The sequence below is a fragment of the Stenella coeruleoalba genome, assembly GCF_951394435.1.
Source record: "Stenella coeruleoalba genome assembly, chromosome: 3".
Classification (NCBI taxonomy): domain Eukaryota; kingdom Metazoa; phylum Chordata; class Mammalia; order Artiodactyla; family Delphinidae; genus Stenella; species Stenella coeruleoalba.
In genome coordinates this window covers 174,161,297-174,233,385 of record NC_137148.1, presented here as the reverse complement: position 1 = coordinate 174,233,385, position 72,089 = coordinate 174,161,297, and the positions used below count along the sequence as shown (strand labels likewise).

The 72,089-nt window shown below is 40.9% G+C and overlaps 5 long non-coding RNA genes across 18 annotated transcripts; all 5 read right to left on the bottom strand.

Moving 5' to 3' along the window:
• Window positions 1-18,208: 18,208 nt before the first annotated feature.
• On the bottom strand, window positions 18,209-29,891 carry LOC307183514. 6 transcript variants are annotated; one of them, XR_013827497.1, is made up of 7 exons: window positions 29,417-29,891; window positions 28,395-29,299; window positions 26,675-27,943; window positions 24,602-26,044; window positions 24,458-24,488; window positions 22,594-24,028; window positions 18,427-18,727 (listed from the first exon to the last, which is right to left on the bottom strand). It is a non-coding gene; the product is annotated as an uncharacterized lncRNA (long non-coding RNA). The 6 variants fall into 6 exon arrangements; XR_013827494.1 differs by adding an exon at window positions 18,209-18,399 and having other exon boundaries at window positions 18,634-18,727; window positions 22,594-26,044; XR_013827496.1 differs by having other exon boundaries at window positions 22,594-23,506; window positions 23,636-26,044.
• A 1-nt stretch (window position 29,892) lies between these two features.
• Window positions 29,893-31,425, bottom strand: LOC307183518. The gene is made up of 3 exons (XR_013827505.1): window positions 31,276-31,425; window positions 31,001-31,065; window positions 29,893-30,019 (listed from the first exon to the last, which is right to left on the bottom strand). It is a non-coding gene; the product is annotated as an uncharacterized lncRNA (long non-coding RNA).
• A 78-nt stretch (window positions 31,426-31,503) lies between these two features.
• LOC307183517 lies at window positions 31,504-32,783 on the bottom strand. The gene is made up of 3 exons (XR_013827504.1): window positions 32,137-32,783; window positions 31,948-32,031; window positions 31,504-31,572 (listed from the first exon to the last, which is right to left on the bottom strand). It is a non-coding gene; the product is annotated as an uncharacterized lncRNA (long non-coding RNA).
• Window positions 32,784-34,324: 1,541 nt separating this feature from the next.
• LOC307183515 lies at window positions 34,325-38,894 on the bottom strand. Of its 4 annotated transcripts, none has more exons than XR_013827501.1 (6): window positions 36,842-38,894; window positions 36,500-36,640; window positions 36,165-36,280; window positions 35,890-35,954; window positions 34,784-34,908; window positions 34,325-34,422 (listed from the first exon to the last, which is right to left on the bottom strand). It is a non-coding gene; the product is annotated as an uncharacterized lncRNA (long non-coding RNA). The 4 variants fall into 4 exon arrangements; XR_013827502.1 differs by having other exon boundaries at window positions 36,500-36,632; XR_013827503.1 differs by having other exon boundaries at window positions 36,500-36,924; window positions 37,033-38,894.
• Window positions 38,895-39,519: 625 nt separating this feature from the next.
• LOC307183756 lies at window positions 39,520-70,320 on the bottom strand. 6 transcript variants are annotated; one of them, XR_013827579.1, is made up of 11 exons: window positions 69,692-70,320; window positions 60,102-60,268; window positions 47,252-47,470; window positions 43,883-46,746; window positions 42,607-43,746; window positions 42,440-42,505; window positions 42,274-42,338; window positions 41,770-41,833; window positions 40,886-40,956; window positions 40,129-40,194; window positions 39,520-40,025 (listed from the first exon to the last, which is right to left on the bottom strand). It is a non-coding gene; the product is annotated as an uncharacterized lncRNA (long non-coding RNA). The 6 variants fall into 6 exon arrangements; XR_013827581.1 differs by lacking the exons at window positions 39,520-40,025; window positions 40,129-40,194; window positions 40,886-40,956 and having other exon boundaries at window positions 41,740-42,505; window positions 42,607-42,669; window positions 43,462-43,511; window positions 43,690-43,746; XR_013827582.1 differs by lacking the exons at window positions 39,520-40,025; window positions 40,129-40,194; window positions 40,886-40,956 and having other exon boundaries at window positions 41,740-42,338; window positions 42,607-42,669; window positions 43,690-43,746.
• Between the last annotated feature and the right edge of the window lie 1,769 nt (window positions 70,321-72,089).

Genomic DNA, 72,089 nt, shown 5'->3' with positions numbered 1-72,089 from the left:
CGCCGGTCTCTGCCGCCGCAGACCCGCACCGCATGCAGTGCCCCTCCCTCCCCCCGGCCTGAGTGCACCAGAACCCCCGAATCAGCGTCTCCTTTAACCCCGTCCTGTCTGAGCAAAACACAGACACCCTCCAGCGACCTACACGCAGAGGCAGAGCCAAATCCTATGCTGAGCCCCTGCGAACTGTGAGAACAAAGAAGAGAAAGGGAAATCTCTCCCAGCAGCCTCAGAAACAGCGGATTAAAGCTCCACAATCAACTTGATGTACCTACATCTGTGGAATACATGAATAGACAACGAATCATCCCAAATTGAGGAGGTGGGCTTCGAGAGCAAGATGTATGATTTTTTCCCCTTTTCCTCTTTTTGTGAATGTGTATGTGTATGCGTCTGTGTGAGAACTTGTCTGTATAGCTTTGCTTCCACCATTTGTCCTAGGGTTCTATCCGTCCATGTTTTTTTTTTTATCTTTTTTCTTAATAATTTTAATTTTAATAACTTTATTATACTTTACCTTCTTTCTTTCTTTCTTTCTTTCTTTCTTTCTTTCTTTCTTTCTTTCTTTCTTTCCTTCCTTCCTTCCTTTCCTCCTTTAGACAACAAATCATCCCAAATTGAGGACTTGGTCTCTGAGAGCAAGATTTATGATTTTTTCCCCTTTACCTCTTTTTGTGAGGGTGTATGTATATGCTTATGTGTAAGATTTTGTCTGTATAGCTTTGCTTCCAACATTTGTCCTAAGGTTCTATCCATTTCCTTTTTTTCTCTTCTAAATAATTATTTTTTAATTCAATAACTTTATTATACTTTATTTTATTTTACTGTATCTTCTTTCTTTCTGTCTTTTTTCATTCCTTCCCTCCTTCCCTCCTTCCTCCCTCCCTCCTTTCTTTCCTTCTTGCCTTATTTCCTTCTCTGCATATTTCTTTCTTCCTTCCTTCCTTCCTTCTTTCCTTCCTTCCTTCCTTCCCTCCTTTCTTTCTTGCTTTCTTCATACTTCTAGTAATTCTCTCTACTTTTTCTCCTTTTTATTCTGAGCCATGTGGTTGAAAGGCTCTTGGTGCTCCAGCCAGGAGTCAGGGCTCTGCCTCTGAGGTGGGAGACCCAACTTCAGGACACTGGTCAACAAGAGACCTCCCAGCTCCACATAATATCAAATGGGAAAAATCTCCCAGAGACCTCCATCTTAACACCAGCACCCAGCTTCACTCAACGACCAGCAAGCTACAGTGCTGGACAACCTATGCCAAACAACTAGCAAAAGAGGAACACAACCCCACCCATTAGCAGAGAGGCTGCCTAAAATCATAATAAGTCCACAGACACCCCAAAACACACCACCAGACGTGAACCTGCCCACTAGAGAGACAAGATCCAGCCTCATCCACCACAACACAGACACTAGTCCGCTCCACCAGGAAGCCTACACAACCCACTGAACCAACCTTAGCCACTGGAGACAGACACCAAAAACAACGGGAACTATGAACCTGCAGCCTGTAAAAAGGAGACCCCAAACACAGTGAGATAAGCAAAATGAGACGACAGAAAAACACACAGCAGACAAAGGAGCAAGATAAAAATGCACCAGACCTAACAAATGAAGAGGAAATAGGCAGTCTACCTGAAAAAGAATTCAGAATAATGATAGTAAATATGATCCGAAATCTTGGAAATAGAATGGACAAAATGCAAGAAACAGTTAACAAGGACCTAGAAGAAATAAAGATGAAACAAGCAACGATGAACAACAAAATAAATGAAATTAAAAGTACTCTAGATGGGATCAATAGCAGAATAACTGAGGCAGAAGAACGGATAAGTGACTGGAAGATAAAATAGTGGAAATAAGTACTGCAGAGCAGAATAAAGAAAAAAGAATGAAAAGAACTGAGGACACTCTCAGAGACCTCTGGGACAACGTTAAATGCACCAACATTCGAATTATAGGGGTTCCAGAAGAAGAAGAGAAAAAGAAAGGGACTGAGAAAATATTTGAAGAGATTATAGTTGAAAACTTCCCTAATATGGGAAAGGAAATAGTTAATCAAGTCCAGGAAGCACAGAGAGTCCCATACAGGATAAATACAAGGAGAAATACGCCAAGACACATATTAATCAAACTGTTAAAAATTAAATACAAAGAAAGCATGTTAAAAGCGGCAAGGGAAAAACAACAAATAACACACAAGGGAATCCCCATAAGGTTAACAGCTGATCTCTCAGCAGAAACCCTACAAGCCAGAAGGGAGTGGCAGGACATACTGAAAGTGATGAAGGAGAAAAACCTGCAGCCAAGACTACTCTACCCAGCAAGGATCTCATTCAGATTTGATGGAGAAATTAAAACCTTTACAGACAAGCAAAAGCTGAGAGAGTTCAGCACCACCAAACCAGCTTTACAACAAATGCTAAAGGATCTTCTCTAGGCAAGAAACACAAGAGAAGGAAAAGACCTACAATAACGAACTCAAAACAATTTAGAAAATGGGAATAGGAACATATATATTGATAATTACCTTAAATGAAAATGGACTAAATGTTCCCACCAAAAGACACAGATTGGCTGAATGGATACAAAAACAAGACCCTTCTATATGCTGTCTACAAGAGACCCAATTCAGACCTAGAGACACATACAGACTGAAAGTGAGGGAATGGAAAAAGATATTCCATGCAAATGGAAACCAGAAGAAAGCTGGAGTAGCAATTCTCATATCAGACAAAACAGACTTTAAAATAAAGACTATTAGAAGAGACAAAGAAGGATACTACATAATGATCACGGGATCGATCCAAGAAGAAGATATAACAATTGTAAATATTTATGCACCCAGCATAGTAGCACCTCAATACATAAGGCAAATACTAACAGCCATAAAAGGGGAAATCGACAGTAACACATTCATAGTAGGGGACTTTAACAGCCCACTTTCACCAATGGACAGATCATCCAAAATGAAAATAAATAAGGAAACACAAGCTTTAAATGGTACATTAAACAAGATGGACTTAATTGATATTTATAGGACACTCCATCCAAAAATGAAATATTTATGAAACAATATGATAAGCGTGTATAGAGAGATAAGCATAGACAGAAATGGGAGAAGGGCTGAAACTGAAGGATTCTACTTTTGAAATATACCACAGGCAGGCACATTTCCTATGGATATTTTATTTCAATAGTCTTTTGAGTTAGATGCTCTCAGGGTTCAGCCTGTAGGAATATGATAATGATGATGATGAATATGATAGGATGATGATGAATAAATGATAATAATGATGATTGGTTTCTGAATTAGAGATAAACACCCAGCTCATGTTGGTTGTCCAAGATGCTGGAAGCCCAGATTTGCTTCCTGCCTCTGACATCTGACCTGATCCCTTGGTCTAAGGCTGACAACCCCGTGATTCACATTATCCTAGGTCACCTCCATATGTGCCCGATCATTCAGGGTCTTGAGGAATGCAGGTTCCTAAGCCATTTCTCTCTTGTTGGGAGAACTGACAAACCAGGGAAAGAGTGGAGTGTTTGCTGGTAATTCTAGGAAGCCTTCTCCAGGGGCAAGGATTTGTATTCATTCCAATTCCTGTCCTCCACCTTTTAAAAGCTTTGATTCTGAGTGACGGAAATCTAAGATCTAAAAGACGATGACTTAGGCGATAATGTTGGTTTGGACAATCACTTAAAGTGCTGGTGTTCCATTCCTCACAGTAAGTTGGAGATGCATGAATAAAATGGTCTTGGATTCCAGTGACCAGGAGCAGAGCAGATGCTCCTTTACACGTGTCCTATCAGAGTTACTTAGAGCTCAGAGTTGGGAAAACTGACCCAGTGATGTTACATTGCTCTTCTGCAAGCTTTTACCTCTCCCATCTTACTCCTTCTTTACTTTCCTGCTGGTGACTCTCTAGATGTTCTATTCCAGCTGCTACAAGGCTGTTGAAGATGGATGGTTTTAAGACACATTCATCCTGTGACACAAATACTTCTGGCTTCCATTGGGACCAGTCATAGTACAGAGTCACATTGCAAAACAACCAAAACTAACATTTTAAAAAGCATGCAAGTATAACTGATTCACTTTGTTATAAAGCAGAAACTAACACACCATTGTAAAGCAGTTATAATCCAATAAACATGTTTAAAAAAAAGCATGGAAAACATATGTAACTTTATAGAAGTCTCAGCCTAAGGGCATTATGATTCAGAACACACAGCCAAATTTCTAAAGATCACCAGAGACGTCCACCTCTGCAGTGCCACTCGTACAGGGTGACAGCTTCAGCTCCACCTCCGACCCCCACTCTCCACCGTCAAAACCTTTTAAACTCTTACCTGAAGCTCCCTGGCTCGTCTCTGCCTCACAGCCTTTTCCTTTCAGGTTTCTTCCTAAAAACAGCTCCTGCTTCTGCAGCATAAACCTGCCTGGCCTTTCCTTCTTCCTGATCTCCATCTTGCCTCTCCAGGCCAAGGAAAACAGGCACAGCTGTGAAGACTCATTTACCTTTGTCGTCCCTTAATATTTATGTCCTCTGAATATTTTGTCTCTGTCACTTTTCACAGATACTGAATGTCCTCCTGAAGTTTCTCTTCAAAGCGGCTCTGCAGACGTTTTCTGTAAAGGACCAAGTAGTAAATACGTTTGTCATTGCAGGTTTTAAGGCCTCTGTTGCACCTACTCAACTCTGCCATCGTGGCAGGAAAGCAGCCACAGGGGCTATATACATGAAGGGTGGCTATGTTCCAAAAAAATATTTGTAAAAACAGGCTGGCGAGCCCCGCTCTAATCATCGCTTCTCAACTGTAGCTGTGCATCACAATCACCTGGGGAGCTTTTTAAACTCTTGGCACTCTGGCCACGCCCCAGACCAATTAAATTACGATCTCTGCGGGCGGGACCCCAATGTCAGTATTTTAAAACTCCTCAGGTGAGTCCAATTGTTACCGAGTCCAAGCTCACTCTGCTCCCAGCAAGACAGGCCAATAAATCGTAGACGAGGTGTTGATGCAAGGAAGAAGACTTTATTCGGAGAGTCGGCAGACCGAGAAAATGGCAGACTAGAGTCTCTGAAAAACCATCTTATGGGGTCAGGATGCCAGTTTCTTCTATAGCACACAGAGCGGGAGGAGATGAGGAAGTAGAGTAAAAAGGCTATACGTTTTGAAAATATCACCTGGAACGGCCAGCCTCGGGGAGGGGATGTGTTCATTTCTTCTTGCCTGTAGCCATTCACAGGTGGACGGGGTCTGGATGTTTCCCTGAAAAAAGGCACTTTGGTTGAACATTCAGGCAGAGGGGAAGAGTTCCGAGGCAGGCCACTATGTCCAGACAGTATCCTTTTAGTGAACAAAAGCAGTGGAAAGCAAAGGTTAAAGTAAAAGAAACAGATCCAGTATGTAGGCAGATTTGGCTCTTCTCTGTTACACAGTGTGCAGCCAAGGTTGAAAACATCTGTTCTAAAATCTCTCATCAGTCCTGTATCCCACCTGGAGGATCGCATAGATATTAACCACCCCTGCCCCGACGATGGCCACGTGGGGTCTCCTGTGAGTAGCCTCACTGCTTGACCCTATGTTAGAGTTATTGAAATTCCTTGAACAAGAATAGGTGGGGCATTTTTGGGTTATTTGGATAAGCTAAATTTAACTATTCACTCTTTTCTAAACTGAGAAATATCAATGCATTCAACTGACACTTCCTTGTTCTACAGGCTACCTTTAAAACTGTGATTTTAACAGAATTGTCTCTCTCGAGTGATATTAAAAAGAACTTGGTGTTTTCTGCCAGTAAATCAGAAATTCACGCCTGAGTCCACAGCTGTGCTTCTTTTCAAATCTTCCAGAGCACGTCTGAGCTGGCCCCAGTGGAGGACTGGATTAGGCTAATACTCCCCTATTTTCATTAGAAGCCAGGTTCAAGCAGATGAAAATGCTGTTTAAGTCATTCTGAAGTTCACTTGTCCATGACCATTTTACTTGAAGTACTGCACTTCCTAGAGACAAACGCTTCGTGGATGGGACTTCATAGTACCTGATGTATTGCTTCCCTGCTGTCATTGAGGAAAGCCTTGCAGCTGGTCATTGCCCAGGAGATGGATCAGCTGCTTTCCCCTTCCTCGGAAGCCATGGACTGTCATGAACTTTCAGTGTCTTCGGAATATTGACCTAACAAGAAGGCACTTCCGTCTGATTTTAGAGCTAGTAAAAACACTTTGTCCAGTATGGAGCTAGGATTATGAGGGTTAGGGGAGAATAAATGCCTGTGCACGTCCCTTTCCCCTCCTCTTACTTCGTGGAACACATGTTGGCTCATGGACTTTGGGCTGAGTCCCTGCAAAGCCCGCTCATGGCCTCACATACGATTAGCTCACGGCACACGCCCTCCTTGGTCCCACTGGGTTGACTCCAAAAATGTTATATGAGTTTATTAATGCAGGCTCAAGGGCGGCTAAGGATCCTTGCAAGAAAAGAGGGCAAATTCAAGGTCTTTTGGCATCTCAAGAGGCTTTCTGGAAAATTTCTCATAAGGGCAATGACTCAAGGTGGTCCTCTCCAAATTTTCAGTTCTTTCCACGGCAGCGCTGGGAGGAACTTAAGAACAGTGACCTATTTGGAAGGTTGGCAGGGTCTCAGAGATATGTCGGCAAAGGAATTCATCTTATCTTGAGAAAGTATTGTTGGTGTACATAAGTAAGGTGGAGGGGATCTGATGGAGATTAGGGCGGGAAATAAAGCCCCCTGACTTGTGAGCGTTCCACTCCCCACCCCCACCACTGCCCCTGCCCTTGGCACTGCTCTTGAGTCCTTTGGATTCCCAACTTGAGTGGTCTTGTGTAGACCTAGAATCGGACTGGGCATTTTACAATGACTAGCTCTGACTTGAGTGAAGAACTGTAATGCGAGTAGGGAAAAAGTATGCTGCAGGGGGTAACAGGTGCCATTAGTATCTTTGCACAGAATTTTCTAGAAGACCCACTTTGCTTAGTCAAGGTCTTCTTGTGGCTTGTGGGAGGGCAGAAGTGTCTAGACACATGGCCACATCCAGAGAGAAGCAGCCCCAGTCTGTTATTGCCTCCAGCATAAGAGGCAATCCAGCCTCTTATGAATCCAGCATAAGACAGATTCTTTCTGGCTCTGACCAAGTTCCTTGATCAGCACCTGGGGATACTGAGGTCAGATCCAGAGTGTTAGATGTGTTGGCACAGGATGGCCTGTCTTCACAAGGAGCTTATCATCTGCCTAGAGAATCCACACAAAACATGAATGACATCATTTAATAAGCACCAGCATTACTGGACAAATAACAAAACTAGGAGGCAGGATCCCATTAAAATCAGAAAGAGAACAAGGAGCTCTCCACCACTGCATCAGTTAATACAACTGTAGTACAGATATAGGAACATTATTATTGAAAATGAGAAAACAAAAAGTATTATTTGGAGGTGATATGATTGCCTATCGAGAAACCCCAAGATAATTAAAAACTGGTTATCTTTATGGATGTTTAGTAAAATGGCTGGTTGAAGATACGTGTATTAAAGTAACAAGCTTTCCCGCCCTCCCCAAAGTAACAAAAAAATATTGAATACGTGAGGTTTTGCTCCACCTCAAAATATCCAGATATAACCTTAATGTTAAAAATGAATATATAAGGAACGTCGCAAAATTTACTGAGAGAGTTCAAAGAAAAAAATATGTAAAATCATAAAAGTAAATGAATATATACCCATACAATCAGGCGAGAAGAATGAATATTATAGAAGCATGTTTTGTCCAAGTTAGCGTATTGATTTAACACAATCCCAAGAGTAACTACTTGAGCTGCACTGCTAGACATTAAAGCACAATACAAATTAAAAAAAATTGTGTCAGTGGATCCTGGTTCAATACTACCTTTAGAAGAAGATGCACTATTTTATTGCTCTACTTTTTGTGTGTACGTACACACACACACACACACACACACACACACACATTTTAAAAAACTGTAGAAAAGAAACATCATGACCCTAGCATGAAAATGGATATATTCATCAATGGAAACAAAGCAAATGTAGAGAAAGAATCCTGATATATATGGGAAGATAACATATAATAAAGGAATTATCACAAGCCAGTGGTCAGGAGATAATTCATCAAAGAGTTAAAAATAATTGACTGGAGGAAAAGTGTTAGATGTCACGTCATACAAAGAACAAATGCAAATGCTTTTAACAATTGCAAAAAATAATGAGAAGTGTTGATAGTTGACTGAAGTGGGGAAGGACCTTCAAAGCATAAGTCAGAGAGAGAAGTAAAAAGGAATAAGATTATCATAGAATAAGGAAATAGGATTATTTCCTTAAGAAAATAAGAAAAGGAATAAAATTATTATATTTGACTATATAAAAGATATAATTTATTTATATCAAAAAGATTATGGCTTTATAATATATGTCTATAATTTCAAGTACAGTTTTTCCCAGCACTGAATTAATATTTTAACTTCTAGAATTCAATTAATGTTTTATATCATAAGACTAGAGCAAAAAAACTATATTTTTCTCAATTAATAAAAGAATTCAACAGAAGTAATTGTGATAAAAGCTTCTAGCAGACCAGGAATAGAAGAGAATTTCCTTTACCTGACAAGTTATATCTGTTATCAACCTTTCTAGCAGGTATCATACTTCATCAGAAACTTTGGAATCATTCCCATTTACATCAGGATTGAAAGAATAAACTCATTGGTCAATTTTGCATTGGAGGTTCTAGATAAGCAAAGAAATAAGATGTCTAAGAATATTTTAAAAGGAGATAAAACAGTCCTTATTTATAAACAATATGTTTATCTCCATAGAAAATTCAAGAGAATTTACAAAAAACTTTTAGACTGGTAACAAAGTTTGGCAATGTGCTGGGTACAAAACCAACATACTAACATTTTTTGCATTCTTACACATAGCAGTAACCACTTAGAAAATGTTTTCAAACAGCATTCTCATTTTTCATAGCTACAAAAAGTATGTTTCATAGTTACAGTACCTAAGAATAAATTTATACAAGATGTGCAAAACCTTTTATGGAGAAAATTACAAAAGAGTACTGAAGAATGTAAAATTTGATCTGAATATATGCAGAGATATAGCGGGTTCATGAAGAAAATACAAGATTAGGAAGACGACACTTGTCCCCATATTAATCTATAAATGCCATGGAATTAAAATTAAAATCCCAACAGAGTTTTCTATAGAGGTTGACAAGCTGACCCTAGTGTTTGTATAGGAGAGAAACGAGACCATAATAGGATTCTCCAGAGAAACAAAAGCAATGGGACACAAAAGAAGATTTATCATGTGGAATCGGGAACTGGCTCATGCAGTTATGGAGGCTGAGAAGTCACGTGATCTTCTGTCTGCAAGCTGGAGGCCCAGAAGCGCTGATGGTTTAATTCCAGTCCTGGGAACTAGGGGAACCGATGGCATAAATCCCAGTCCAAGGGCAGTAGAAGACCGAAGTCCTAACTCAAACACGCAGGCAGGAAGGGAAAAAAATCCTCCCTTCCTTTGCTTTTTTGTTCTATTTAGGCCCTCAGTGGACTAGATGATGACTGTCCACATTGGGGAGGGCAATCTACTTTATTGAGTTCACCAATTCAAATGTTAATCTTATCCAGAAACACCCTCACGGACATACCCAGGAATAATGTTTAATCTGGGCACCCCATGGCCCAGTCAAGTTGACACATAAAATTAACCATCACAAAAGCCAAGACACAGCCAGAGAGCTTGCTCTACCAGATACCAAGACTTACTAATTAACTACTTATTAATCGTAATGTAGACAGCATGCTATTTGAGTTGGACAAAAGAGGCCCCAGGCACATGCAGAGACTTGATGCTGGACAGAGAGGACCCTACAAATCAGGACAGAATGTATGAACTAGTCAAGAAACGAGTCTGGGAAAATTAATTATCCTTCTGGGAAGAAAATTAAGTCACTATCTTACACCTTGCAAAGACAAATTCCAGGCAGATTAAATATCTAAATGTACAAAAGAAACCACTAAAACACCTGGAAGAGAATAAAGGAAAATCTCTGTATGACCCTGAATAAATCTTGAGGATTCCATAGACAAGCACAAGAAAAAAAAACCGTTAATTAAGGAAAAGGTAGCCAAATATAACTACACTAAAATTATAAACTTAAATACAATGAAAAACCATCTTAAACAAAATTTAAAAGACAAGTCATAGACAGGAAGAAGATATTGAGTGCATATAATCGGCAAATGTTAGTATCTAAAATATGTAAAAATATTTTTATAATTCAGCAAGAAAAAGACAAATGCCCCCCAATGGGCAAAATATATCAAGAAGCAAATTCACAGAGGAGGAAATCTGAATATCAAATAAATGAAAAGTTGCTCTATCTCTTTAGCTATGCGGAAAATGCTATCTCATAGCCAACAGATTGGCAAAATGAAGAAAAAGGAGGTTTCATATACATTGTTGGTGTAGCTGTTACTTGATAAATCAGGATGGAGAAGAATTTCTCACTCCACCTTTGCAGATCTGTAACCTAGAGAAGGTCTCTGACCTGTGCATGAGGAAGCACACATCAGATTGTTCTTTGCAGCACTGTTTATGATGGTGAAAAATGGAAATAGCTTAAATGTTCATCAGCAGAAGAACAGGCAAGTACATTGTACTATATTCAGTAACAGAATATTATAGAGCAGTTCAAAAGAGGGAACTAGAACAACAAGGGTAAAACTCATCAAAACAATGAAAGAACGGGCGAGCTGCTGAATAACATCCCATACGACGCCACTTTCAAAACTATGGTCTTACTATGATACATGCACATATGGTAATAGTATAAAATATGCAGAAGCTTGATACCAGATGGGGTAATCACTACAGAAAGAAAGGGAATACATCAAAAGGTGGAAATGGAGAATGTAAAAGTGTTAACATCTGATAGACCCGAGTGTTGAGCATGTGGCTGGATGTCTGTTACACCACTCTCCAGATTAATATACGTTTGAAGCATTTTATAACAAAATGGGGAAATTGTTGCCTGTACTTTGTAAATTTCTTCCTGCTTGTAGAAAGTTTATGGTAAGAATCTTATTTCCCCTAAAACATTTGCCATCACCTTTGCTCCAAAACAACAGCTATTACTTGACTTCTTATTCTATGACCTGTACAACTGATAGTTTCTCAATCTTATATACAGTAAAAATAAAAACATCTTTAGAAAACTTTACTGTTCTTATTTACCATGATATAAATTCTAAGCTAAAAACTGTGTCTTTGCTGTGCAAACACAATTTCAAATATGTGTGTCTTCCCTCTTCCAGCCCTCAGCTCTACAAATTGTAACTTCTAAGTCTGTCCTGCCTAGAAATTCCACGGCCACCAGTTCATGTGGCCCTCCAAACACCATGGCAACATAAGTGTTTAGGAAGCTCTGGAGTTGTCCTTATCCATCAATGGCCAGAATTACAACTGGAGAATTATGCGCTCAACAGTCTATGGAACAAAACTAATTGATTCCGTGTATGTTGTGTAAGCATAAAACATCTTGGACATAGTTAATGCATAGCTTTCATCTGGCATTTTTCATATTATGTAAAATTGTTATGTCAGCAACAGATGGTACAGCTAAGTGTTAGGAGATCTTACTTATGTCCAGCTCTCAGGTTTGCAAATCTGAACATTAAACAGTTCACAGGTCTGTGGAAATGCATTAGGTGTTAGATTTTCTCCTGTTGCACTGTCTTGCAAAATATTAGTTTCTTGTTTCTTTCTCCTTCTCTCCTTCCTAACAATCCTTGATTTTCTTTTGATATCCTCATCTGAGCTCCTGAGATGACTCCTCCACTATTAGTTCAGCAAACCCTTGGCACATGTTTTCGGTAAATTGAAGAAGGACTTACAAGCTGGTACGAGTGAAGTGTTCATATCTCTGTCTCTCACCTGATGTGGCCAAAGAAGATGCTAGACATGATTTCCTCCAGCAGCCATTTAGTCACCATGAGGAAACCTCAGATTTAGGATGAAGCTGGTGTTGAGGACAGTGGAAAGGAGACTCAGAGAAAGCATGAGTCTTTAACATTATCAAGTTGTCAATTACCTATCACCTGCCCAACCTCTGGACATGGTTTTGGTCAGGTGAAATATTCTCTTGTTCAAGTCTGTGTGAGTCAGGCTTTCTTTTACTTAGAGCCCAAAGCACCTTGATAAAAGATGGAGAAACTTTAATATTCATTCATTTAGAAGTCTCTTGCTATAAAATTCATGAAATACGGTTGATCCTTGAACAAAGCAGGGGTTAAGGGCATCAATCCTCTGCACAGTTTAAAATACACACATAACTTATAGTTTGCCCTCCACATGCACAGTTCCTCTGTATTTGCCATTCCGTATCTGAGAATTCACCCAACTGCTCACAGATCGTGCAGTACTGTAGTAGTTAGTATTGAAAAAAATCTAGGGAATTCTCTGGTGGTCCAGTGGTTAAGACTTGGTGCTTTCACTGCCCTGGGCCTGGGTTCGATCCCTGGTCAGGGAACTAAGATCCCACAAGCCGTAAGGCGTGGCCAAAAAAAGAAAAATATATCTGTGTGTAAGTAGACTCACGGGGTTCAAACCCACGTTCAAGGGTTAACTGTACAAAGAAACGGAACCGTAGACCTGGATCAAGAGCATTTAACTTCCTGTTTCCCCACTTGGAGGCTACTGTGTTCACTGTCATTCGTTTGCAAAGCCAGAGCTCTGAAATCCAGCCTAGGACAGAAGGCTGCATTTACAGGTCTTACAATTGTTTAGCACTTCACAGCTTTTAAAATACTCCCATATATATGACCACCTCATCAACCCTGTGAAGACGGCTATGTAGGCATTTTTTAAAAGTACAGGTTCAGGGGAGTTCAGTGACATTATCAAGGGCAAACAAGTTAGAAACAGATCTAAATTCAGGACCACTGAATTTTCTGCTGAGTCTTAATGACTTTTCAAATATTATATATAAATAAGACTTTGTGGAAGAAAAAACCCTATCAATACTTAATTATGTGATAATAAGTGTTTTGGAAATTGTAATGGTCAGGATGGGATAGGTTATGCTGCAGCAATAAATGCCCCCAAATGTCAGCCGCTTACAACAGCAAAGGATTATTTCTCATTGTTGGGAAGAGTTGGGTTGGTCAACACCTCTGCCCCATGGGGTCCTCACTCCAGGCCCCAGGCTGATGGAATTATCTCTATCTGAATCATGGCTGGTCATCATGGCAGAGAAAAAGATGCATAGCAAATCACATGCTGGCTCTAGAACCTCTGCCTGTAAGTCATACGAGGTGGGTCCACTCTCATTTCATTGGCCAAAGTAACTTATACAACCAAGTGTGACATTAATGGGGTAGAGAAGGATGATCATTCCCTGGAGAGTGCTAGTGACTATGAACACAGAAGACTTTCCATATTTCCAATGAACTTCTTTTCTAATTTTGTGTCCCTAGACCCAATAACATACAGACTTAAGAATGAACATTTCACAGGGCTGTGATGTCACTCAGGGTTGGATGTAACTCATGATTGATGTAGGAAAATGTTTCTCAAAGTGCATCCTCAAGAACACTAGTTGGGTGAGACATTGCTAAAGAATGGCTTGCATGGTCTTATGATTTGGGAAAACACTATATACCAAATTCTCCATTATAACTTGGCAATTGATGGTAGTATGTTCAAGTCTCTGAGAAGTCTTGCAAAATGCTGGACTTTGTTTAATCTCAAACCTTCTAAATCTAATTCATCATGGAGCTTTTAATTTTTCTTAACTTTGTTTTGTGTAATACCTATTGACATCCCATAGCACTTTGTTCCCTGGCTACACGTTGGGCTAGCTTGCTACAGTAAAACTGGGCTTGTGGTCAGGTCCAGGGTTTTAGCTCCACCTCTTTCACCAAATAGCCATGTGAACTTGGCACACCATTCATAATTCTTTAATTTCCACACTTGTTAAATGGAAATAACATTTCCTGTGAGCCTCTAGTGAGATCATTAATGTGAAGACTCCTTGAATGATACAGTGTTTTACACATGCCAGGAACCAGCCTTGGACAAATATTTCAAGAAGATCTCTCTCTTCTCTTTGCACTGCCCATGAACCCATGTCTTCGAGCCTGTGTCAGAATGGGGATAAACCATCAAACGGGCTTGACGTGAGCTGTAGATCATAAGCTTATTTTTACAGCTCAGCTGTAAGCGTCAAGCCCTCCTCTCCCTGATGGCTCCCAGATATGAACCATATATAAGATAGTATCTGGGTACATGCCTTGTAAACTACGATACAGATTCATTAATTTATGAATGAGACGTTTTCCCTTTATTATGTATTAGTTCTTTTCAAGATTTTGTTAAACAGTAAGTTGCCTTTCAAATGCTATATTTATTTCTGAATTCAATAAGGAGTCCTCTTTGGACATTTTGAGAATACACATATACATACAAGCACATTTTCATTCATTCATTCATTCTTGCAGCAAGCAGATATTGAGGGTGTATATTTATATATGTGTATACATACACACACATACGTACATATATATGTACACACACACACATACATATAACTAGTTTTATCTTCCCCTAAATTTGAAGTGGATTATAAATCCAAGGTGCAACAAAAGATAAATAATTTGATGAAAAGGGGAAGAAAAAATTAATTAGCGGTGGAAGAAATAAAATGAGTCCAGAAGCAATTCAGTTCCACCCCCCATAGATTCCATAAGGTCCTGCCCTGATGTTGTAGCCATTGGACACAAGCTTGACTTGGAGCTATCAATGGCAATACAAAGACTAAAACACAGTCCACTGCAGATCTCCTTCAAGAAAAGCTGGGAATGCAAATGATGATTTGCTATATTCCAAGTTTTAACTGTTGACAGCTAATTTAAATTCATTTAAAAACTGTGCACTGAACAAAGTATTTGTGAAAGCTGAAATCTAACGCATGGGTCTCAAGTTTACAATCTCAAGTGCCTGGGTTGGGGGAGGGTGGCTTTCACACGGGGAGAGGCACGGATGCCGGGGCCCACTCTATCAAATGGATGCAGCACTGAATCTGGAGGAGGGGGAGTGCTATGATCTGAATTGCGTCCCCCTTGAATTCATACATTGAAGCCCTAATTCCCTATGTAATTGTATCTGGAGATGGGGCTTTAGGAGGTAATTTAGGTTAAAGGAGGTCATAAGGGTGGAGTCCTAATCCAATAGGATTGGTGGCTTTATAAGAGGGGGACCATCACTCTCCCTGCGCATGCACTGAAGGAAGGCCCTGTGAGGACACCGTCTATAAGCCGGAAGAATGCTCTCACCAGAACCTGACCCTGTTGGCATTCTGATCTAGGACTGCCAGCTTCCAGAACTGTGAGGAAATCAAGTCCTCGTGTTTGAGCCAGGCAGCCTGTGGTATCTTGTCATGGCAGCCGGGCAGACCAACACCGGGAGCTTAGTCTGCTTTGCTGGCCCCTGTGAGGGATGAGTTCCTGAGTCCCTCAAGGCAACCCCCGCAATGGCTCATTCATCTCTTCAGGATTCGGGAGACATGCTTTGGCAGGAAATGAAGAGGAGAGAGAAAGACTTGGGGAGAGTCTTCTATTTGCAGGCTGGGCTCCCAGAGGAAGTGACAGAGGCCAGCCAAGACGAGCAGCAATAAATGCCTGGATTTCGGAAGACATGCGACAGGAGGCTCCTGTCCCCAACGCAGCTGCTGCTCGAGGTGTATTTCGTAGTTGGTATAAACTTTAAGAACCTTCGTAGCCTGCTTTGTGGTTTAATGGCATTTGATAGCCCAATTACCAGTCATGCCCTCCTCAGGGTTTTAGACAAGCAAAGGAGATTTTGTAAGAGAGAGGAGTTAAAGCCAGAGAGAAAAGCAAAAACCGTGGTGTCACTGCTCATGGGGAGGCTGCCTTTCTCTTCTATTTGCATCTCCCCAAGCGGGTACCAAGGGAAGCCTCCAAATGCCCGCCCCAAAAGGGAGCAGCTCTTTTTGTGAGCAACGTCACCTTAAGCTACCAGGGGAGCATAATACATTGTCTCATCAATTTGTGCATCTGGGACTAAGTCCTTTATAAGAGTGATGGAAAAGTTACTTTCAGATGAGTTCCACTGAGGATATAATTAGTATTTGATGACAAATGAAAATTAGTCCATGCAAACTACAGATACCATTCAGAAGCCTTCCAATACATCTTCACGTTATATGACTGGACTTTTCAGACTGAAATGAACTGACCCCAGCCTACATTTCCAAGGTCTTCTGCTTCTTCTTTTCTCCATTCACTTTTGGTTACAGACACCTGGCTCTTCAAATATACCTGTGAATACTACCAGATATGTTCCTGGAAGGCAGCTTGTCATCAGATTTCAAGCAGGATTCTAAATCTAGGTTTGCGGATGCAAAGCACAGCTATGACCATTACTCCGTGACTTTGGCCAAGTTACTTAATATCTTTGCGCCAATTTCTTTTATCTGCAATGTGGGGATGACATTAATAGTACTTACCTCCCAGGGAGGCTGTGAGGAGAAAATGAGTTAATATTTGTAAAACTTTTGCCACATTGCCTAGGAGACGGTAAGTTTTATGTGCTTAGTAAATAAAATGCCTCTTTGCCTTGTACGTGCTTTTCCTGCTGCCCAGATGCTTATCCTCCATTTTGTCAGACCCCACCCTACTCCTATGACTTTTTTAACAGCTTTACTGAGGTGGGACTGACATGCAATAAACCACACATATTTAAACTTTAGACATACGCAAATTCACGGTTACCAAAGGGGAAAGGTGGTAAGGGGGAGGGACAAATTGGGAGTTAGGGATTGACATATACACACTACTGTATTTAAAATAGATAACCAACAAGGACCTAGTGTACAGCACAGGGAACTCTACTCAATATTCTGTAATAACCTAAATGGGAAAAGGATTTGAAAAAGGATAGTATATGTGTGTGTATAACTGAACCACTTTGCTGCACACCTGAAAGTAACACAACAGTGTAAATCAACTATACTCCAATATAAAATTAAAAATTTTTTTAAAGTTTTGACATGTATACATTCATGACCACATTACCCCAATCAAGATAATAAACATATCTACCCCCCCAAAGGTTTCTCATGCCCCTTATAATTCCTTTCTTCCCTCCCTGTCCCCTCCTCTCCCACACCTGTTAGTCTGCTTCCTGTCACTATAGATTTGTTTGAATCATCTAGAGTTTTATAACAATGCAATCATAACATAGAGCCCTTGGTGTCTGGCTCTTTTCACTCAGCATAATGTTTCTGAGCTTCCTCCATGTTGCAGCCCATATCAGTAGTTAGCTCTTTCTTATTGCTGAGTAGTCTTGCACTGTATGGATAGGCTATGATTTCTTTATTGGCCACCTGCTGACAGACACTGCAGCTTTGTCTCTTTGTAACAGTTGTTTTCCTAGTACCTTGAACACTGCCTGGCACATAGCAAGTACTCAATAAATAATTTTAAACAAATGAATGGAAGAATGTCCTTCTGATGTGCTTCAACTTGTCCTTGAAGCTCAAGTTAGTGCTGCCATGAATATTATGCAACCATTACAAACTATGTTTTCAAAGAATATTTGATCATATATAAGAATGCAGATTGGGACTTCCCTGGTGGCACAGTGGTTAAGAATCCACCTGCCAATGTAGGGCACACAGGTTCGAGCCCCGGTCCGGGAAGATCCCACATGCCACGAAGCAACTAAGCCCGTGTGCCACAACTACTGAGCCTGTGCTCTAGAGCCCGTGAGCCACCACTACTGAGCCCATGTGCCACAACTACTGAAGCTCGCATGCCTAGAGCCCATGCTCCACAACAAGAGAAGCCACTGCTATGAGAAGTCTGTGCACCACAATGAAGAGGAGCCCCTGCTCGCCGTAACTAGAGAAAGCCCATGTGCAGCAATGAAGACCCAATGTAGCCAAAAATAAAAATAAATAAATAAATAAATAAGAATGCTGATTGATGATAGTAAGTTAGGTCATAAAAGGCAAAGCCCCAGAGTGTATAAAGGCATAGTATGCATGGAGAAGGACTCTAATATAAAAAATATCAACAGATGTAATCTCTTTGACTTTCCTTTTAATACTTGCCATATTTTCCAAAATTTTGACAATGAAAATAGACAAACCTTTTTTCAAAAATGGAATTTTATTATTTTTAAGAATAATCTGGGGCTTCCCTGGTGGCGCAGTGGTTGAGAGTCCGCCTGCCGATGCAGGGGACACGGGTTCGTGCCCCGGTCCGGGAAGATCCCACATGCGGCGGAGCGGCTGGGCCCGTGAGCCATGGCCGCTGAGCCTGCGCGTCCGGAGCCTGTGCCCTGCAACAGGAGAGGCCACAACAGTGAGAGGCCCGCATACCGCAAAACAAAACAAAACAACAATCTGCTTAAATGTTACTTCCTCCATGAAGTCTTTACCATCTCCCTCAGGCAGCATCAATTACTCCTTCTGTTGGCAACATGATATGTATCAGTCAGCTCTTGCCAAAGTAATACTGCCTAAGAAATCACCCAAATCTCAGTGATGTACAACTACAAGCCTTTATTGCTCACTTTTGGATCTGCAGGTTGGCTAGGTGGGGGGTACACTGCTTTGCTTCAGGCAGGGTTTGACTGGGCGTCTGATCTTCTCCTGATATGGCTTCTCCTGGAAGAGATGAGGGCAAACACATGATGCCTCTCAAAGCTGAGGCTCAGAACTGGCTCACAGTCCTTTATACCCACATTCCATGGCCCAAACAAGACACATGCCAAGGTCACGCCAATGGGGCAGAATGATCCCTCCCATGGAGTTGGTGGGGGTAGGAGGCTACATACTTGCTGAACAATAATTTAATCTACCACATGAGAGAAGAAAAAACACGGTTTGGGGGTCTTTAAAACTTGGCTTTGGAAGCTGGCTGGACCAAATCAGGGCCAAGTGCTTTGGGGCAATTTATTTAAGCCCTGTTTCCCCTTTTGCTAACTGGAGATTATAAAATGCTTGGAAGAGGGGTTGTGAGCTTTGAACATGATAGCTGTGTGGTGACCATGGACATGCACCAGCCAGAGCTCCTTCTAGAGAATCGCTGCTGGGAGCCTAAGTGTTTCACAGCCTCAGCTCTGGATCCTCCCGTGGGTTTGCACTGAGGCTGTGCTTCCCCTAGGCTGCAAGTGGGCGACAATGAAGCACAGCAGAGACACCCTTTCAGGCCCACTGCTGGGGGACAAGAGACTCCTCTGATGGGAGATGAGCTTGAAGATGACCCATTGATATGGCCCAAGACTTCGTAGACTGCACCGCCGCCTGAGGGCGCCCTCCCCAGCGCGCCTGCTCCCTTCCCTGCCTCCTCTCACCGGCATCAGACCTCGACCGCTGCCGGAAGACGCCCCTGGCCTGCTACTGTTTCCTCCACTCCATCCTGCACAAGGGTTTCCCCAATATGCCTCTAGCATGCTTCACTGATCATTTCCTCTTGGCATCCACTCCTTGGAGGACCTCGACTGACACAGACTATCAAGTACCTAGAAAAGGGCCTAAGAACTATATATATGTATATTTTTGTTTGTTTGTTTGTTTTTTGGGTGGTTTTTTTTTTTGCGGTACACGGTGCTCTCACTGTTGTGGCTTCTCCCGCTGCGGAGCACAGGCTCCGGATGCGCAGGCTCAGCAGCCATGGCTCACAGGCCCAGCCGCTCCGTGGTATGTGGGATCTTCCCAGACCGGGGCACAAACCCGTGTCCCTTGCATCAGCAGGCGGACTCTCAACCACTGCACTACCAGGGAAGCCCAATATATCTTGTTTTTAAAATTTTTTTAACATCTTTATTGGAGTATAATTGCTTTACAATGGTGTGTTAGTCTCTGCTTTATAACAAAGTGGATCAGCTATACATATACATATATCCCCATATATCCTTCCTCTTGCATCTTCCTCCCACCCTCCCTAAAACACCCCTCTAGGTGGTCACAAAGCACAGAGCTGATCTCCCTGTGCTATGAGGCTGCTTCCCACTAGCTACCTATTTTACATTTGGTAGTATACATAAGTCCATGCCACTCTCTCACCTCGTTCCAGCTTACCCTTACCCCTCCCCATGTCCTCAAGTCCATTCTCTACGTCTGCGTCTTTATTCCAGTCCTGCCCATAGGTTCCTCAGAACTTTTTTTTTCTTAGATTCCATATATATGTGTTAGCATATGGTATTTGTTTTACTCTTTCTGACTCACTTCACTCTGTATGACAGACTCTAGGTCCATCCACCTCACTACAAACAACTCAATTTTGTTTCTTTTTATGGCTGAGTAATATTCCATTGTATATATGTGCCACATCTTCTTTATGCATTCATCTGATGATGGACACTTAGGTTGTTTCCATGTCCTGGCTATTGTAAATAGAGCTGCAATGAACATTGTGGTATGTGACTCTTTTGGAATTATGGTTTTCTCAGGGTATATGCCCAGTAGTGGGATTGCTGGGTTGTATGGTAGTTCTATTTTTAGTTTTTTAGGGAACCTCCATACTGTTCTCCATAGTGGCTGTATCAATTTACATTCCCACCAACCGTGCAAGAGGGCTCCCTTTTCTCCACACCCTCTCCAGCATTTACTGTTTGTAGATTTTTTGATGATGGCCATTCTGACAGGTGTGAGGTAATACCTCATTGTAGTTTTGATTTGCATTTCTCTAATGATTAGTGATGTTGAACATCCTTTCCTGTGTTTGTCGGCAATCTGTATATCTTCTTTGGAGAAATGTCTATTCAGGTCTTCTGCCCATTTTTGGATTGGGTTGTTTGTTTTTTTGATATTGAGCTGCATGAGCTGTTTGTAAATTTTGGAGATTAATCCTTTCTCAGGTGCTTCATTTGCAAATATTTTCTCCCATTCTGAGGGCTGTCGTTTCATCTTATTTATGGTTTCCTTTGCTGTGCAAAAGCTTTGAAGTTTCATTAGGTCCCATTTATTTATTTTTGTTTTTATTTCCATTACTCTAGGAGGTGGGTCAAAAAGGATCTTGCTGTGATTTAGGTCATAGAGTGTTCTGCCTATGCTTTACTCTAAGAATTTGATAGTGTCTGGCCTTACATTTAGGTTTTTAATCCATTTGGAGTTTATTTTTGTGTATGGTGTTAGGGAGTGTTCTAATTTCATTCTTTTACATGTAGCTGTCTGGTTTGCCCAGCACCAATTCCTGAAAAGGCTGTCTTTTCTCCATTGTATATTCTTGCCTCCTTTATCAAAAATAAGGTGACCATATGTGTGTGGGTTTAGCTCTGGGCTTTCTATCCTGTTCCATGATCTCTATTTCTATTTTTGTGCCAGTAACATACTGTCTTGATTACTGTAGCTTTGTAGTATAGTCTGAAGTCGGGGAGCCTGATTCCTCCAGCTCCGTTTTTCGTTCTCAAGACTGCTTTGGCTATTCGGGGTCTTTTGTGTTTCCATACAAATTGTGAAATTCTTTGTTCTAGTTCTGTGAAAAATGCCATTGGTAGTTTGATAGGGATTGCACTGAATATGTAGATTGCTTTGGGTAGTATAGTCATTTTCATAATGTTGATTCTTCCAATCCAAGAACATGGTATATCTCTCCATCTGTTTGTATCATCTTTAATTTATTTCATCAGTGTTTTATAGTTTTCTTCATACAGGTCTTTTGTCTCCCTAGGTAGGTTTATTCCTAGGTATTTTATTCTTTTTGTTGCAATAGTAAATGGGACTATTTCCTTAATTCTCTTTCAGATTTTTCATCATTAGGGTATAGGGATTCAAGAGATTTCTGGGTCTTCACTGGTGGCGCAGTGGTTGAGAGTCCGCCTGCTGATGCAGGGGACGTGGGTTCGTGCCCTGGTCTGGGAAGATCCCACATGCCACGGAGCGGCTGGGCCCATGAGCCATGGCTGCTGAGCCTGCACGTCCGGAGCCTGTGCTCCACAACGGGAGAGGCTACAACAGTGATAGGCCCGCGTACCGCAAAAAAAAAAAAAAAATTATGAGGCCCATCAAATGTATCCAGAAACTTGTAAGAGTTCAATGTCAACACCCTAGTTAGAGACACAATCCTCTCTTTGACGAGATAACTGCAAAAAGCCATGGTAAACAAAAAAGTGATGTACAAAACGATAACTGACCTGGATACCTACATATCCTTCTGTCATTCCTAAGGAAAAACACACGTTATATTTAATCTCTAAAATCATAAGGGCTAATGCTTACTAGCATTGGTTGGGACAACATTTCTTACCTGAATACCTGCAAAAAAGGATGGTAACACAACAGTTAGGAACAATATCCACACTTCCCTAGATATCTGAAGATCAGATCGTCTGCTGTGTGCAAAAGGCCCACCTTATCACTTATCTGGATGCAAGCCATGTCCCTTTCATATCATTATGAGGTTCATCATGACCTCTCAACAGGAAACTGGAAAACACATTGTGACGAATGTGTCTATGGACCCCCCTTTACTACCTGGACCCTGAAGATAACCCTGTCACCACCACTCTTGCAGGAGTCATCAAATCTACCTGGAATCTTGCAGTAACTCCAAGGTCTAGGCCATTGCTAGACACAGCATTACCCCTTGGATGCTCACCTGCAAAAGAAAACCATGATTACTACTGTGATACGCAGCTGTATAAAAATTACCTGGATATCTGCAAGTCTCTCAACAATTACACAAACATAAATTTTTTATAAAATAAAGAACAGGAGGATAACATGGCTTCCAGAATTGGTGAGACACTATCAATTCTTACCTGAAAACCTAGCCCTCAAAATGCCATGGCAAAAAAGGAACAAATATCACTTACCTAAGCATATGAAGACTGGATGGTCTCTATGGGGTGAAAGTGCCTATCATCACTTACCTGGATAACAGAAATGTCTCTGAAAACAAACATTGTCAGGTTCACCACAATCTCTTGACATGAACCTGAAAAAGGTATTATGATATATGTGTAAAAGGACACAACTTGTTCTAACATGACACCTGCAAAGAACATTCACTACTTTCATCATTATGAGAACATCAGCTCTAACTGAATACTGGCAGTAAGCCCAGTCAGGAATATTCTCAGGTAAGCTGACATTTCTTAAGGGAACACATGCAAAATTTCCATGGTCACTACCATGGCTGGGGCCATCATGCTAATTACATGGTTATGTGAAATTACTCAACACTCACAGAGAAAGACAAAAAGTTTCTTTAAAATATAATAAATGAAAACTCCTGGTTTCTAGAACTGGTAAGGGATCCATCATTTCCTATCTGAACGCCTGCAAGGAAATCATGGTAACAAGCGTGAGGGATATCATCATCACTTACCTGCCTACCTGGAGATCAGAAAGCCTGTGCTGTGGTTGAGGCCCATATCGTCACTTACCTGCATCCCAGCCATGTCCCACCATCCACGACCAATGTTAGGTTCACTGTGATCTCTTGAAGGAAACATGAAAGACATGTTTTGAAACATTTGTTAGGCGCACAGTTTTTTCTACCAGGACACCTGCAAATAATCTTGCTCACTTAATCGTTCGGAGATATATCAACTTTACCTGGATACTTACAGTAATCCAAGGTTGATGCCAAGGTTGGAAAACTGTCATTTCTTGACTGGACACCTATACAAATCCTATGGGTAGTACTGTGGTGGGGAAAATCATTATAAATACCTGTATACCTGTAACCCTTGGGCATTCCTAGTGTTAAACATAAATTTTCCCTAACATATAAAAAGTGAAAACTCATGGTCTCTAGATTTGGTAAAGACTACCTGTTCATTTCTTACCTGAACACCTGCAACAAAGTCACGGTGACAAGCAGCACTGACACCCGTCATCACTTACCTACGTACAGGAAGACTGGATCGTTTAGGCCCACGCCATCACTTATCTGAACACCAGCGATGTCCCGCCATCAACTGCCATAGAGAGGCTCGCGGCCTGATCTCTTGGCAAGACCTGAAAAACACAGTGTGAAAAATGTGCTTGGTACAGTGTCTCGTTCTACCTGTACACCTGCAAATTCCCTTGTCATCTGTATCATTTTGGGACCATTCAACATTACTTGGATACTTGGAGAACTCTGAGGTCAAACTCTAGTAACACACACCTTCCTCCCACGAACAGCTACTTGCAAATATCCCACGGTTAATAACGCAGTTAGAACAATATGACAAACTACCTGGATGCTTGCAATCTGTCTACCACTACAAGTGAGAAATACACGTTATCTCTGTACAAGAATACAGTAAAAATTACCACTTGCTACTATTACTAGGGACAAATTAATTTGGCTTACACTTGCCAAAAAACAAGGTAAGTATCAGATAATTACATAGATATGTGAAAATAAGCAATCCTCTAATGAGTTAATGTCACATCTCATACCTATGTACCACCAAAGACCTGAACAGAATACCTGCAAAAAACAAAAATAGGGGCGCACAAGTGTTAGGGACACAATCATCACTTACTCATATGTGTGAAGATCACATGATCTGGGCTGTGGTTTAGGCCCAAATTATCACTTACCTCAATACCTGCTATGTGCCTTGTTACCTGCTGTTGATAGGTTCACTGTGATGTCTTTACATGAAGCTGAAAAAATTGTGTAAATTGTGTTTGGTATACATCTTATTCCACTGGGACACCCACAAATTCCTTGTTCAATTCTATCATTTCAAGACTCATCGGCCTTCCATGGATAACTGGATATCTGAGATTAAACGTTAATAAGACATACCTTCCTCTCTTGAAGGGATGCCGGCAAAAATCCCAGGGTGAATAACAACCACTGATGGGCAGTATGAGAAACCACCTGGCCATCTACTGATCCATCTAGCACTCTGTGTATATAAAACCCATAAACCCGGGCTTCCCTGGTGGCACGGTGGTTGAGAGTCCACCTGCCGATGCAGGGGACACGGGTTCGTGCCCTGGTCTGGGAGGATCCCACATGTCACGGAGCAGCTGGGCCCGTGGGCCATGGCCGCTGAGCCTGTGCGTCCGGAGCCTGTGCTCCGCAACGGAAGAGGCCACAACAGTGGCTGCGTACCACAAAAAAAAAAAAAACCCCCCCCATAATCCCTAAACAAGAATACAGTCAAATATCCTGCTCACTGGTATTGCTGGGGTGAATTTAATTTCTGAACTGCATACGTGCCCAAGCCATACTTAAAGTAGTCTTGAAAGCACCATCATTCACACATATGAAAATAAGAAGCTTTCTAATGAGCTAAAGTCACATAACCTAACACCTGCATATTAGGAAAGGACTTAACAAAACACTTCCAAAATGACAGGATAACACTGTGTTAGGGAAATCATATTCATTTACCCAGATATCTGAAGATCACATGGCCTGTCGCCTGCAAAAGGCGCACACTATCACTTACTTGGATAAAAGCCATGTCCCTTTAATGATCATTAAGAAGTTCACCATGATCCCCAGACAGGAACCTGGAAAACACATTGTGACAAATGTGCCTATGGACACAAGTTTCCTTACTACCTGGACCCTGAAGATAACCCTGTCATGACCATCACTGCAGGACTCAGCAAACCTACTTGGAATCTTGCTATACTCCAAGGCCTAGGCCACTGTTCCACAGACCATTATCTCCTGCATTTACACCTGCATGGAACCTTGGTTAGTACTGTGACTCATAGCTCTACGAGGATTACATGGATATCTGTCACTCAACAATCAGATGGTTAAATATCAAGTTTTCTAAAATATAAAACTATAGGATAACATGGTTGCTAGATGTGTAAGGTGTCTACAATTTCTTACCTGACTACCTGCAAAAAAAAGTCATGACAACAAGAAGCGTGAAGACACATCAGCATTACCTAGATATGTGAATGTTGATCGTCTGTGTTGTGGTTTATACCCACATCATCCCTCACCTCCACACCAACACGCTGCAACGTTCACTACCACTGATGTGCTTACTGTGATGTGTTATCCTGAATCTGCAAAACAAATTGCAGTAAATGTAGTTGGTACACATGTCATTCTACCTCTACACCCCCAGATTCCCTTGGTCACTTCTGGTATGATTTTGGTACCCATCAACACTACCTGGACACTGGCCTGCAGACACTGGGGTCAAACCCTAGGAAGAGACACCTTCTTCTCAGAAGGGCTCCCTGCAATAATCCCTGAGCTAGTAATGCTGTGATGTCAACATGATAAATTACAAGAATCCCTGCATCTTTCATTAGTAGTTAAGTACATGTTACCTCTAAAGAAGGACATAAAAATCTTATGAGTATTATTAGGGACGTATTAACTTCGTAACCACATATATGACAAAAACTAGGTAAATTTAAGAGTCTCAAAAACATTCATTTTGTAAATACTGATATTGGGAATGTCTCTGAGTTATTGTCACGTCATCTCATACCTGTTCACCATCAAAGACCTTAACAGGATCCCTGCAGAAAACCACGGTAACACTGTGTGAAGAGACCGCATGCTCACTTACCTAGGTGTCTGAGGCCAAATGACCTGTACTGGGGTAAAAGCCACTTTATCAAATACCTGTCAACTAGCAAAGAAAAATGGTAACAACAGCTGTTAGGGAAACTATCATAACTTACCCAGCTATGTAAATATCAAATGACCTGTGCTCTGGTTTACTCCATATCTGGTTTAGTCCATATGGTCACCTACCTGTACACAAGCAATGTCCCCCATTAATGAGCATTGTTAGTTTAATCAAGATCTCTTCACACAAACCTAGAAAGGTAATATGAAATGCCTGTTAAAGGACACAACGTTTTCTACCAGGACACCCACAAATAATGGTGGTCACTTCATCATTAGGAGACGCATCCATCTACCCGCACACTTGCAGCAATCCAAGGTCAACACCAACGTCAGATAAAATGTCCTTCTTTGATTGGACACCTGTACAAATCCTATGACTAGTACTGTGATGGGGAACACCATGATAAATACCTGTATTCACATAATACCTCAGCATTCACACGGGTAAAAGTGAACATTTCCAGAAATAGAACAAATGAAAACTCATGGCATCTAGAAGCGGTAAAGACTATCATTCCCTACCTCGATACCTTCAAAAATCATGGTAACAAGACATAGGAGGACACATCATTACTTCCTTAGGTATACGAAGGTCAGATGGAATGTGCTGTGGTGTAGCCCCACACCAGCACCTATCTCCATACCAGCAATGACCCACAATAACTACCATTAATAGGCTCACCAGGATGTCTGGACATGAATCTGAAAAACACAGTGTGGAATATGTTTGGGGCACATAAATCATCCTACCTCTAAAGCTGTAAATTTCCTTGGTCCCTTGTACCATTTTGGTACCCATCCACATTACCTGGCTAGTTGCAGGAGTTCAAGGTCAATTCCTGAGAAGAAACACCATCTTCTCTTGAAGGGATACCTGAAAAAATTCCCAAGGTCACTAACTCAATGATGGCAATATGATAAATTACCTGGATCACCTGCATATCTGTTCATCACTACAAGTATTAAATACATGTCATCTCTAAACAGAATACAAAAAAATCTCATTTGTACTAATACAATTTCTTAACTACACACATGCCAACAACAAGGTAAATATTAGAGTCTCAAAAATTAATTACATAGATATCTAAAAATCAGAATGTCTTTAATGAGTTAACATCACAACATCTCATACTTGTATACTAATAACTGAAAACAAACATGGTAACACGAATGTTTGGGACACAATACTTACTTACGTTCATATTGAAGATCAGAGGGTCTTCACTGTGGTAGGATCCACTTTATCACTTACCTGGTTGAAAGCAACATTCTGTTAGCAACCACTGTTATGTTCACAGTGATCTCGTGACAGGAACCTAAAAAACACATTCAACAAATGTGTTTAAATATACCATTTGTGGGACTTCCCGGGTGGCGCAGTGGTTAGGAATCAACATGCCAATGCACGGGGACACGGGTTCGAGCCCTGATCCGGGAAGATCTCACATGCTGCAGAACAACTAAGCCCGTGCGCCACAACTACTAAGCCTGCTCTCTAGAGCCCAAGAGCCACAATTACTGAAGCCCACGTGCCTAGAGCCCGTGCTCCACACAAGAAAAGCCACCATAATGAGAAGCCTGAGCAACACAACGAAGAGTAGCCCCTGCTCGCCACAATGAGAAAGCCCACAGGCAGCAACAAAGACCCAATGCAGCCAAAATTAAATAACTGAATTAATTAAAAAGAAAAAGATTAAAATTTGTTCTACCAGGACACCTGCACCTAACCTGGTTTACTTCCATTATTATGGAACACATCAACTCTACCTGGGTACGTGCGTTAATTCAGGTCAACAACAATGTCGGGTAAGACTTTCACCTCTTAACTGGACACCTGCAAAAAACCGATGGTTACGACTGTGGTGGCAACTTCAAAACACTTACAAGATATGATCAACCTACAACATTCACAGGGTTAAATATCACTAGCCGCTAAAACGTAAAAAACGTAAACTCATGGTTACTACAATTATTAAGAACTTTTAGCATTTCTTACCTGAATACCTGCAACAAAATCTCGCTAACGAGAAGCGATAGGAACGCCATCATCACTTACCTACGTACGTGAAGAACACATGGTCTGTGATGTGCTTTAGGCCCACATCATCATTTACCTACATGCCAGCAACGTCCCCTGTTATCTACCACTGGTAGCTCACCATCAGGTCCTGACGGGAGTGTGAAAACACATTCAGAGAATGTGTGTGATATCCATATTTTTCTAGGGTACACCTTCAGATACCCTTGGTCACTTGCATACTTTTGAGACTCATCCAAATTACCTGGATACTTGCAGAAGTCTAGGCCTAAACCCTAGTAAGAGATACCTTCTTCTCTTCACGAGGTATTTCAAATTCCATGCTCACTACTGTGGGGATGAACAATAGGATAAATTATCTGGATACCTGCCTATCCCCTTATCAGTAGGAGGGTATCAAATGGTATTGTGAAACATGAATACAGTAAAATATCATGTTTACTTGTGTTGTTAGGGACAAATTAATACCTTTACGGCGTACAAACCAAAAATAAAGCTAATACAGTCACTGTAAGTTAAAATATAAAGAGTCCTCAAAATACCATTAATTACATACATACCTGAAAATAAGAAGGGCTAATGAATTCATGTGACATCACGTACCTTTACACTAGCAAAAACCGTAACAGGATATCTGCAGGGAAAAAGATATGGGAACACTGTGTTCGGGGTTTGGGACATCATCCTCACTTACGTAGACATCTGAAGACCGTTGGTCTATACTCTGCTCTAAGTTCTGCAGTAACCTTACCTGGTTACTGGCAGGGTCCCATTAACGACCATTACTAGGTTCAGTGCAATGTCACCACTGATATAACGTGAAGAAACACATTTGACAAGGGAGTTTACAGCAAAAAAATCGTTTCACCTAAAGACAAACATAAAAAAGCCTACCTGTAACTAATTCTGATTATTTACATCATTAGGGGAATCATCAACACAATGTGGGTCCTGCAGGCACTTAAGGTTAACACCACGGTTGGGCACACGAGCATCTCTTGTCTGAGTACCTGTGAAAACTTTATGCTCAACGTGCTGGTGTGGAACAGCAGGATAACTTACCCGGATTCCTGCATATCCCTCCATCACTGCTAAGGTGAAACACACATCATACCTAAACCCTAAACTGATTAGTAGCATTGGTTGGGACAATATCATTTCTGAACTGACCTCTTTAAGAAAAAAACATACTAACAGAAAAGTTAGCAAACCATCCACACTTAACCTACCTGTCAGACGGGCAGATTATTTGTAGGGTCCTCAATAAAGGTAGATCTACATCGTTACGTGCGAGATAAAAGCAAAGTCCCGTCATTGAGCGTTACGAGGTTTATCATGGTCTCTTGACAGAAACCTGAAAGACAAATTGTGACAAATGTGTCTACAGAATATCTTGTCTCCCGGGACACTTCAAACAACCTTCTCCACTTCCACCACTGCAGGACCCATCAACTCTACTTGAACTCTTGTATGACTGCAAGATCTATGCCATTGTGAGACACCATCATGTGTGAACTACTTACCTGCAAAAATACTAGGGTAACCTGTGTGACCTACAACTCCATTTTTATTACATGAATACCCATGGATTGCTCAACACTCACATGCTTAAACACACATGTCCTCTTAAATATGAAAAAGTAAGATGTTTGCTAGCATTGGTAAAAAAAACACTATTGTCATTTCGACCTGAATATCTGAAAAGAAAACACATGGTAAAACAAGTCCAAGCAATCAACATCAATTAACTAGATACACGGAGACCGGTGGGTCTCACGTAGCGAAGGGGCACCTCATGACATAGCTGGATACCAGAAATGTCCCCCCTTAACGACCACTGTCAGGTTCATTGAGGTAACACGACAGGAACCTGAAAAATACATCGTGATGTACGTGTAAAAGGATGCAATTCTTCTTCCAGGACACCTGCGGGAACCTTGGTCACTGCATCGCTATGAGACCATCAACTGTAACTGAATACTTGCTGTATCCCAAGGTCTAGACCACTGCCAGGTAAGACCGTGTTTCTTTATGGGACACCTGCAAAGTTTCCACGGTTACTGCTGCGCTTGAGGACATAATGTTAATTCCCTGGAAATGGCAATGCATCAACTCTCACACGGTTCAACAGAAATGTTCTCTAAGTTAGGAAAGGTGAAAACTACTTGTTTTTAGAATCAGTAAGGACTCTACTGCCTTACGGATTTAATTTTCTGCCTGAATACCAGCTAAGAAATTGTGGTAACAACAACCCTGAGAGACGCCATCATCCTTTAGCTGGCTACCTGGAGATCAGAGGGATTGTGCCGTGAGTTAGGCCCACATCATCACTTACCTGCACCCTTACAGTGTCCCCCGTTAACACCAACGCTAGGTTCAAAGGGATGCCTTGACAGGAACCTGAAAAAGACATTCGGAAAGCTCTGTTAAAGGACACAACTTTTTCTCCCAGGATATCTGCAAATATCCTTATGGAGTACACCAACCAAGCCTGGATGTTTTCATTAGTGAAACATCAGTACTGATGTCAAATAAAATCATCATTACTTCGTTGGATACCTGCAAAAAATCTGTGGGTACTACTGCGGCTGGGGACACCATGATAAATACCTAGACATGTGCCATCCTTCCACACGCACAGGGTTCAACACAAACTTTTTCTCATACAAAAAGTGAAAACATGTTTTCTAGAGTTGGTAAAGCTCTATCATTTCTTGCCCGAATACCTGCACGAAAAAAAAGAAATCATGTTAATCTGAGTGTGAGAACACATCATCACTCACCAAGATACATGAAGGCCAGATGGCCTGTGCTGTGGTTTAGGCCCAGGCCATCACTTACCTCGATACCAGCAATGTCACATGTTAACTACCACTGGGAAGCCCACCTAGGTATCTTGACATGCATCTGAACAACACATCACGCAAAATGTGCTCAGTACATACCTCATTCTACCTGTACACCTGCAAATTCCATTGATCAATTCTATCATTCACGGATGCAGAAACATTATCTGCGTAACTGCAGAAACCTGAGGTCATACCGTAGTAAGAGAACCTTGCTCTTTTGAAGGGATACCTGCAAAACTCCCATGGTCAGTATCATGGGTATGGAAAATACAATAAATTACATGGAAACCAACACAATGGTGTAAAAAAATGATCTCTGAACAAAAATAGACTAATTTCTCATGCTGACTATTAGGGACAAACTCATTTCTGACATACTACATGCCAAAACAAGGTTAATTTAAGAATCTTCAAACTACCAATAATTACCTACCTATTTGAAAAGAAGAAGGTATCTAGTGAATTAACGTCACATTGTCTGCTACGAGTACACGAGCCAAAGAACTTAACGGGAAACCTATAAAAAAGCATAGTACACTGTGTTAGAGACACCATTCTCATTTGCCTAGATATCTGAAAACCTAATAACCTGCATTGGGGTAAGACTCACTTTATCACATACCTGGTTACTAGCAAGGTCCCACTGACAACGGTTATTTTCTTCATTATGACTCCACAATGAAGGCTAGAAACTTGAGAGATGCATTCCACAATTGTGTAAAGTACATGCTTCTTTATATGCAAAGTCAGTAGCATTGCAGATAATCTTGGGCACTTCCATCGTTAGGGGAAGCATATACACTACCTGGATTTTGGAAGCACTTTGAGGTCAACACCACTGTTAGGCGCACTATCATCTCTTTTATGAGTACCTGTAGAAACCTCACAGTTAATATTTCAACAGTAGAAGAAGTTACCTGGGCCTGCACTACCCTCTGTCACTATTTAAACACGCGTTCTATTAAACACACGTTCTATCAAAATTCTCATAAAAAAGGCAAATACTTACTATCATTGCACGAGACAATGTAATTTTTTAACTGAATACCTGCTAGAAAAACACCAAAACGAGACCATGGTAATAGAACAGTTAGGAACACCATCCACACTAGCCTACGTATGTGACGATCAGACTGTTTGAGGCAGCTGAAAGCCCACGTCGTCACTTACCTGGATACGAGCCAAGTCCCATTAATGGTCATTTCGAGACTCACCATGACTTCTTGACAAGAATGAAAAGAACGCTTTGAGACAGATATGTCTGTGGACACACCTTCTTTACTAGGACACTGCAAATCACCTTGCCCACTGCCATCACTGCAGGCCCCATCAGTTCTCCCTGGATTCATGCCGTACTCCAAGGTCTATGCCAGAGTTACACACACCGTCATCAATTCCCAGCTCACTTGCAAACACGCCGTGCCACACAATTCCATCATCATGACCTGGATACCCACAACCTGCTCAATGCTCCCACGACTAAACACAAATTTTCTCTAAAATGGCAAACAGTAGCATATCATGATTGCTACAATGGGTAAAATTCTATCATTTCTTACCTGATTACTCGGAAAAGAAACACACATGGTAAGTAACTTTACTCAGTCACTAACACTGACCTACGAATGTGAAGAGCAGACGGTCTGATATGGTGAAGGTGCACATCATTACACATCATGACTTACCTGGATACCTTAATGTCCCCAGAGAATGACCACTGTAAGCTTCGTCTCTTGACAGGAACCTGAGAAGCACATGATGATATATGTGTAATAGAACACAACTTGCTCTAGCAGAACACCTGCAAACAACCTTGGTCATGTCCATCATCATGAAATCAACTCTACCTCAATACTTCCAGGACACTCTGAGGTCAAGGACACTGTCAGGTAATAACGGTTCTTTACAACATACCTGCAGAATTTCCATGCTCACTACTGTGGCTGGGATATCACGATAAATACCTGAGATGTGTAATCCCTCATGACGCACAGAGTTCAAGATTTGCTCTAAAAAATGAAAACTGAAAGCTAACGGTTTCAAGAATTGGTAAGTAATCTGTCCTTACCTGAATACCTGCTAAGGAGTCATGGTAACAAGTATCAGGCTCACTTACCTAGATGCCAGCAACGTCCCCTGTTATCTACCACTGGTAGCTCACCATCAGGTCCTGACGGGAGTGTGAAAACACATTTAGAGAATGTGTGTGATATCCATATTTTTCTAGGGTACACCTTCAGATACCCTTGGTCACTTGCATACTTTTGAGACTCATCCAAATTACCTGGATACTTGCAGAAGTCTAGGCCTAAACCCTAGTAAGAGATACCTTCTTCTCTTCACGAGGTATTTCAAATTCCATGCTCACTACTGTGGGGATGAACAATAGGATAAATTACCTGGATACCTGCCTATCCCCTTATCAGTAGGAGGGTATCAAATGGTATTGTGAAACATGAATACAGTAAAATATCATGTTTACTTGTGTTGTTAGGGACAAATTAATACCTTTACGGCGTACAAACCAAACATAAAGCTAATACAGTCACTGGAAGTTAAAATATAAAGAGTCCTCAAAATACCATTAATTACATACATACCTGAAAATAAGAAGGGCTAATGAATTCATGTGACATCACGTACCTTTACACTAGCAAAAACCGTAACAGGATATCTGCAGGGAAAAAGATATGGGAACACTGTGTTCAGGGTTTGGGACATCATCCTCACTTACGTAGACATCTGAAGACCGTTGGTCTATACTCTGCTCTAAGTTCTGCAGTAACCTTACCTGGTTACTGGCAGGGTCCCATTAACGACCATTACTAGGTTCAGTGCAATGTCACCACTGATATAACGTGAAGAAACACATTCGACCATGGAGTTTACGGCAGAACAATCGTTTCACCTAAAGACAAACATAAAAAAGCCTACCTGTAACTAATTCTGATTATTTACATCATTAGGGGAATCATCAACACAATGTGGGTCCTGCAGGCACTTAAGGTTAACACCACGGTTGGGCACACGAGCATCTCTTGTCTGAGTACCTGTGAAAACTTTATGCTCAACGTGCTGGTGTGGAACAGCAGGATAACTTACCCGGATTCCTGCATATCCCTCCATCACTGCTAAGGTGAAACACACATCATACCTAAACCCTAAACTGATTAGTAGCATTGGTTGGGACAATATCATTTCTGAACTGACCTCTTTAAGAAAAAAACATAGTACCAGAAAAGTTAGCAAACCATCCACACTTAACCTACCTGTCAGATGGGCAGATTATTTGTAGGGTCCTCAATAAAGGTAGATCTACATCGTTACGTGCGAGATAAAAGCAAAGTCCCGTCATTGAGCGTTACGAGGTTTATCATGGTCTCTTGACAGAAACCTGAAAGACAAATTGTGACAAATGTGTCTACAGAATATCTTGTCTCCCGGGACACTTCAAATAACCTTCTCCGCTTCCACCACTGCAGGACCCATCAACTCTACTTGAACTCTTGTATGACTGCAAGATCTATGCCATTGTGAGACACCATCATGTGTGAACTACTTACCTGCAAAAATACTAGGGTAACCTGTGTGACCTACAACTCCATTTTTATTACATGAATACCCATGGATTGCTCAACACTCACATGCTTAAACACACATGTCCTCTTAAATATGAAAAAGTAAGATGTTTGCTAGCATTGGTAAAAAAAACACTATTGTCATTTCGACCTGAATATCTGAAAAGAAAACACATGGTAAAACAAGTCCAAGCAATCAACATCAATTAACTAGATACACGGAGACCGGTGGGTCTCACGTAGCGAAGGGGCACCTCATGACATAGCTGGATACCAGAAATGTCCCCCCTTAACGACCACTGTCAGGTTCATTGAGGTAACACGACAGGAACCTGAAAAATACATCGTGATGTACGTGTAAAAGGATGCAATTCTTCTTCCAGGACACCTGCGGGAACCTTGGTCACTGCATCGCTATGAGACCATCAACTGTAACTGAATACTTGCTGTATCCCAAGGTCTAGACCACTGCCAGGTAAGACCGTGTTTCTTTATGGGACACCTGCAAAGTTTCCACGGTTACTGCTGCGCTTGAGGACATAATGTTAATTCCCTGGAAATGGCAATGCATCAACTCTCACACGGTTCAACAGAAATGTTCTCTAAGTTAGGAAAGGTGAAAACTACTTGTTTTTAGAATCAGTAAGGACTCTACTGCCTTACGGATTTAATTTTCTGCCTGAATACCAGCTAAGAAATTGTGGTAACAACAACCCTGAGAGACGCCATCATCCTTTAGCTGGCTACCTGGAGATCAGAGGGATTGTGCCGTGAGTTAGGCCCACATCATCACTTACCTGCACCCTTACAGTGTCCCCCGTTAACACCAACGCTAGGTTCAAAGGGATGCCTTGACAGGAACCTGAAAAAGACATTCGGAAAGCTCTGTTAAAGGACACAACTTTTTCTCCCAGGATATCTGCAAATATCCTTATGGAGTACACCAACCAAGCCTGGATGTTTTCATTAGTGAAACATCAGTACTGATGTCAAATAAAATCATCATTACTTCGTTGGATACCTGCAAAAAATCTGTGGGTACTACTGGGGCTGGGGACACCATGATAAATACCTAGACATGTGCCATCCTTCCACACGCACAGGGTTAAACACAAACTTTTTCTCATACAAAAAGTGAAAACATGTTTTCTAGAGTTGGTAAAGCTCTATCATTTCTTGCCCGAATACCTGCACGAAAAAAAAGAAATCATGTTAATCTGAGTGTGAGAACACATCATCACTCAACAAGATACATGAAGGCCAGATGGCCTGTGCTGTGGTTTAGGCCCAGGCCATCACTTACCTCGATACCAGCAATGTCACATGTTAACTACCACTGGGAAGCCCACCTAGGTATCTTGACATGCATCTGAAAAACACATCACGCAAAATGTGCTCAGTACATACCTCATTCTACCTGTGCACCTGCAAATTCCATTGATCAATTCTATCATTCACGGATGCAGAAACATTATCTGCGTAACTGCAGAAACCTGAGGTCATACCGTAGTAAGAGAACCTTGCTCTTTTGAAGGGATACCTGCAAAACTCCCATGGTCAGTATCATGGGTATGAAAAATACAATAAATTACCCGGAAACCATCACAATAGTGTAAAAAAATGATCTCTCAACCAGAATAGACTAATTTCTCATGCTGACTAATACTATTAGGGACAAACTCATTTCTGAAATACTACATGCCAAACAAGGTTACTTTAAGAATCTTCAAACTACCATTAATTACCTACCTATTTGAAAATAAGAAGGTGTCTAGTGAATTTACGTCACATCATCTGCTACCTGTACACGAGGCAAAGAACTTAACAGAAACCTATAAAAAAAAAGCATAGTACACTGTGTTAGAGACACCATTCTCATTCACCTAGATATCTGAAAACTTAATAACCTGCACTGGGGTAAAACCCACTCTATCACATACCTGGTCACTAGCAAGGTCCCACTGACAATGGTTACTTCATTCATTATGACTTCACCACGAAGGCTAGAAACTTGAGAGATGCATTCCACAATTGTGCAAAGGACATGTTTCTTTATATGCAAAGTCAGTAGCATTGCAAATAATCTTGGTCACTTCCATCGTTAGGGGAAGCACATACACTACCTGGATTTTGGAAGCACTTTAAGGTCAACACCACTGTGAGGCGCACTATCATCTCTTCTATGAGTACCTGTAGAAACCTCACAGTTAATATTTCAACAGTAGAAGAAGTTACCTGGACCTGCACTACCCTCTGTCACTATTTAAACACGCGTTCTATTCAACACGCGTTCTATCAAAATTCTAATAAAAAAGGCAAATACTTACTAGCACTGCATGAGACAATGTCATTTCTTAACTGAATACCTGCTAGAAAAGCACCAAGACGAGACCATGGTAATAGAACAGTTAGGAACACCATGCACACTAGCCTACGTATGTGACGATCAGACTGTTGAGGCAGCTGAAGGCCCACGTCGTCACTTACCTGGATACGAGCCAAGTCCCATTGATGGTCATTTCGAGACTCACCATGACTTCTTGACAAGAATGAAAAGAACGCTTTGAGACAGATATGTCTGTGGACACACCTTCTCTACTAGGACACTGCAAATCACCTTGCCCACTGCCATCACTGCAGGCCCCATCAGTTCTCCCTGGATTCATGCCGTACTCCAAGGTCTATGCCAGAGTTACACACACCGTCATCAATTCCCAGCTCACTTGCAAACACGCCGTGCCACACAATTCCATCATCATGACCTGGATACCCACAACCTGCTCAACGCTCCCACGACTAAACACAAATTTTCTCTAAAATGGCAAACAGTAGCGTATCATGATTGCTACAATGGGTAAAATTCTATCATTTCTTACCTGATTACTCGGCAAAGAAACACACATGGTAAGTAACTTTAGTCAGTCACTAACACTGACCTACGAATGTGAAGAGCAGACGGTCTGATATGGTGAAGGTGCACATCATTACACATCATGACTTACCTGGACACCATAAATGTCCCCAGAGAATGACCACTGTAAGCTTCGTCTCTTGACAGGAACCTGAAAAGCACATGATGATATATGTGTAAAAGGACACAACTTGCTCTAGCAGGACACCTGCAAACAACCTTGGTCATGTCCATCATCATGAAATCAACTCTACCTCAATACTTCCAGGACACTCTGAGGTCAAGGACACTGTCAGGTAATAACGGTTCTTTACAACATACCTGCAGAATTTCCATGCTCACTACTGTGGCTGGGATATCACGATAAATACCTGAGATGTGTAATCCCTCATGACGCACAGAGTTCGAGATTTGCTCTAAAAAATGAAAACCGAAAGCTAACGGTTTCAAGAATTGGTAAGTAATCTGTCCTTACCTGAATACCTGCTAAGGAGTCATGGTAACAAGTGTCAGGCTCACAGTCATCACTTACCTACGTATGCGCAGGTCAGGTGGCCTGTGCTCTGGGTGAGGCCCACGTCATCACATACCTGCCCAGCAACAGTGTCGCCCGTTAACACCAACGCTAGGTTCAGAGTGATGTCTGGACAGGAACCCGGAAAAGACATGAGATGTGGCCTTCCTAGAGGACACCTTGATTATGTTATCATTATAAGATGCATCAACTCTATCTGGTTACTTGCAGTACTCCAAGGTCAACACCAAGGTTGGAAAGCCATAGTTTCTTGACTGGACATCTGAGAAACCCTATGGGAAGTAGTGTGGTGGGAAAACCGTAATAAATATCTGCATATGTGCAATCCCTCGACACTTAAGAGTGTTAAACTTTCTCTAAAATATAAAGAGGGAAAACGATTGTTTTCCAGACTGGAAGGACACTATTATTTCTTACCCTGTTCCCTGAAAAAGAAACACATGGTACCAGGAAGTGTTAGGACACATCCTTACTTACTCAAATATCCGGAGGTCAGAAGGCCTGTGCTGTGCTTTACGCTCACATCATCACTTACCTGGACACCAGCAAGGTCCCATCTGCAAATCCATCTCTCACTACTGTGTTAAATACATGTTACCTCTAAAGGAGACTACTAAAAATCTCATCCCTACCAGTATTATTAGGGACACATTAAATTCCTAACACATCACATGTCAAAAACAAAGTCAATATGAGACACTGAAATCACACATTATGTAGATATCTGAATATAAGAACGTCTTGAATCAGTGAATATCACATGATCTCATACTGGCATAACAAGCAAAGATAGTAACATGATACCTGCAAAAAAAAAAGACATAAACACAACTGTTAGGAACAGCATCCGCACTTACCTAGATATTGAAGATCACAAGGTCTGCAGTGTGGTTAGACGCACTTTAACACTTAACTGTTTAAGTGTTACGCTAGTAACCATTAGGTTCACCCTGTTCTCCTAACAGGAACCTGATGATATACATGCAACAAATGTGTTCAGGACACAACTTGTTCTACCAGGATGCCTGCACCTAACCTCATTCACCTCCATTATTAAGGAACACATCAACTCTACCTGGCTCCTTGCATCCATTCAAGGTCAACACTGTTGTCAGGAGAGACCAGTGGCACCCACCTGGGTACCTGCAAAAATCTTATGGATATGACAACCAAGTGATGTCACAACAAGTACCTGGAGGTGAACGACTCCTCGATACTTACAGGATTAAACAAATTCTAACTAAAATACGAAAAGTGTAAACTCGTGTTTACTAGAATTTGTGAGGACTCTTAGAACTTCTTACCTGAACACCTGCAACAAAATCACGCTAACGAAAAGCGTTAGGAACGCCATCATCACTTAGCTACGTACGTGAAGAACACATGGTCTGTGATGTGCTTTAGGCCCACATCATCACTTACCTAGATGCCAGCAACGTCCCCTGTTATCTACCACTGCTAGCTCACCATCATGTCCTGACAGGAGTCTGAAAACACATTCAGAGAATGTGTGTGATATCCATATTATTCTAGGGTACACCATCAGATTTCCTCAGTCAACGGTATCATTTTGTATCCCATCAACATTACCTGTGTACTTGCAGAACTGCAATGTCATACCCTAGAAAGAGACTCCTTGCTCTCCTGAAGGGATACCTGCAAAAATTCCAGAGTCAATAAAGCAGTGGTCGACTATATGATAGATCACCTGGATACATATATGTTGCAGGATCATTCCAAGTGTTAAATATACAGTGTTTCCAAATAAATAATAAAATCTTATTCTTAGTAGTATTATTGGGGACATGTTAATTTCTGAACTGCATACATGCCAAAAACAAAGTAAATTTAAGAGCCTTGAAAACATTAATTATGTAGAGATCTGAAAATAAGAAAGTCTCTAATAAGTTAATGCCACATCATCTCATATCTGTATACTACCAAAGACCTTAACAGGATACCTGCAAAAAAAAAAAACCAAAAACAAAACGAAAGTATGGTATCACCAGTGTTAGGACACCAACAACACTTAGGTGGATATTGAAAATTAGATAGTCTACATTGTGGTTAGACCCACTTTTCAGTTACTTGGTTATGAGCAAGCTTCCATTAACAATCATTCTTAGGTTCACTGTGTTCTCTTCACAGGAACTTAAAAAAACACATGGATAAAATGTGTTTAAGGACCCAACCTGTTCTACCAGTACACCTGCACATCACCCTGTTCACTTCTATTATTACCTAACACATCAACTCTACCTGAATACTAGCATTAAATCAAGGTTAATACCATGGTCATGAGAGACCATCATTCTTCACTGGACACCTGCAAAAATCCTATCCTTACCAGTGTGGTGAGAAACTCCAATTACCAACACGATCAATCCCTGAACACTTACAATGGTAAACATAACTTTTCTGTAAAATATGAAAGTATGAACACATGGTTACTAGAATTGGTAAGAACTCTATCATTTCTTACCTGAATACCTGCAAAGAAATCATTCTAACAAGAAGTGTGAGAGACACTTCCTATCACTTACCTAAATATATGTAGATCACATGATCTATGCTATTGTTTAGGTCCAAATCATCACTTACCTCCATACCTGCTAGGTGCCTTGTTAACTACCATTGAAATACCTGACAAATGTGTTGTGGGAAATGTTCAGTACATGTCCTGTTCTACCTGTACACCGAAAACATTCCCTTGGTCAGTTGTATCATTTTGCAACTCATCAGTGTTAGCTGGGTAACTGCAGAACTCCAAGGTCCAACCCTAGTAAGAGGTACCTTCTTTTTTTGAAGGGATACCTGTAAAAATTCTATGGTCAATATCGCTGTGATGGACAATGTGATAAATTACTTGGATACTTGCATATCTATTATCACGAGTATAAAAAACACATTATTTCTAAACAAGAATACAGTTAATGCTCTTGCTTACTAGTGTTGTTCAGGAAGAATTAATTTCTTAACTGTATACATGCCAAAAGCAAGGTTATTGTAAGAATCATGGGAACGTCACTAATTAATTACCTAGATGAGTGGAAACAACTAAAGTCTCTAATGAGTTAATATCCCATAATATCATACGTCCTTACTAGCAAAGACCTTAATGAGATACCGGCAATAAACATGGTAACACATATGTTAGAGACATCATCCTCACTTACTAGATACTGAAGATCAGACAGTCTGCATTGTAGTAAGACCCACTTTATCACTCACCTGGTTACTAGCAATGTCCTGGTAATGACCACTGTTAGATTCACCATGATTCCTTGACTGGAATCTCAAAAAAATATACATGACAAATACATTTAAGAAAACAACTTGCTCTACAATGACACCTGCAAATAATCTTGGTCACTTTCATCAATGAGGGAACCATCAACCTGGCAGTACTTCAAGGCCAATAATGTTCTTAGAGACACCACCACCTCTCTGCAGGGCACATGTAAAAATCTCCCGATCAGTACTGTGGTATGGACCTGTAGGGTCCCTTACCTGCATATACCTCTAGCACTACCTAGGTTCAACACACATTATATTTAAATTCTCATCCTGTAAGGTCTAATGCTTACTAGATTTGGTTGAGACAGTGTCACTTCTTACCTGAATATCTTTAAAAAAAAAACCATGGTGCACAAATGTTAGACACACCATCCTCACTTACCAAGAAATCTGAAGATCAGATATTTGAAGGGGGCTTAAAGACACATCATCAGTTACCTGGATATAAGCAAAGTCTCTGTTAACAATCACTTATGAAGTCACCATGGTCTCTTGATTGGACCCTGAAAAATACATTGTGACAAATGTGTCCAGGGAGACACATTTTCACCTGGATACCTTAAATGACCTTCCTCATCCATCACTGTAGGACCTATCGACCTACCTGATATTTGCAGTAGTCCAAGTTCTACACCACTGTTAGAGATGCCATCAACTCTTCACTGCACACCTGCAAATATCCCATGGTTACTACTGTGACATCATCCGCATTTACCTAAATCTGGAGATCACATGATCTGTAAGGTGCTTAAGGCTCACATCATCACTTACTGGGATTCATGCAAAGTCTCTTGATGATGATGAGGAGGTTCACTATGATCTCTTGACTGGAACCTGAAAAACACATTGTGACAAATGTTTTATCTACGGACACACATTTCCCACATGAATTCCTGCAAATAACCTTCTTCACTTCCACCACTGCGGGACCCATCAACTAGATTTTTGCAGTATTCAAGGTATAGCCATATTTAGCGACACCATCAACTCTTGACTTTACATCTACAAAACCCCATGGTTACTATTATGAAGCAGAATTCCAGGATAGTTACCTCAGTAAATGCAGATTACTCAATACTCACAGGGTTAAACATACATTTTTTGTGAAATATAAACTGAATAACAGAATAACACGGTCACTAGACCGCAGAATAACACGGTCACTAGACCGCAGAATAACACGGTCACTAGAACTGGCAAAACATTATCATTTCCTACCTGACCACCTGCTAAGAACTCACACATAAAACCCATGTAAGTGATCCAACATCATTTACACGGATATATGAAGATCAGATGGTCTCTGATATGAAGATCATCACTTACCTAGATATCAGAAATGTCCCCCTGTTAATGACCACTGTTTAATTTATCATGGTATCTTGATAGGAACCTGACAACTACCTTGTGAAATATATGTTAAAGGACACAACTTTTTTTTACCAGAACATATGCAAATAATCATGGTGACTCCATCATTACAGAGCATATCAAGTCTATCTGGATACTTGGATTAATTCAAGGTCAATATCATTATCAGATAACATCATAATTTCTTGCAAAACCCCTATAAAAATCCCATGATTACCACCTGGGGGCGGGGATGGGGAAGACCATGATAATTACCTGGATACGTACAATACCTCAGCGATCACAGAGTTAAACATAATTTTTCCCTAAAATGTAAGATGTGGAAACCAATGGTTATAAGAATTGGTTAGGAATCTATCATTTATTACTTGAATACTTGTAAAAATCATGGTAACAAGAAGTGTCAGGGATATATCACCCCTTACCTATATATATGAAGACCAGATGGTCTGTGCTGTGGTTTAGGACCAAATCATCACTTACCTTGATATTCCATGTTCACTATCATTTATAAGCTCACCACGATATCTTGACATGAATCTGAAAAACACATCGTGAAAAATGTGTTTGGTACACATCTTATTCTACCTGAACACCTGCAAATTCCCTTTGTCACTTATACGATTTCAGGACCCATCAACGTTGCCTGCATACTTGCAGAAGTCCAGAGTCATACCTTAGAAAAAGACATCATCCTCTCTTGGACGGATGCCTGCAAAAATCCCATGGTCGAGGACTTCCCTGGTGGTCCAGTGGTTAAGACCCCATGTTTCCACTGCACGGGGTATGGGTTCGATCCCTGGTCGGGGAACTAAGATCCCGCACGCTGCATGGCGCGGCCAAAAATAAATGAATAAATCAATCAATCCCATGGGCAATTAGGTGTGATGGAGAATAAGATAAATTACTTGGATGCCTGCAAACCTATCACTGCGAATGTTAAATACACATTAGTTCTAAACAAGAAGATAGTAAAATCTCATGCTTACTAGTGTTCTTATGAACAAATTAACTTAACAGCATACATGCCAAGTAAGAGGTTAATAAAAGAGTTTCTATAACATCATTCATTTCTAGATATCTGAAATAAAGAAGGTCTCCCATGGGTTAATGTAACATAATTCCATATTTGTATACTATCAAAGGCTGTAATGAGATACCAGCAAAAAAATATGGTAACACAAATGTTAGGGACACCATCCTCACTTACCTAGATACTTGAGGATCAGATTTGAGGTCTGTATTGTGGTAAGACCCACATTATCTACCTGATTAAGAGCAAAATCCCACTGATGTCCACTGAGAGCTTAACTGTGATCTCTTAACCGGTACCTGAAAAAAATTTAACAAATGTGTTTAAGGACACAACCTCTTCTACCAGGGTATGTGTAAATACTCTTGGTTATTTCTATCATTATGGGACACATCAACTAGACATGGATACTTCCAGTACCCCAAGGTTAATACCATTGTCACGAGGCCATCATTTGGTGAATGGACACCTACAAAATCCCCACGTTACCTCTGTGTTGTGGAACACCGTGACTGTTACCTGAACACATGCTCACTCAGCACTCTAATGAATAAATATAAATTTTCTCTAAACTATAAAAAAATGAAAACCCATGGTTTCTAGAATGGTAAGGACTCTACACTTTCATACCTCAATAGCATGCAATAAAATTATCTTAAGTATTATTGATACCATCATCACTTACCTATCTATCTGAAGATCTGATGGCCTGGGCTGTTGTTTAGGCCCTCATTATCACATACCTTGATACCAGCCATGTCTCACATTAAGTACCGATTATAGGCTACCCCCGATCATGGTTACTAGAATTGGTGAGGACCCTATTATTCTAAACGGAATAGCTGTACCAAATACACGGTCAGAAGGTGTTAGGGACACCATCACCACTTACCTACATTTCTGAAGGTCAGATGGCTTGTGCTCTGGTTTAGGCCCACATCATCACTTACCTGGACATTAGCAGTGTCCCCATTAATGAGCACTGTTAGGTTTACCATTATGTCTTGATAGGAGCCTGAAAAACATATTATGAAGTACGTGTCAAAGGACACAATTTATTCTACCAGCGTACCTGCAAATAACCTTGTTTACTTCTATTATTATGGGACACATCAACTCTACCTGCATATAAGCAGCATTCCAAGGTCAGCATCATTTTGGGGGTAAGACCGTCATTTCCTAACTGTATACCTGCAAACATCCCATGGTTACTACTGTAGGAAAGAACACCATAATTACCTGTAGACTTGTAACCTCTGGACACTTGGAAGGTAAAACAAATTTTCTCTCAAAATATAAAATGTAAACACTCATGGGCTCTAAAATTGGTAAGGACTCTATCATTTCCTACTTAAATAGCTATAATAAAAACATGTTAAGTGTTAGGGACACTATTGTCACTTACTTAGATATCTGAAAATCAGATGGCCTGTGCTATGGTTTAGGCCCACATCATCACTTACCTGGACACCAGCAAAATCCCTGCCAATGACCATGGTAAAGCTCACACTTACCTGGACACCAGCAAAATCCCTGCCAATGACCATGGTAAAGTTCACACTTACCTGGACACCAGCAAAATCCCTGTCAATGACCATGGTAAAGTTCATCATGCTTAACTGACTGAAACCCGACAAACACATTGTTACAAATGTTTCTACTTACACATCTTTTTTCTCCTGGATACTTACTGTATTCCATTGTTTGCACCTTTATTAGTAACAATATCCTTTGTTGACTGGACACTTGTAAAAAACCTAGTGAACAGTAAGGGCTAATTCTTAGTAGTGTTTATGAGAGCACTAACTTTTCTTACCTGATATCTGCAAAAACAAAGCAAAACATGGTGACACAGATGTTCGGGACACCATCATAATTTACCTAGATTTCTGAAGGTCAGAAGGGCTATAGCGTGGTAAGACTCATATAGTCACTTACTGCATCCAGCAAAGTGTCATTAACCACCATTGTTAGGGTCACTGTGATCCCCTGACTGGAACCTAAAAGAAACACACTGTGACAGATGTATTTAAGGACATAACTTTTCCTAGCAGGACACTGGCAAAGAACTTTTGTCACTTCCAACTTTATGGGCACATCAATGCTACCTGAACACTGGCAGAACTTCAAGGTTAACACTGTTGTTACAGGTACCATCATCTCTTGACCTTGTACCTGTAAAAATCTCATGGTCAACACTGTGGTGGAGAACGTTATGCATACTTACCTGGATACCTTCAAATCTCTCATTCATTCCTAAAGTTAAACACACATTATCTCTAAACTAGAAAACTGGCTAAACTAGATCTCACAGTTATCAGTGTTTGTAAGCCCCGTATCATTCTTTTACCTGAATATTTGCAAAAAACATGGTACTAACATGTGTTGGGGACACCATCATCGCTTACCTAGATTTCTGAAAATCAGATGGTCTATATAATATTTAAGGTCCACGTCATCACTTGCCTGGATTCCATGATCTTCACCATTATCTCATGATTTGGAGCCTACAAACACACATGATGGCAACTATGATTAGGGATACCTCTCCTACATGGACCTCAAAAAATCCTATGATCACTACTATCATTAGGGGAATCATGATCTCAACCTGGATCCTCTAGTTCTAAGGTCAACACTGTAGTTAGAGACACCATCATCTCTTGACTGGGACCTGAAAAAAACACATGGTGGCAACCCTGGTTAGGAAAAGGTTTTTCCATCTGGGCCTCTGCTAATTCCATCTGTCAATTCCATTATGGCAACCACCAACTCTACCTGGATATCTAGAGATTTCTAAGGTCAACGCTGTAGTTTTGGACACCATCTGCTATTCACTGGATACCTCAAAAATCCCATGGTCACTACTACAGTGAGGGCGCTGTGATATATTATCTGGATACTTGCAAGTATCTTTGTCACTACTAAGTTTTAAGACAAAATCAACCCTGAACTAGAAAACAGTAAAATCTGATGGTTGCTATTTTTGTTAGGGACATTAAAATTTCTTACCTGGATACCTACAAAAACACATGGTTTAGGGTGTTCTGAAGATGGCGGAAGAGTAAGACGCGGAGATCACCTTCCTCCCCACAGATACACCGGAAATACATCTACACGTGGAACAACTCCTACAGAACACCTACTGAATGCTGGCAGAAGACCTCAGACCTCCCAAAAGCCTCAGAAGCAGCAGATTAAAGCTCCACAATCAACTTGATGTACCTGCATCTGTGGAATACATGAATAGACAACGAATCATCCCAAATTGAGGAGGTGGACTTTGAGAGCAAGATTTATGATTTTTTCCCCTTTTCCTGTTTTTGTGAGTGTGTATGCTTCTGTGTGAGATTTTGTCTGTATAGCTTTGCTTCCACCATTTGTCCTAAGGTTCTATCTGTCCATTTTTTTGGTTTTTTAAAATTTTTTTCTTAATTATTATTTTTTAATTTAATAACTTTATTAGATTTTACTTTATTTTTTTACTTTATCTTCTTTCTTTTTTCCTTCCTTCCCTTCCTTCCTTCCTTCCTCCCACCATCCCTCCCTCCCTCCCTCCTTTCTTTCTTTCATTCCTTCTTTTCTTCTTTCTTTCTTTCTTTCTTGCTTGCTTCCTTCCCTCCTTTCTTCCTTTCTTTCTTCCCACTTCTACTAACTCTTTCTCTCTACTTTTTCTCCCTTTTATTCTGAGCCATGTGGATGAAAGGCTCTTGGTGCTGCAGCCAGGAGTCAGTGCTGTGCCTCTGAGGTGGGAGACCCAACTTCAGGACACTGGTCCACAAGAGACCTCCCACCTCCACATAATATCAAAAGGCGAAAATCTCCCAGAGATCTCCATCTTAACACCAGCACCCAGCTTCACTCAATGACCAGCAAGCTACAGTGCTGGACACTCTATGCCAAACAACTAGCAAGACAGGAAAACAACCCCACCCGTTAGCAGAGAGGCTGCCTAAAATCATAATAAGGCCACAGACACCCCAAAACACACCACCAGATGTGGACCTGCCCACCAGAAAGACAAGATCCAGCCTCATCCACCAGAACACAGGCACTGGTCCCCTCCACCAGGAAGCCTACACAACCCACTGAACCAACCTTAGCCACTGGGGACAGACATCAAAAACAATGGGAACTATGAACGTGCAGCCTGCACAAAGGAGGCCACAAACACAGTAAGATAAGCAAAATGGGAAGACAGAAAAACACACAGCAGATGAAGGAGCAAGATAAAAACCCACCAGACCAAACAAATGAAGAGGAAATAGGCAGTCTACCTGAAAAGGAATTCAGAATAATGATAGTAAATATGATCCAAAATCTTGGAAATAGAATAGACAAAATGCAAGGAACATTTAACAAGGACCTAGAAGAACTAAAGATGAAACAAACAATGATGAACGACACAATAAATGAAATGAAAAATACTCTAGATGGGATCAATAGCAGAATAACTGAGGCAGAAGAAAGGATAAGTGACCTGGAAGATAAAATAGTGGAAATAACTACTGCAGAGCAGAATAAAGAAAAAAGAATGAAAAGAACTGAGGACAGTCTCAGAGACCTCTGGGACAACATTAAACACACCAACATTCGAATTATAGGGGTTCCAGAGGAAGAAGAGAAAAAGAAAGGGACTGAGAAAATATTTGAAGAGATTACAGTTGAAAACTTCCCTAATATGGGAAAGGAAATAGTTAATCAAGTCCAGGAAGCAGAGAGTCCCATACAGGATAAATACAAGGAGAAATACGCCAAGACACATATTAATCAAACTGTTAAAAATTAAATACAAAGAAAGCATATTAAAAGCAGCAAGGGTAAAACAACAAATAACACACAAGGGAATCCCCATAAGGTTAACAGCTGATCTCTCAGCAGAAACTCTGCAAGCCAGAAGGGAGTGGCAGGACATACTGAAAGTCATGAAGGAGAAAAACCTGCAACCAAGATTACTCTACCCAGCAAGGATCTCATTCAGATTTGATGGAGAAATTAAAACCTTTACAGACAAGCAAAAGCTGAGAGAGTTCAACACCACCAAACCAGCTTTACAACAAATGCTAAAGGAACTTCTCTAGGCAAGAAACACAAGAGAAGGAAAAGACCTACAATAACGAACTCAAAACAATTTAGAAAATGGGAATAGGAACATACATATCGATAATTACCTTAAATGTAAATGGACTAAATGCTCCCACCAAAAGACACAGAATGGCTGAATGGATACAAAAACAAGACCCATATATATGCTGTCTACAAGAGACCCACTTCAGACCTAGAGACACATACAGACTGAAAGTAAGGGAATGGAAAAAGATATTCCGTGCAAATGGAAACCAGAAGAAAGTTGGAGTAGCAATTCTCGTATCAGACAAAATAGACTTTAAAATAAAAACTATTAGAAGAGACAAGGAAGGACACTACATAATGATCAAGGGATCGATCCAAGAAGAAGATATAACAATTGTAAATATTTATGCACCCAACATAGGAGCACCTCAATACATAAGGCAAATACTAACAGCCATAAAAGGGGAAATCGACAGTAACACATTCATAGTAGGGGACTTAAACACCCCACTTTCACCCATGGACAGATCATCCAAAATGAAAATAAATAAGGAAACACAAGCTTTAAATGATACATTAAACAAGATGGACTTAATTGATATTTATAGGACACTCCATCCAAAAACAACAGAATACACATTTTTCTCAAGTGCTCATGGAACATTCTCCAGGATAGATCATATCTTAGGTCACAAATCAAGCCTTGGTAAATTTAAGAAAATTGAAATTGTATCGAGTATCTTTTCTGACCACAACGCCATGAGACTAGATATCAATTACAGGAAAAGATCTGTAAAAAATACAAACACATGGAGGCTAAACAATACACTACTTAATAATGAAGAGATCACTGAAGAAATCAAAGAGGAAATCAAAAAATACCTAGAAACAAATGACAATGGAGACACAACGACCCAAAACCTGTGGGATGCAGCAAAAGCAGTTCTAAGGGGGAAGTTTATAGCAATACAAGCCCACCTTAAGAAGCAGGAAACATCTCGAATAAACAACCTAACCTTGCACCTCAAGCAATTAGAGAAAGAAGAACAAAAAAACCCCAAAGCTAGCAGAAGGAAAGAAATCATAAAAATCAGATCAGAAATAAATGAAAAAGAAATGAAGGAAACAATAGCAAAGATCAATAAAACTAAAAGCTGGTTCTTTGAGAAGATAAACAAAATAGATAAACCACTAGCCAGACTCATCAAGAAAAAAAGGGAGAAGACTCAAATCAATAGAATTAGAAATGAAAAAGGAGAGGTAACAACTGACACTGCAGAGATAAAAGAGATCATGAGAGATTACTACAAACAACTCTATGCCAATAAAATGGACAATCTGGAAGAAATGGACAAATTCTTAGAAATGCACAACCTGCCAAGACTGAATCAGGAAGAAATAGAAAATATGAACAGACCAATCACAAGCACTGAAATTGAAACTGTGATTAAAAATCTTCCAACAAAGAAAAGCCCAGGACCAGATGGCTTCACAGGCGAATTCTATCAAACATTTAGAGAAGAGCTAACACCTATCCTTCTCAAACTCTTCCAAAATATAGCAGAGGGAGGACCACTCCCTAACTCCTTCTACGAGGCCACCATCACCTTGATACCAAAACCAGACAAGGATGTCACAAAGAAAGAAAACTACAGGCCAATATCACTGATGAACATAGATGCAAAAATCCTCAACAAAATACTAGCAAACAGAATCCAACAGCACATTAAAAGGATCATACACCATGATCAAGTGGGGTTTATTCCAGGAATGCAAGGATTCTTCAATATACGCAAATCTATCAATGTGATAAACCATATTAACAAATTGAAGGAGAAAAACCATATGATCATCTCAATAGATGCAGAGAAAGCTTTTGACAAAATTCAACAGCCATTTATGATAAAAACCCTGCAGAAAGTAGGCATAGAGGGAACTTTCCTCAACATAATAAAGGCCATATATGACAAGCCCACAGCAAACATCATCCTCAATGGTGAAAAACTGAAAGCATTTCCACTAAGATCAGGAACAAGACAAGGTTGCCCACTCTCACCACTATTATTCAACATTGTTTTGGAAGTTTTAGCCACAGCAATCAGAGAAGAAAAGGAAATAAAAGGAATCCAAATTGGAAAAGAAGAAGTAAAGCTGTCACTGTTTGCAGATGACATGATCCTATACATAGAGAACTCTAAAGATGCTACCAGAAAACTACTAGAGCTAATCAATGAATTTGGTAAAGTGGCAGGATACAAAATTAATGCACAGAAATCTCTGGCATTCCTATATACTAATGATGAAAAATCTGAAAGTGAAATCAAGAAAACACTCCCATTTACCATTGCAACAAAAAGAATAAAATATCTAGGAATAAACCTACCTAAGGAGACAAAAGACCTGTATGCAGAAAATTATAAGACACTGATGAAAGAAATTAAAGATGATATAAATCGATGGAGAGATATACCATGTTCTTGGATTGGAAGAATCAACATTGTGAAAATGACTCTACTACCCAAAGCAATCTATAGATTCAATGCAATCCCTATCAAACTACCACTGGCATTTTTCACAGAACTAGAACAAAAAATTTCACAATTTGTATGGAAACACAAAAGACCCCGAATAGCCAAAGCAATCTTGAGAACGAAAGAAGGAACTGGAGGAATCAGGCTCCCTGACTTCAGACTATACTACAAAGCTACAGTCATCAAGACGGTATGGTACTGGCACAAAAACAGAAAGATAGATCAATGGAACAGGATAGAAAGCCCAGAGATAAACCCATGCACATATGGACACCTTATCTTTGATAAAGGTGGCAGTAATGTACAATGGAGAAAGGACAGCCTCTTCAATAAGTGGTGCTGGGAAAACTGGACAGGTACATGTAAAAGTATGAGATTAGATCACTCCCTAACACCATACACAAAAATAACCTCAAAATGGATTAAAGACCTAAATGTAAGGCCAGAAACTATCAAACTCTTAGAGGAAAACATAGGCAGAACACTCTATGACATAAATCAAAGCAAGATCCTTTCTGACCCACCTCCTAGAGTAATGGAAATAAAAACAAAAATAAACAAATGGGACCTAATGAAACTTCAAAGCTTTTGCACAGCAAAGGAAACCATAAACAAGACCAAAAGACAACCCTCAGAATGGGAGAAAATATTTGCAAATGAAGCAACCGACAAAGGATTAATCTCCAAAATTTACAAGCAGCTCATGCAGCTCAATAACAAGAAAACAAACAACCCAATCCAAAAATGGGCAGAAGACCTAAATAGACATTTCTCCAAAGAAGATATACAGACTGCCAACAAACACATGAAAGAATGCTCAACATCATTAATCATTAGAGAAATGCAAATCAAAACTACAATGAGATATCATCTCACACCAGTCAGAATGGCCATCATCAAAAAATCTAGAAACAATAAATGCTGGAGAGGGTGTGGAGAAAAGGGAACACTCTTGCACTGCTGGTGGGAATGTGAATTGGTTCAGCCACTATGGAGAACAGTATGGAGGTTCCTTAAAAAACTACAAATAGAACTACCATATGACCCAGCAATCCCACTACTGGGCATATACCCTGAGAAAACCAAAATTCAAAAAGAGTCATGTACCAAAATGTTCATTGCAGCTCTATTTACAATAGCCCGGAGATGGAGACAACCTAAGTGCCCGTCATCGGATGAATGGATAAAGAAGATGTGGCACATATATACAATGGAATATTACTCAGCCATAAAAAGAAACGAAATTGAGCTATTTGTAATGAGGTGGATAGACCTAGAGTCTGTCATACAGAGTGAAGTAAGTCAGAAAGAAAAAGACAAATACCGTATGCTAACACATATATATGGAATTTAAGAAAAAAATGTCATGAAGAACCTAGGGGTAAAGCAGGAATAAAGACGCAGACCTCTTAGAGAACGGACTTGAGGTTATGGGGAGGGGGAAGGGTGAGCTGTGACAGGGCGAGAGAGAGTCATGGGCATATACATAGTAACAAACGCAGTAAGGTAGATAGCTAGTGGGAAGCAGCCGCATGGCACAGGGTTATTGGCTCGGTGCTTTGTGACAGCCTGGAGGGGTGGGATGGGGAGGGTGGGAGGGAGGGAGACGCAACAGGGAAGACATATGGGAACATATGTTTATGTATGACTGATTCACTTTGTTATAAAGCAGAAACTAACACACCATTGTAAAGCAATTATACCCCAATAAAGATGTTAAAAAAAAAAAAAAAAAAAAAAGGGGAAATCAACAGTAACACAATCATAGTAGGGGACTTTAACACCCCACTTTCACCAATGGACAGATCATCCAAAATGAAAATAAGTAAGGAAACACAAGCTTTAAATGATACATTAAACAAGATGGACTTAATTGATATTTACATAACACTCCATCCGAAAACAACAGAATACACATTTTTCTCAAGTGCTCATGAAACATTCTCCAGGATAGATCATATCTTGGCTCACAAATCAAGCCTTGGCAAATTTAAGAAAACTGAAATTGTATCAAGTATCTTTTCCAACCACAATGCCATAAGACTAGATATCAATTACAGGAAAAGATCTGTAAAAAAATACAAACACATGGAGGCTAAACAATACACTACTTAATAACGAAGTGATCACTGAAGAAATCAAAGAGGAAATTAAAAAATACCTAGAAACAAGTGACAATGGAGACACGACGACCCAAAACCTATGGGATGCAGCAAAAGCAGTTCTAAGAGGGAAGTTTATAGCAATACAAGCTCACCTTAAGAAACAGGAAACATCTCGAATAAACAACCTAACCTTGCACCTAAAGCAATTAGAGAAAGAAGAACAAAAAAACCCCAAAGTCAGCAGAAGGAAAGAAATCATAAAAATCAGATCAGAAATAAATGAAAAAGAAATGAAGGAAACAATAGCAAAGATCAATAAAACTAAAAGCTGGTTCTTTGAGAAGATAAAATAGATAAATCATTAGCCAGACTCATCAAGAAAAAAAGGGAGAAGACTCAAATCAATAGAATTAGAAATGAAAAAGGAGAAGTAACAACTGACACTGCAGAAATAAAAAACATCATGCGAGATTACTACAAACAACTCTATGCCAATAAAATGGACAACCTGGAAGAAATGGACAAATTCTTAGAAATGCACAACCTGCGAAGACTGAATCAGGAAGAAATTGAAAATATGAACAGACCAATCACAAGCATTGAAATTGAAACTGTGATGAAAAATCTTCCAACAAACAAAAGCCCAGGACCAGATGGCTTCACAGGTGAATTCTATCAAACATTTAGAGAAGAGCTAACACCTATCCTTCTCAAACTCTTCCAAAATATAGCAGAGAGAGGAACACTCCCAAATTCATTCTAGGAGGCCAGCATCACCTTGATACCAAAACCAGACAAGGATGTCACAAAGAAAGAAAACTACAGGCCAATATCACTGATGAACATAGATGCAAAAATCATCAACAAAATACTAGCAAACAGAATCCAACAGCACATTAAAAGGATCATACACCATGATCAAGTGGGGTTTATTCCAGGAATGCAAGGATTCTTCAATATATGCAAATGTATCAATGTGATAAACCATATTAAAAAATTGAAGGAGAAAAACCATATGATCATCTCAATAGATGCAGAGAAAGCTTTTGACAAAATTCAACAGCCATTTATGATAAAAACCCTGCAGAAAGTAGGCATAGAGGGAACTTTCCTCAACATAATAAAGGCCATATATGACAAACCCACAGCCAACATCATCCTCAATGGTGAAAAACTGAAAGCATTTCCACTAAGATCAGGAAAGAGACAAGGTTGCCCACTCTCACCACTCTTATTCAATATAGTTTTGGAAGTTTTAGCCACAGCAATCAGAGAAGAAAAGGAAATAAAAGGAATCCAAATCAGAAAGAAGAAGTAAAGCTGTCACTGTTTGCAGATGACATGATACTACACATAGAGAATCCTAAAGATGCTACCAGAAAACTACTAGAGCTAATAAAGGAATCTGGTAAAGTTGCAGGATACAAAATTAATGCACAGAAATCTCTTGCATTCCTATACACTAATGATGAAAAATCTGAAAGTGAAATCAAGAAAATACTCCCATTTACCACTGCCACAAAAAGAATAAAATATCTAGGAATAAACCTACCTAAGGAGACAAAAGACCTGTATGCAGAAAATTATAAGACACTGATGAAAGAAATTAAAAAGGATACAAATAGATGGAGAGATATACCATGTTCTTGGATTGGAAGAATCAACATTGTGAAAATGACTCTACTACCCAAAGCAATCTACAGCTTCAATGCAATCCCTATCAAACTACCACTGGCATTTTTCACAGAACTAGAACAAAAAATTTCACAATTTGTATGGAAACACAAAAGACCCCGAATAGCCAAAGCAATCTTGAGAACGAAAAAAGGAGCTGGAGGAATCAGGCTCCCTGACTTCAGACAAAGCTACAGTCATCAAGACAGTATGGTACTGGCACAAAAACAGAAAGATAGATCAGTGGAACAGGATAGAAAGCCCAGAAATAAACCCAGGCACATATGGTCACCTTATCTTTGATAAAGGAGGCAGGAATGTACAGTGGAGAAAGGACAGCCTCTTCAATAAGTGGTGCTGGGAAAACTGGACAGCTACATGTACAAGTATGAGATTAGATCACTCCCTAACACCATACACAAAAATAAGCTCAAAATGGATTAAAGACCTAAATGTAAGGCCAGAAACTATCAAACTCTTAGAGGAAAACATAGGCAGAACACTCTATGACATAAATCACAGCAAGATTCTTTTTGACCCACCTCCTAGAGAAATGGAAATAAAAACAAAAATAAACAAATAGGACCTAATGAAACTTCAAAGCTTCTGCACAGCAAAGGAAACCATAAACAAGACCAAAAGACAACCCTCAGAATGGGAGAAAATATTTGCAAATGAAGCAACTGACAAAGGATTAATTTCCAAAATTTACAAGCAGCTCATGCAGCTCAATAACAAATAAACAAACAACCCAATCCAAAAATGGGCAGAAGACCTAAATAGACATTTCTCCAAAGAAGATATACAGACTGCCAACAAACACATGAAAGAATGCTCAACATCATTAATCATTAGAGAAATGCAAATCAAAACTACAATGAGATATCATCTCACACCAGTCAGAATGACCATCATCGAAAAATCTAGAAACAATAAATGCTGGAGAGGGTGTGGAGAAAAGGGAACACTCCTGCACTGCTGGTGGGAATGTGAATTGGTACCCCACTATGGAGAACAGTATGGAGGTTCCTTAAAAAACTACAAATAGAACTACCATATGACCCAGCAATCCCACTACTGGGCATATACCCTGAGAAAACCATAATTCAAAAAGAGTCATGTACCAAAATGTTCATTGCAGCTGTATTTACAATAGCCCAGAGATGGAAACAACCTAAGTGCCCATCGTCGGATGAATGGATAAAGAAGATGTGGCACATATATACAATGGAATATTACTCAGCCATAAAAAGAAATGAAATTGAGCTATTTGTAATGAGGTGGATAGACCTAGAGTCTGTCATACAGAGTGAAGTAAGTCAGAAAGAGAAAGACAAATACCGTATGCTAACACATATATATGGAATTTAAGGGAAAAAATGTCATGAAGAACCTGGGGTAAGACAGGAATAAAGACACAGACCTACTGGAGAATGGACTTGAGGATATGGGGAGGGGGAAGGGTGAGCTGTGACAAAGCGAGAGAGAGGCATAGACATATATACACTACCAAACGTAAGGTGGATAGCTAGTGGGAAGCAGCTGCATGGCACAGGGATATCAGCTCGGTGTTTTGTGACGGCCTGGAGGGGTGGGATAGGGAGGGTGGGAGGGAGGAAGATGCAAGAGGGAAGAGATATGGGAACATATGTATATGTATAACTGATTCACTTTGTTATAAAGCAGAAACTAACACACCACTGTAAAGCAATTATACCCCGATAAAGATGTTTAAAATAAATAAATAAAAATAAAATTAAATATATTTGATAGTCCAAAAAAACCACATGGCTACGATAAGAGTTTGGGACAGCATCATCACTCTTCTAGATATCTGAAAATCGTATGTTCTCTAATGTGTTTAAGGCCCACATCATCTTTTACCTGGATATTAGCAAAGTCTCACATTTACTCCATTAGGTTCACCATCATCTACTGATTGGAACCTGAAAAATTCCATGGTCTGTACTGTGGTGAGTGACACCATGATAACTTATCTGGACAGTTACAAAATACTGTGAAGTCCACTTGGTTAAAGCCCACATTCTTTCCTTGTCATATTAAATCCCATGGTTACTACTGTGGTAAATTTCAACTTCATTTCTTTACTGGAACCTGCAAAAAATCATGGTGACAATCTTAGAGATATATCATCTCTTACCAGAACACCTGAAAAACCCATGGTCATTGCCATGATTTAAGTCACCATCATTACTTAATGGATACTGAAGGGTAGCAGAGTATGCAACCACAAAATAGGCTTCCTTGGCACAAGGATTATTTTGAGCTTGTCATTTTGAGAAACTGAAGACATAGAAGCTCTGAAAGCAGGGTAGAAGTTACCCTTTTGTAAGGGAAATTTACATTAAAAAGGGGGCTTGCACCAGAAAGAGAGCTATTACTGGAGATCACTTTTTCACCTGAGAGACTTATCTTCATGGCAGGGCAAACTTTGTTTACCATCTATTTCTTCTTCTCGGCTTCCTGTAAATCGCCTTCCTCCCCTTGGAAACCCCAGACCCCTGTCTCTTCCCTTAGCTCAGGATGGTAGGTATATAAGCCTCAGTTGCCTGGCTGCCTTTTCATATATCTTTGTGGGGCTCCCATATGTACGTATGTGCATATGTAATTAAAATCATTTGTTTTTCCCCTGTTAATCTGTCTTTTATTACAGGAGGGTTTCAGCCAAGAACCTAGAACACTAGAGGGAAAATGTGTTTTCTTCCCCTACAATACCTTCATAGTCCCATATTCACTCTAGGTTTACCATCAGTTCTTGACTAGATACTTGCAAAGTACCTTGGTTACCACAGCGGTTTACGACACATCATCTTTACCTGGATAAATACAGAAGCCTGTAGTCTTTATTAGGTTTAGAAAAACATATCTTACACGGAGACCTACCAATTATCCAGATAAATGCCATTGTTAGGGACACATCATCTCTAACCTGGGTAACTATAAAGTATCTTGGTACTACCATTGTCAGTTATACATCATGTCTTACCTAGACACCTTCAACCCATGGTCCACATTTTTAGGGACACCAGCATCCCTAACCTGAATACTTACAAAATCCCTTGCTCAGTACTGGGGTTAGGATCACTAACATGTCTTGACTGCATATACCTGCAAAATCCCATCATCAATTTCATGGTTAAGGACACCATCATCTCTTCACTAAACCCCTGAAAAATCCCATGGTTGCTTTTGTGGTTAGGTTCACCATCATACCGGGACTACCACAAAACACCATGTTCACTAATGTGGTAAGGGACACGATCAGCTTCTACCTGCATACCTGAGAAATCCCGATTTCAGTACTGTATTGATAGTTAAGGCCACTATTCTATCTTAACTGGATATCTACAAAATACCATGGTCACTCCCATGGTTACATCGATCATAATTTTGTAGGAACATGTTCCTAGGTAGGAACATCCTCATTTCCTACCTCGCTATTTACAAAGTCCCATGGATATAAACATAGTCAGGGTCTCTGTCGTCTTTTTACTCTCCATCTACAAAATCCCATGGCACTAACATAGTTAAGGATACCATCATTTCTTCCCAGGATTCCTTCAAAATACTGTGGTCACTACATTGGTGACAGCCACTGTCATCTCTTACCTGAACAACTACCAAGTCCTATGGTCACTGAATCTCTTGATTAGACATTCAAGGCTCTTCATGTCTGACTCTGCCTGCCTCACCAGCCTCAGCCCGTCATCCCCTCTCATCCTTTATGTGAACGTTCTAAACCGTTGAATTTCCCTGGTTACGGGCAGTAGAATTCTCAAGCCAGCCCTTACCGTCTAACAGGAGCTGATAATTGCCATCTCTTGGCAACTCAGTGTTCAGCAGCCTTGAAATAGGCCATGGTGGAGTATTTACACCACAGAAACTGGCAAACGCTACACATCAGGCCCTTTCTTCTAGGCATTTACCAGGATGTACTGATGAATAAAGTAATAAATGAACAGACGGAGGCACTACTTAACATGACAACTCAATCTTGCTTTCTCATGAATCTGATGTGACTTTTGCGGATGAAGGAATGTGTCAGTTTATTCTACATATGCCTCAAAATTTATTATTTTTCCAAATTTGTATACTTAATGAAAAAAATGGACGAACACTTACATTTCAAATTACTTAGTTTATACTAATGTTGAACTTAGTTTATACAACATTAATGTATATTAATGTTGATCAGGGACTTACTGGATTTCAATATGTCCAAAGTTGACAAATTTGCAAAAAACCCCAATAGTTAAATATTATTACACCTAACCAAAAAATTATATATATACATATATATATATAAAAAATATATATATATAATTTAATATATATATCACCCCATTTACCAGAGCAAATTTTTTATCTCCCTTACCACTAAATTTCTTATTGGGCTTTTCATGACAATCTAGATTTCTATCAGTAACCATATTTGAATTTCATAAAGTTCTCAGTCACCTTTCCTTCGAAAATCAAGTAAAATGTCAAGAGAGAGAAGCAGCAATCCACACCCCCTCGTTTTAGGCCCACAGTGTGGGAACCAATTTTATGGTGATTCTTGGGGGAAAAAAGCTCCACGTGATGGCTGCAATTTTGATGGCTGTGTCCTTCAGATTGCCCAAAGGCTAAAAGAAGCAAAATGCAATTAGTAAAGGCTCCACTTCTCATGTTGAGGTTGGTTTCAGCTTCAAACTTCTTTATTTCTCCTTGCACCCTCACTTTTCTGCAACCCTTCCTGATAACAGAAAACTGATAAGTTAAATGGACCACAGAGATGATAAACACTACGTAAAACTGATAGACCGGGGCTTCCCTGGTGGCGCAGTGGTTGAGGGTCCGCCTGCCGATGCAGGGGACACGGGTTCATGCCCCAGTCCGGGAGGATCCCACATGCCGCGGAGCGGCCGCTGAGCCTGCGCGTCCGGAGCCTGTGCTCCGCAATGGGAGAGGCCACAACAGTGAGAGGCCCGCTTACACCAAAAAAGGAAAAAAAAAACTGATAGACCACCAGGCAATTTTCCTTTTATAAAGAAAACCTTCTATTTCTTAATGATTATTCTTAGCTACTAGCCATTTCTACTCACCAAGATCAGCCATCACCCGTGAGAAACGATACTGGTGACAAATTAATGCAGCAACCGGGGCACAAAGGGTCCCTGAGACCACCTTTCTGTCTACTAAACCTACATCCCACCTAATTCACTCTTTCCTTTTTCAAAGTGAAAAAGATGATCTTCTTTGCTAGTACTGTAATGATCTTGTTACATGCACTGGTTGAATTCATATGGAATTATTTCCTGCCTTGTAGGAAATTAAATGTGCTTTAAAATTATAATGTGCTACCAACTGGGTTTTTATGTTCAAAACTCCTGGGGTCAGATTCATGTGGGGCTCTCCCTTTATATTTTGACACTAGGAGAGAAAACGCTTTACAGTCAGATCTATTACCAGTATGAAAGAGCAACTGAAGAGCTTGCCTCTCTGTTTATCAGCATCTACTGGGCAACAAGAGACAGCTGGGCCCTGCTGTAGGCAGAACAGAGGGCAAAGTCTGGCATTTGGGCTTCCAGCTATGGCACTTCCTGACTCAGCAAGGACCCTTGTCTTTGCAGCCTTGCACCCTCTCAGGCCATGACTGAGATGACTTCCAAAGTGAATTCTGTATTTTATATGTCTCATGTCTTGACTATTATCTCTGAATACAATCACAATACTATATAGCTGTTATTATACACATGATATATATTATATCATACATATTAGTATAAATCCTAATAATAACTTTATTTTATGTAAGCTTGGAACTCCAGGGGTTGATACTAAAATTACTATTACTAAAATTACTATTTTGGTTCTTAAGGTGCTAAGAACAATGATAACATGTATGGGGGGATTCCCCACACCAGCTGGGTGTCCCACAAATTTAATTCAGTTCTGACCCTAACTACCAGGAGAGAGCATCAGATCCCACAGGTTAGGGATTCAGTCTCACAACACTGTTCCCCACCACCACTTCAGATGCCAATTGCAAGTCCAGACTGTTCTCTGTACTTCTGACAGAAGTACTTCTCTGTACTTCTGGCCTATAAATCAGAGGTTCCCACAACCCCCTCCTTGTGTTTGATTAATTTGCTGGAATGGCTCACAGAACTCAGGAAAACATTTTACTCATTAGACCACTGGATTATTATAAAAGAAGGTACCTCAGGAACAACCAAATTGGATGAGAGGCAGAGGTCAAGGTATGGGGAAGTGGCACAAAACTCCAAAGCCCTCTCCGAGCGCCCCACTCTCCCAGCACCTCTACAGGTTCACCAACCCAGAAGCCCCCCAAATCACACCCTTCTGGGTTTCTATGGACGCTTCATTATACAAGCATAATTGACTGACTCACTGGCCACTGGTGATTGATTCACCCTCCAGTCCCTCTCCCCTCTCCCTTCCCTGGAAATCAGCAGGTGGGACTGAAAGTTCCAACCCCCTCATCAAGGTTGGTTCCCCTGGCAACCAGCCCCCCTCCTTAGGAGCTTTCCAAAAGTCACCTCAAGAACACAAACCCGGTAGTAGTGGAAAGGCCTTATTTTGAATAACAAGACACCCATTTCACCTTTCTGGCTCTGAAGGGATTTCAGGAACTGAGGACAGGAGACCAGATATTATAACAAAAGACACTCTCATTTACTCTTTTCACTCAGGAAATTCCAAGGGTTTGGGGAAGCTGTGAGCCAGAAACCATGAATGAAGACCAAATCTATATAAATGTCATAAATCACAATACCAGAGTACTTTTTTAAAAATCAAGAGAAACCAAATAGATACACAAACAGAACAGGTTGCCACTTCTAAGCATACTATTTATCTTAAAAATGAAACTCTATTTATGAATTCTGATTACTTAACTTCATTATCCTTTCCCTCTTTTTAAGCACACACCAAACAATTAGATGTTCTAGGCCCAGTAAAAAATATCAACATCACTGTACATGGATTTGTATATCATTTAACAGATATTTATACAACCCAGCATTGTTAGTGTCAAATGACAAAACTAAATTTAGTAATGAATCTGATGCCCTTTATTCAAGGGAAAACAATCCGTGGAGTCGGGGTACAGTGCCTCACAAGCAGCAGACTGCTCTTCTTGAGGGATTATGGGCAAGAAAGAGTTTTAGAGGATATTGGAAGAGGCAACGTGCAAACAGCACACAGCTGGCCAGGAGGCTGTGGATCTCCTTACAAGACGGGCAATCCTATTGTTACGGAATCCAAGCTCGCTCTGCTCACCACACGACAGGTCAATGAATCGGACACGAGGTGTGATTCAAGGAAGACGGCTGACCGAGAAGATGGCAGACTAGAGTCTCCGAGAAACCCTCCTATCGGGGTCTCATTGCGGGTTTCTTTTATGAAATCAGAGAGGGAGAGGCAGTGAGGAAGTAAAGTAAAAGGGCCATCAGTCTTGCAAAACATCTCCTGGAATGGCAAGCCTCAGAGGGGATCTGTTAGTTTCTTGTAGCCATTCACAGGCGGCAGGGTCAGATTATCTCCCTGAGAGCTGAACAGCGGAGGCGCAGGGTTCCCTGAGGCAGGCCATTATGTATGATTATAATAACAAAAGCAACGAAAAGCAAGGGCTAAAGTCAAAAGAAACAGATCCAACATGGAGTTCTATTTAGCTCTTCCCTGTTACACTATTTTCTAGGGTAAGGTAAGCGACCTAAAGCTGAGTTAGAGGGCTGTGACTGGTGTGTGTTAGGTTCCCTTGAGAGGTATTTCTCCTAAGTGCAGGCTGACTTAGGCTTAGAATTGTGATGTGGGCCGTGCCGCTGGCGTGGCCTCCATTTTGTGGGCGCCGATATACGCATTGACCTTACCATTAGATGTAACAGAAAGTCAAAGATGGTAGTATTTCTTTTTTGTTGTAGAAGTTCGGTGTTTGGTGCTATTCAAGAGGACAAAAGTGCTCTTGTCTGTTTGTTTTTCGGTACGCGGGCCTCTCACTGTTGTGGCCTCTCCCGCCATTGCGGAGCACAGGTTCTGGACGCGCAGGCTCAGCGGCCATGGCTCAGGGGCCCAGCCGCTCCGCGGCATGTGGGATCTTCCCAGTCCGGGGCACGAACCCGTGTCCCCTGCATCGGCAGGCGGACTCTCAACCACTGCGCCACCAGGGAAGCCTTAGACTACCAATTTTAAGATGCAACATCTTTAATACTAACTCTCTGAAGAGAAAGAATATTGTCACCTTATACCAAAACGTACCCTGATATATAATAAAGGAAGAAAAATGTGTATCTTGGAATTGAGGAAATATGTAAATTCAAAAGGAGAAAAATCCATATGTATAAAGACATTTACAGAAGTTATTAATAATTTTTTTAAAAAACAGCATTTGCATCCAATAATAAGGAAATGATTAAATAAAGTATATATATTATATATAAATACAATGGAATGTAACATGGTTATCAAAAATTTATGATAAAAGTGAAAATCAAGGGAAAGTGTTTCTAAAATAATGTTACAAAACGCATAAAATTTTTAAATGTATAATAGTTTGATGAGCTGGCGGCGGCGCGGCTGGACCGGGTGGGGCGCGTGCGGCGGGGCCTCCGGGCGGCATGGAGGGGCCTGGGGCTGCTGCGCGGGGGAACGTCTCCCTGCACAACTTCAGCGCGAGGCTGTGGGAGCAGCTCGTCCACTTCCACGTCATGCGGCTGACGGACTCGCTTTTCCTGTGGTTGGGGGCCACGCCGCACCTGCGCAACCTCTCCGTGGCCATGTGCACCCGCTACGACCCCATCCCTGTGTCCACTGCCCTCCTTGGGGACATGTCCGACACGACGTCCACTGGCCTTGCCCAGCGCTTAGGTTGTCACGAGAGGGCAGCACACGCTCACGTTTAAACAGGAGAGTGGCAGCCGCCTCGATTTACAGATAAAGGAGAACCTGGAGCAAGGCTGCCTTCTAGCGCTTTCGGAGCTCGAAGGCTTTTACTGGTCGTCTGTATTTTACTAGTAATAATATCTAAATTACTTTGAGGATAGAAAGATAGGTACACAGGCAGACTTCTTAGAAGTAGCAAGCTTGACAAAACTTCTGGAATCTTCAGAAAAAAATAAAGGAAAAAAGAAGAAAGAAAAATAAACAACAAAAAACCAAAAGCAACAACAAAAAAGAATCTTCAACTCATTCTTTTAACCATGTTAATACCAGCGTCTTGAACACAGAAAACAAACCTCCTGTTTTCCACTTCCTTCTCTGTATTACTTGTCTTGACTACCTTCCTGTGAAGTCAAGGACAAAGAAACATTTCTGCCCATCTTTACAGAAATATCACTGCCAAAAATATTCAGGTAGGAATAATGAACACCACCAGTTGTCACTTACTGCGGCCAGACCCTCTGTGTACAGTCTGTCCCCCACCAGTCCCCCCACAAGAAGGCCGTCATGACTAGTCTTGTTTTGGGGCAGAGATGAGCCCAGCTGAAGGACGTGCCCAAGGCCAGGGAGGAACACAGGTTCCCTGCCTGCTAAAGGCCCGAGTCGGGGGCTCGGGGGGGATGCGACCTGTGTGCTTGGCTGTCCCCTGTCCTGTCTGTCCCCCTCCTGCTGTTTAACAGTGAGGATTACCCATCACCCCCTCAGCCTGCGGTCACTCATTGAGCGTGTGTTATAAACATTTATATATATATGATGCAAATTTTAAAACAAGCTAAACGACCCCATGTGTCACGTGACACAGGCCATCTCTCCTCCTGGTGCCCGTTCCTGAGGCATGTCTGGAGCAGTGACATCAGGTGGGGTCCATTGGGGGTGGGCACAGGGAGGAGCCAGAAGGAAGGTCTCCGGAAGGAAGACGCTTGGAGGAAGGGGTGGGCACCTGAGGGGAGGGAAGAGCTCAGCCGGAGAAGGGGGTGGGCAGCCAGGGAGCGGGTGAGGAGGTGTCAGGCAGTGAAGTGGCCCCTCTGCTCAGGCAAAGGAAACAAAAGCAAAAAGAAACAAATGGGACCTAATTTAACTTTTTAAAGATTTTGCACAGTAAAGGAAACCATGGACAAAATGAAAAGACAACCTACTGCATGACAGACCCTGTTTGCAAATGCTATGACCAATAAAGGGTTGACATCCAAAATATGTAACAGCTCATACAACTCAACATCAAAAACAAACAAAACCCCGATTGAAACAATGGCACAAGAACTGAATAGGCATTTTTCCAAAGAAGAAGTGCAGGTGGGCAACAGGCACATGAAAAGATGTTCAACATCGCTAGTCATCAGGAAATGCAAATCCAAACCACAATGAGGCATCACCTCACACGGGTCAGAACGGCCATCATCAAAAAGAACACAGGTAACACGTTGAGGAGGATATGGAGAAAAGAGAACCGTCGCGCACTGCTGGTGGGAATGTGAAATGGTGCAGCCGCTATGGAGACCAGTCTGGAGGTTTCTCAAAAAACTAAAAATAGAACTACCATATGATCCAGTAATTCCACTTTTGGGTATATATCCAAAAAAACTGAAAATACTAATTCAAAAAGATACATGCACCTCTGAGTTCGTAGCAGTATTACAATAGCCAAGACATGGAAGCAACCTAAAGGTCTACTGACAAAGAAGACGCGGTAGACGTATGCAGTGGAATATTACTCAGCCGTCAAAAAGAACGCAATTTTGCCATTTGCAACATGGATGGGCTTGGAGGGCATTATGCTAAGTGAAACAAGTCAGGGAAAGACAAATACTGTACAATATCACTTACGTTTGGAATCTAAAAAATACAACAAACTAGGGAAGATAACAAAAACGAAACAGACTCTGGTTACCAGTGGGGAGCGGGAAGCAGGGAGGGGCGACATGGGGGTAGGGAGTGAGAGGTACGAACTATTAGGTATGAAACAAACTACAAGGATGTACTGTACAACACGGGGACTACAGCCAGTATTTTATAATTTACCTTTAAACTGCTATATATTAACCTTCAAAAATTGTGAATCACTGTGTTGTACACCTGAAACATAATATTGTATATCAACTATATCTCAATAAAAAAGGAAGAAATACCCTGCAAAAAAAAAAAAAAATAGTTTGATGAACTTAGAAGCAATATATCCATATGGATAAAAGTTTGAAAGAACTCCAAACAAATGCAAATCATTATGTTGTTGAGATACTGGAATTATGTACATTTTTAAAATGTCCTTCATATATTTTAAAAACACTTTAATCACAAGTAAAGGTTTTACAAACATTCCCATCTTAAGTCATTCCCTTCCCTGTTTTTCCTTGGGTCCAGTTTTCTCCCCTCCTTGGCAGAGTGGGTCATTTAGATATTTAGCTGGGCAGCCAGGAAGAAGCCATGTTGTGATTTTTGGTAATGACATGTAATGTGTTCACACAACCACTTCCATTTTGTTTCATGAGTAAAGAGTATAATTACGTAGACACCGAGGGCCAGAGCCAATCAAGCAATCACTGGTCTGTACCCAAGAATCCTGCCCTCACTTTCCAGGAAGGGGAGGGGCTGGTGAGAATGCAGCACCCTGGTCACTGGTAACAAACCTCAGCATCTCTGCTGGTATTTCTCTTTCCTCACCTGGTGCTGCACCTTGGCCAGAATTCTAATCTCTGTCTAAAAATTAATTGGAATTTCCTGTTTAGAATAATAAGAGCCCTGAAGAATTTATGTCTTGTTACATTAGAGCATGGAATAAATCTATATGGGTACATCAATCAGTGAGTTTACATATGTGATCTGCCTATGAAAACTCAAACTATGAACATCCAAGACTTAAGCAGGCACGATATCTATATTTTAGGGCCAAGAGGCCCCTCTCATTTTCTCTACTTTTTCCATCTCTTGCTCCATAAGCCCACCCAAACTGGCTTTGACTCCAACCACTGCATGGAAATGTCTCTCGCCAGAATATTAATAACCTCCTGACTCTACATTTTAAAAAAACTATTTTTAAACATTTTATTTTGAAATGATTTCAAGTGTACAGAAGATGTGCAAAAATAACACAAAGCTCCAGTACACCCTTTACCCAGCTTCCCCAGTTAACGTTTAACTACACTTGCTTTCTCTCTCTCCCTCGTGTGTGTGTATATAGTCGTTTCCCCAGTGACCCTTCAGTATTTCCTAAGAACAATGCCATCCTGTAAGGTAACCACAGTGCAATTCTTAAATTTAGAAAATTTAATGGTGATACACAGTACTATTTATTATCTAGTAGGTACTTCTAATTCAAACTTTCCTAAGTCTCAATAATTTTTCAACTGAACCAAATTATTCTTATCAATAGATTTTTTAAAACGAACAAAACAGGTTAAAATTTGAACTTTTAAAAACATTTGCAGTGCTTTTAGACCATATTTACAATAATTATACTGACTTCCCAATTTAATTGACTTTTACACTCACCATCAGGACTTCTACCATGCAGTTTTACTTCAAAAGTCTTCATTTTGATTAACCTTTCAGTCATTTACAGTACACACGAGTGAATTTTTTCAGAGAGGGTTGAATCTTCAGAGCCCGTATGTAAGTGAGATTTCTGTGGCTTTCACCCATGACTTGACATACAATTATGACATACTATTATGACATATTATTGAGTCACAAACAGCCTCCCCCTTCAAAATATTACATATGCTGTCTTGTGTATGCTGTTACTCTGACACGCAGCAGAAGCCAGATTTTGTACTTTGTGGATAATCTTTTTTCTAAAAAACGATGACATTCTTCATCTTTGAAATTTAAAACGTTAGCTCTTCACATCTAGGTACTGAACAATTTTCGTCGATTTTGTGTTGACTGTGGTAGGGACTTCTCATCTGAAGATGAAACATTTTTCTTCGGCTCAAGAAAACTATTCTCTTCTCCAAATATTGCTTTTCTTCCATTGGTTCTCGAATTTTCTTTTAGACACTGGATCTTTAGTCTCTGGGTCTCTTATCTCTTTTTCTTAGGCTGCTACCTAAGATAGGTCTTAAGATAAATATGTTTATATTTTGAATTTGAATCTTCCAAACAGTTCATCTCCTGGTCAAAGCTGGAGCGCCCCATTAGCAGTCAATGAGAACAGCAGCTATCTTTCCCTCCCTTCGTGTGCAAGTCACAGCGGGTGGTAAAGTTTTTGAGGTTCTTTATTTTGTAAAACTGGGTGCTGGGCGGGGAGGTAGGGGTGCTAACCAAATTTCTTTGGAAAAGGAACTTTTGGTTGCTTTTTTTTTTTTCGCAGTACACGGGCCTCTCACTGTTGTGGTCTCTCCCGTTGCGGAGCACAGGCTCCGGACACGCAGGCTCAGCGGCCATGGCTCAAGGGCCCAGCCACTCCGCGGCATGTGGGATCCCCCCAGACTGAGGCACGAACATATGTGCCCTGCATCGGCAAGCGGACTCTTAACCACTGCGCCACCAGGGAAGCCCTTTTGGTTGCTTTTAACAGATGTGTCCACCAGCAGTCCACTCTCAGCCACATCTGCGTAGGTCAAACGGATGGGTTCGCGCAGGCGCACAGGGAGAAGATCACGCAGGTCGCGCGCGTAAGCTGCGGACTCTAGTCGTGCAGTACCCGGATGTCCCGCGTATAGTTTAGGCGCGCGCAGGCGCTGGAAGTGGCGAGAGGACGGGGCGCGGGGACGTGACCCAAGTCTGAAATCTCCAGAGCCCATCAGTTACTACCCAGCTGTAGCAGCTACACCTCAGTAATGTTTTTGTTTTTGTTTTTTGCGGTACGCGGGCCTCTCACTGTTGTGGCCTCTCCCGTTGCGGAGCACAGGCTCCGGACACAAAGGCTCAGCGGCCATGGCTCATGGACCCAGCCGCTCCGCGGCATGTGGGATCTTCCCGGACCGGGACACAAACCCATGTCCCCTGCATCGGCAGGCGGACTCTCAACCACTGTGCCACCAGGTAAGACCCCAGTAATGTTTTTTAATAGCAGTTCCCCTCTCTCCCAATCCAAGACCCTATCCAGGATCACACATTGCATTTTATTGTCATATCTCTTTAGTTACCTTTAATCTGGGAGAGTTCCTTACCTTTCTTGGTCATTTGTGGCATTGACATGGTTGAAGAACACAGGGCAGTTGTTTGTGACATATTGGGGGTTGTGTGATATTTTCTCATGATTAGGATCAGGTTATGGATTTCTGGCAGAAGAATTTCTTAAGTGATGTAGCATCCTTATCAGTGTATTGTATCGGGAGACATTTTGGTGTTGACTCATCATTCGGTTAAGGTGGTGACCTCCTGGTTTCTCCACTGTAAAAAAAAAGTATCTTTTTCACATTTGCAATTAATATGAACTATTAATAAGGAGACACTTTGAGACTGTAAACTACAGTGTACTTTTAGTTTTTGTGCCACCTAGACACTACACAGTTACTTTTTTTTTTTTTTTTTTTCCGGTACGCGGGCCTCTCACCGCTGCAGCCTCTCCCGTTGCGGAGCACGGGCTACGGACGCGCAGGCTCAGCAGCCATGGCTCACGGGCCCAGCCGCTCCGCGGCATGTGGGATCTTCCCGGGCCAGGGCACGAACCCGCGTCCCCTGCATCGGCAGGCGGACTCTCAACCACTGTGCCACCAGGGAAGCCCCACAGTTACTTTTATCACAAGTCCACGACCAACCTCTTTAGCTTCACCTCTGCTTTGCTCTCCTTTATAAATTTAGCTTTTAGCTTTTGATATCATTGTCCACCTAGATACCACAGCTGGAAACCTCAGGCATCTTTAACTTCTTCTCTCTTACACCCAAACAGCTAACAAATAAAATACTGATTTCTGTCTCAAACCTCTCCCAAATCAAGTGCCTCCTCTACTTCAATATTTCAACAGCCTCCTAATTGGCCTCTGTGCTTCCAGGGTTATCTCTGTTCTAGGCCATCCTCCGTGCTATGCCTAGAATTATTTCCCCTAAACCTAACACGATCAGGTCACTCACTGCTCTGCTTAAAATCTATCATCGAGGGCTTCCCTGGTGGCGCAGTGGTTGAGAACCTGCCTGCTAATACAGGGGACACGGGTTTGAGCCCTGGTCTGGGAGGATCCCACATGCCACAGAGGAACTAGGCCCGTGAGCCACAGCTGCTGAGCCTGCGCGTCTGGAGCCTGTGCTCCGCAACAAGAGAGGCCACGATAGTGAGCGGCCCACGCACCGCAATGAAGAGTGGCCCCCGCTTGCCACAACTAGAGAAAGCCCTTGCACAGAAACGAAAACCCAACACAGCAAAAACAAATAAATAAATAAACTCATACCCCCAACATCTTAAAAAAAAATCTATCATCTATGATTATCTATTTGTTGGCCACCCTCTTACACAGAAAATAAATGTTCAAGATTTATAGACTATCATCCAAGGCCCTATAACTTGGCCCCCAGTCTGCCTCTCCAGCCTCCTATTCTGGTACTCCCCAGTTTCCCCCTAAAGTCTAGCCCAAATGCACTCATCATTCCCCAGATACTTCAGGTTCATTAAGAATCTTATGACTTGGTCCCTGTTCTCTCAACTTGAGATGCCCTTCCTGGGTTTACTCCTATCACACTCTCACTCCTCCTTTCTAGACCTCTATCAGATATAATCTTGTATGTGAAGATTCTCCTGTCTCTTTCCTCATGAGAATTAGTCCCCCTCTGCCCAGACCTATAAGCTCCTCAGTTATCAAGACTGTTTCACATTCAGTCTTGTGCCCCAAGCACCTAGACAATTCATAGTCACTCTTTAATAAATGTCTGAGTGAGTCAGCAAAAGAAGAGTGAAGCAGACAGCAAGCCTAAACACTTATCGGAAGGAATGTGACACTGAATATAAAGCTTTGCATATAACTTGTGAAAGTTAGATATACTTGTGTCCCAGAAACAATAAGGTACTATAGCAAGCCTCAACTGCATGACAGTTTCCATTTCTACATGTACTGAGGTATGCTGAGAAAACTTCGAGCAGAGCCCAGATTGTATCCTAGTTGTAAAATAGAAATGCTGTCATTGCAACTGACTGCGTCATGTCTTGGGGGCCTGAGAAAGTTACAATTCCAAAATTGCTTAATACTCTGCGTTTAGTTATTAGAATAACCTCTGCCGTTCCTAAAACATTAATTAGAATAATGCATTTCAGTTGAGGGGGTCTTTTTTTTTTTTAACCTTCTGTGTTCACGAAAAAGGAAGGATGTTATCATTAACAAAGTTCTTATCAGAGATTTATTTCTACAAGCATTTTTCAGGTGACATTAACATGCCAGTGTGGAGTATTTTCTACATAGTAAACAGTGAAAATATAATACTGTTATTGGGGGAACATAGCAGTTTACTTTTAAAAGTACAGTATATAGGGAGGGTGGGAGGGAGGGAGACGCAAGAGGGAAGAGACATGGGAACATATGTATATGTATAACTGATTCACTTTGTTATAAAGCAGAAACTAACACACCATTGTAAAGC